Source organism: Chrysochloris asiatica, unplaced genomic scaffold (assembly GCF_000296735.1).
Source record: "Chrysochloris asiatica unplaced genomic scaffold, ChrAsi1.0 scaffold00007, whole genome shotgun sequence".
Lineage (NCBI taxonomy): Eukaryota > Metazoa > Chordata > Mammalia > Afrosoricida > Chrysochloridae > Chrysochloris > Chrysochloris asiatica.
The window spans coordinates 22,180,818-22,248,986 of record NW_006408525.1 but is presented as its reverse complement, the minus strand read 5'-3'; the positions used below and the strand labels follow the sequence as shown (position 1 = coordinate 22,248,986).

At 51.9% G+C, this 68,169-nt stretch overlaps 6 protein-coding genes across 6 annotated transcripts; all 6 read right to left on the bottom strand.

Annotated features, from left to right (window-relative positions):
- Nucleotides 1–16,767: 16,767 nt before the first annotated feature.
- On the bottom strand, nt 16,768–18,405 carry HOXB4 (homeobox B4). Its single transcript, XM_006833656.1, has 2 exons — nt 17,949–18,405; nt 16,768–17,066 (listed from the first exon to the last, which is right to left on the bottom strand). The coding sequence occupies exons 1-2, from the start codon at nt 18,403–18,405 to the stop codon at nt 16,768–16,770; spliced, it is 756 nt and encodes a 251-aa protein (XP_006833719.1).
- Nucleotides 18,406–31,240: 12,835 nt separating this feature from the next.
- On the bottom strand, nt 31,241–33,996 carry HOXB5 (homeobox B5). The gene is made up of 2 exons (XM_006832503.1): nt 33,153–33,996; nt 31,241–32,480 (listed from the first exon to the last, which is right to left on the bottom strand). Exons 1-2 carry the CDS (start codon nt 33,712–33,714, stop codon nt 32,233–32,235), a joined length of 810 nt encoding a protein of 269 aa, XP_006832566.1. The 5' UTR covers nt 33,715–33,996; the 3' UTR covers nt 31,241–32,232.
- A 1,792-nt stretch (nt 33,997–35,788) lies between these two features.
- HOXB6 (homeobox B6) lies at nt 35,789–44,978 on the bottom strand. The gene is made up of 3 exons (XM_006832502.1): nt 44,475–44,978; nt 37,663–38,187; nt 35,789–36,652 (listed from the first exon to the last, which is right to left on the bottom strand). Exons 2-3 carry the CDS (start codon nt 38,075–38,077, stop codon nt 36,393–36,395), a joined length of 675 nt encoding a protein of 224 aa, XP_006832565.1. The 5' UTR covers nt 38,078–38,187; nt 44,475–44,978; the 3' UTR covers nt 35,789–36,392.
- Nucleotides 44,979–47,964: 2,986 nt separating this feature from the next.
- On the bottom strand, nt 47,965–50,840 carry HOXB7 (homeobox B7). The gene is made up of 2 exons (XM_006832500.1): nt 50,338–50,840; nt 47,965–48,318 (listed from the first exon to the last, which is right to left on the bottom strand). The coding sequence occupies exons 1-2, from the start codon at nt 50,735–50,737 to the stop codon at nt 48,065–48,067; spliced, it is 654 nt and encodes a 217-aa protein (XP_006832563.1). The 5' UTR covers nt 50,738–50,840; the 3' UTR covers nt 47,965–48,064.
- Nucleotides 50,841–52,152: 1,312 nt separating this feature from the next.
- On the bottom strand, nt 52,153–54,720 carry HOXB8 (homeobox B8). The gene is made up of 2 exons (XM_006832501.1): nt 54,059–54,720; nt 52,153–53,286 (listed from the first exon to the last, which is right to left on the bottom strand). The coding sequence occupies exons 1-2, from the start codon at nt 54,480–54,482 to the stop codon at nt 52,979–52,981; spliced, it is 732 nt and encodes a 243-aa protein (XP_006832564.1). The 5' UTR covers nt 54,483–54,720; the 3' UTR covers nt 52,153–52,978.
- A 7,686-nt stretch (nt 54,721–62,406) lies between these two features.
- HOXB9 (homeobox B9) lies at nt 62,407–65,927 on the bottom strand. The gene is made up of 2 exons (XM_006832499.1): nt 65,325–65,927; nt 62,407–62,831 (listed from the first exon to the last, which is right to left on the bottom strand). The coding sequence occupies exons 1-2, from the start codon at nt 65,839–65,841 to the stop codon at nt 62,596–62,598; spliced, it is 753 nt and encodes a 250-aa protein (XP_006832562.1). The 5' UTR covers nt 65,842–65,927; the 3' UTR covers nt 62,407–62,595.
- Between the last annotated feature and the right edge of the window lie 2,242 nt (nt 65,928–68,169).

Genomic DNA, 68,169 nt, shown 5'->3' with positions numbered 1-68,169 from the left:
ACCAGGGAGGCTGCCTGGACTCACTAAAAAGAGGCTAGCGGTACTGTGGGAAAGATGGTAGCCAGTGGTAGTGGAGTGCCATGCTAAAGAATGAGCCCGTTTAGAATCAGGGGTCCTGCCTCATCAAGCTCAAGTCCTGGCTTGGAAATTCCCATCTCTATCCCCACTCCTGAGGGTACTGACACACAAATATGAGACAGCATGAAGGAGGATTGGGAATCTTGCACAGCTTTGGGGGGGCGGGAAGGGAGAGAAGAAGCAGCAAGAGTGGAACCGGAGCCCGGTAGCTATGCTGGGTCTCTTCTGACAGATTGGATGTCTCTCTCCCAGTGACCTCTGTTTAGCAGACAATAACTCACCGGATTAATGACCAATCAGTGGAAGGCCTTCAGAATTGCCTCCAAATATAAAACTCCAAAGTCAGGCTGGGATAGAGCCAGAGTCTGGGCCCGCCAGACTTTTGTGTTTTATTTCTCTCTCTCTCTCTTAAAATTGAATTGGAGTGAAGCTTTAGGAAGTGACTACTATCTGGCCAGAGCCTTGAATCTCCAGAACCCCCAAAATGAGGTTGTTTTCCATTTCTTCCTACTTTTTCCAGCAGAATTCACATTCCAGACCATACTTTCCAAGGCAGTCTGAAAACCTCCCATCAATATGCCTAATCCTAAAAGAAATCTCCCTTCCCACAAACAGAGAAGCCCCCACCCTTTTGAATTTTATGTTTCCCCAAATGGAGCGAGAGAGAGAAAATAAGAGCAAGGGTAGGCTTTGTGTCCTGGCTGTCCTGGGAGGAGACTTGGTGTAGAGATGAGGGTGCCTCTTCTCAGAAAGAGAAGAGTCAGAGTAAGGTTGAGGGGCTACCTGCTGTCACAAAATCTAAACTCTGAAACCAAAATTCAGCCCCTGAGCTGAGGCAGAAGGGACCTCAAAAGCTGCATTCTGAGTAATTCCAGTCTTGGCCCAGTCAGTGCCTACTAGGAAAGAGCCTTGCTCAGGGAAGCTGAGTCCCTTCTTTCTTAGCCCCACCCCCGAATGTCAATCCCAGTCAAGCCCAGCCAGCTAGGCCGTCTCCATTGCCTTCTATCTCCATCATTGTCGGCCTAGGCTCATCTTCAGCTGAGGAGGATGTCTTTGAGAGGAGGAATGATCCTGTTTCCACTAGATTTCCCAGAGCTCATCTGAGCAATCACCCACTGCTCTGGGCATAAAGAAATATCCTATATACCGCAAATACACATGCAGTAACTTCTATACCCAAATGACCACAGAACCTCAGGATATACTGTCTCAGAGAAGATGGATATACAGTATAAGCGCTGTATATCTGAAGAGGGACCCAAGTCAGATCTGAAGAGAACTCAAGGAATGTCCAGTCTAACCTTGCCACTGTTACATATAAGGAAACCTAGGCCCAAAGTGGGGAAGCTATTTGTCTAGTCATACTTGGAAGTCAGAGGGCTTAGATTCTAGGCTTAGCTGTGTGGACTGAGGCAAGGACACTCTTTGGGTCTTAGGGTCCCCTTCAGTAAATCCAAAGTACATATGTTGAAAGGAGGGGTTGGACTCAATGATGTCTAAGATCCTTTCTTAGACTGACACTTTATGATCCTCTCTGTGTTGATGTAAAAGTGACAATAAACAGTAAAAAACAGAACTCGAATTTGAACAGTAACAGGCACTACCATGGCCAAATGCAAACCATTTGAGAGGAGGGTTTAAATGCCTATATTCCTACCACTGAGCTCAAATTCCACTCCTGGCTCCTTCACACACAGAGAAATGGTCCGGGTGACTTGCTGATTTCTTCTGCTCCCGTAAATATTTACAGCCTCGGAAACCCTGTACAGGGTCGCTATGGGTCGGAACCGACTCGACGGCACTTGACCTGACCTGACTGTGTGTGGGAGGGGTTGTTTTCTATCCTTGTCACTAAGTCAAAAGTGCTATTTTTGGATTTAACAAGTAAATAATTAATTTGTATAATTATATGAGGAAGTCTTCAACCTGGGAATATTTAACCAGGGAGTCAATGCTCCTATTGTACCAGCCTGGCCTTCTCACCCCACCCCCACCTCTGCCCACACATCTACCAGCCTCCCCAATTGACTCCCCCCCACCTCCCACCCCTCCCCCAGTTGAAGATCAGCATTCCCAAGATGACCAACAGAGTTGTAGGAAACAGATCCGCTCCCTCCCCAACAAAGTTTAATTCTCTGCCTTGCTCCCCACAGAAAGTCTTCTGCCGGCAGCTGCACCTGCAGCTTGCTCTCCGACCCTACAAAGCTGTTCTGGGCTCAGGGTCTGGACTCTTAGCTCTTGGGACACACATAATCTGCCTCCCCAGCCCAAGATGCCCCAACAATGCAGCGAGTTTGCATTTCAAGAAACTCCCATTAATATCAATTTACTTCACTGAAACCTCGGGTTCTTCATCAAGTTGATGATTTATGATAAAATCAATTAAATTACGGCCACTTAGGGCCCTGCCGCTTCCTCTCAGATTTCATTGGTGTGGGGCCCAAGTGTCTGGTGGAAAAATGCAAGTTTAGCTGGAGGCGAGGAAAGATAATTCTGCGGCTGAGAAAATTTAATGCAAAACAATTTCCAGGCAATGCTGGAGTGTCTGGACAGAAATGCAAGAGCCACCAGTTGGCCTGCGGAAATAAGTATCTGGAGTCCAAACAGTTTTCTCCCAGCCCCCTGGCCCCCCAATCATCTTATATAGCTCCCTTGCTCTGTTTGCCTTTGTGTTCACTTGTCCCCCTCCCCAGCAGAGACTTTGGGAATCTGAACAGTAATGGAGAAGTCCAAGCTGCCAAAGCTCAACTCCCGATCTCTCTCTTCATCCCCTTTCCTCCTCCTCGCCTCTCTTTCACACACATCCTACCCAGCTAGGCTGACAGCCCTTCGATCTTCCATGGTAGGGTTAAAAATTCAAAGTGAATACCACGCAGCATACACACAGGAGGAGGAAAGGGCAGAGGGGCCAGGGACCAGCCAAGTGGGTCCTGTTGCATGCGTGGGAGGAAGGACTGACTGACGGCACAACAGAAGGAACACTACCCCCAAGGAGAGGGTGAAGGACAGCAAAGTGTGTCCGTCCGGAGTCACTACATCCTACAGTACCAAAGAATACAAAGTCTCTCTTCAGGCCTCTCAACATACCTACTCATACATAGATGCTGCACACCATCAGGCAAACCCCAACCTGTCCGTGCACACACAAGCCCCCTACTCCAATGTGCAGGTATACACAGTACACAAATGCACGTAAAAGTGTGCGTGTCTGCACACTCTCTCCTTATACCACAGCAGACATGCCACACTCTGTTCCTGCAAAGGGATTGTCCCTACCATCTCTCCACATCTGGGAAATAAATCCCAGCATAGCAAACTGGCATTGCCGCCCTCTCCACGGTGAGGGCTTTGGTTTCCAGAGCAGGCAGGAAGTAAACACAGCTTTTTCAAAGCCATAAATCACCCCTACTCTTACCTTCTGGGCTTAACACCAGCCTCAGCACAACCCCTTGTAATTTCGGCTTCAAATAACCCGCTAGGTGCTAAAGCGATGGGGACAGGGTGGCAGCTGGTCTGTGGGAGCAGGGCCCATAGGCCCTCCCCCCAGTAGATGCTCCTCACAACCCAGCTCTTCCAATTCCCTAGTAAATGCTCCCCGGCCCTCAACACCCTTTCTTAGTGGGATAGCACCCTATGCCCTAACAGTGTCCCTGTCGACACACGGGCACACACAGCCCTGCATTCCTCCACACTTGCTCTGCACCTCTGGATTCCGCTCCCCCTCTCAACCTCGTCTCCCCTTTCTACCTTGCTTCCCTCATTCGGAACCTAACTTTTTCCCTAGCCCAGGTGGGAGGGGCAGGTTTCAGTCATCCCCTCTCTCTTTCCCAAGTTAAACCCCAAGCGCCCTTACTCTGCACCCGACACTTACCTGTGCAGTTTTCCGCTAGGGCGCAGGCTGCCAGGATGGGCGGCTGGGCACCAGGGTAGCAGGGCATGAGCGGGAAACGACTGCCAGGCCCGGGTCCCTAGGCCCCAGCTGGGGCTCCACAGTCACAACGGGCCTCATCCTGGTCATCCAAGCCCTGCGGCCGCTTAATGTCCCGCCGAGCGCGGGGAGAAGCCCGGATGCGCTCGTCCCCCACCCCGCCTCCGCCCCCGCCCCCAGCTTTGTTCAGCCTGGGCGGCCACTGAGCCCACTAGACGCAGATTCCAACCTGGGGGCAAGGGCAGCGCCCCTTTTCCTGAGAAACCGGGCTCCCACTGCCGTAGGGCCTGGGAGGGGCTCTGGGCGGCCGGACTGGTCCAGCCACGAGCTGGGATCTGGGCGTTGAGAGCCAGCCAAGTTGCCTGGCGAGGGGAGAAGCGACTGACAGGGGGCAAGGCGAGGCGCGGGGAGCGCCGGGGCGCCATGGCGGAAGGCGGGCGCACGGGCGGCTCTTCAATGTCACCAGCGAAATGGGTTCCATATGTCCGGCGCAGTGAAGAAAGGAGATGAGAAGCAGTTCAAGAAAGGATGGGGGTGGGGGTGTGCTGGAGGAGCTCGGAAGGGAAGCGATGGAGGGAGCAGGGCAATGGTGAGGGAGTATGCCAAAGATTGGAGACGTGAGGAGGTTTGCTTTTCTAAAGCTGCTTAGGTTGGTAGGAACTTTGTTTCCCATTTTCTTTCTTCTTTTTCTTGCCTGAAAGATGGGGGAGGGAGGAAATCATGGACAGCAGTATCCTTTGCTCAGACTAGAAGTTCCAGGGAGGAAATGTGAATTGGAAGGGAAAGGGAACGTTCCTATGCACTAGAAGCCCAACTCTTCCCAACCCTACAGAAGGAAACAAGAGTCAAATCCACAAGAGGAAGGGAAGCCAAGGTAGCCTTCCAGGATCCTTGTACAGGAGGCAGATCCCAGTACCCTCCAAGCTGCCCACTTCTCCTTGGTGGAACTCTGGGGAGATTTCAGCTTAAGTTCCCAATGGTGGAAGAGATGGAAGTAGTGTCCAGGACAACTTGACCATTCCCTGACACTTTAGTTCATACCCAAGATACCCTGAGTTAGCACCTCCAAAGTTCTATTCTAAAGGCTTCTGAAATGGCCTCTGCTGTGGCAACTGGTAGATAGAAGCTCGATATGCCCAGAGGTGTTCCGAGGTCCTGTGGCCCTTTCCCTTCTGTGTCTGCCCCACAAGGGCTTTGGACACAGTCTCTCTTTGGGTTTGCTCTTTTCATTTCTCTCTCTTTGCTTTTTCTACCCACCTCTGTTATCACTGTCCATTTCTCACAACCCCTTTGTCTTTTCCCACTCTGCCTTGCTCAGGGTCTTAAGTGATTTTGAATTGAGCCTTGTGAAGGACTCAGGAGAGTGTCTCCAGAAATCATTTCTGGGCTCAATCATTAGACTGCCTTTCTCCTTACCCTCTTTCTTCTCTCCTTGGGGTGACAGGGAGCCCTTGGCTTCAGGACCCTTTCATCTTCAGGGAAATCCACCCCCCTTCTACCATGGAGCCATTCTTTTAGAGAGAAAGGGCAAAGAGACTCTTTTTTCTGTGATTTCCTTTCCACTCGACTTCTTACTGAGCTCGGAGTGTGGCTATGTCTGTGTATACAGTATGGGGCTCCTTCGTCCAGGACAGTCTCCTTTCCCCTCTGACTGCTCTTTGTCTCCATTCTCCTGTCATCCTCTCCTTGGGCTCAGCCTTGACTTCCTATTCCAGAAAGGGTCCTGCTGCCCATTCTTTTCCTGCTCCTCTCCTTTTCCTTCATTCTCTTGTGCCTCTTCTTTCTATCCAACTCCTCTAGTCATTAAAGCATAGCCCACCTGGCCTCTTAAGGGCACAGAGATAAATACTATCATTATCTATAGAAGGAAGAGAGTCTGGAAGAAGATAGCACCAGCAACTTTCTCCGAACTCCTTCTATCAAATGCATTCTACCCCCCCCCCCTGGACAGCACAAAATCACATTGGAAGTCAGAGAGCACAACATTGCTAAGAAGCAATGTACTTCATGACTAAGTGAACAAAATGTATATATCAAACAACAACAACAAAGTCTTCTCAAACTTGCTGATTTGAGGGGCAGGCCTAGATGGGTAGACGGAAAGTACCAGCCCTCACATAGGGGTCTTAACAAGGGGCCTATGACTAAAAGCTAATGGTGGAGTGGAACAGTTTTCCGCTTTTGTCTCCTGGGCAAGAGTCTGTGTGAGAATTGGGGAAAGGGAGGGGGAGGGGTATGAGCATCACCTCCCCTCCCCAGGGCTAGAGGAGACAAAGACCTGAAGGGGGTGAAGAGAATGGAGAGGAAAAGGGGGGTGGTGGGAGGAATCAGACCTCTACATCATGGGCAAAGGCAGCTGGGGGAGGGGCGATAGAGAAGGAGTCGGGAAACGTGGATGAGGGGCCTGTGGGACTGACTCCCAGCTCTGGCCAGGTTAAAAGAGCACCTCCTTCAGCACCTTCTTTGTTCCCCATCCTCCAACATAGGCTGAATTCAGAAGCCAAAATATCTGTTCTACCCTCTTCTCCTTCACCTCCCTCCTACTCTCCAAGGAAGAGGTGATCTCTCTCTGGGATTCCAAACCAGACTTTGGCCTAATTTCTGGAGTACTAGTTTGGGAGTGAACATACATACCCTGTCTGCATTAAGCTCCCTGCCTGCCACTGGCCAAGAGAGAGAGAGGAAATGTTCACCTTCCACCCTGAGTGCATGTGTGTGTGTGTGAGAGAGAGAGAGATTAATTCTTAAATACTCAAAGAGATGGGAAGAGGGGTAGATATGGAAATACTGAAAGAACTAGAGGACCCACTACCCTTCAGGCCTCTTTGCTTCCTCTTCCAGTTCACCCCACTTGCCCAAAGATCAACCCTATTAAAGCTGCTGCTGAATCCAGGATTTGCCCAATTCCTTTTATCTAGTCCAGTCTGTGCCCCATCCCATCCTAGCCTGGGATCTTGGCCTTCTCCCTAAACTCTATATCACCCAGACTCCCAAATTAGGAGGCTTCATCCACCACCAACCCACAAATCTGTCTGCTAATAAGGACAGGGCTTAATGCCCACTTGGAGTGGAATATGGGAGTGATCTCCTGGTTGCTTGAGGACTGGGACCCAAGCCTCCACTCCACAAATCTGATGCCATGAATAATTAACACCTGGCCTGGCATCACTCTAATTTTCCTGCTCAAAGGTTTACACTAGCAGGCAGAGTTAAAAATCACAGTTAATAATGACTATAAAGTCAGCTGGCCAGGCTCCAGCCAAGGAACAAGCAGCTCATGGGCTGGAGCAGACTTGGTAAAGATGCTAACCCTCTGGCATTCATCCATCACAACTTTGGGGTACATTGCAGGGTGTCCCTAGAAGCCACTTCTGGCTCCTCTTTTGACCAACAGACTTTCCCCTAATGAGGGGGGACTACAACCTCCACATGAAACCTGAAGATAAAGTTACCAGCTTTCCCCCTCCCAATCCACACTCCCTCTGCTCTCTGCTCTCTACTTGGACTGGAATTTAGGAAGAGAAACACACCCCTTGCTCTCAAACACACTGACTTTCAGGAACCTCTAGAACATTTCTCTTCTAGGAAAACTTAGGGAACTTCTCCCCCTTTTAGAACCAAACGCACAGGTTCCCCTCTCACTACTGATGAAACTGTCTTTGTTTCAGGAGGTCAAAGGAAGGCTAGAAGGAAGGCTGTTGGGGTGTGAATTCATTTCCTTGTTTTGTTAGGCAGGAGGCGGGCAGCCAGAGCTTCCAGCTTCTCTCCTAGCCCTTCTGGGTGTGTGTGTGTGTGTGTGTGTGTGTGTGTGTGTGTGTGTGTGTGCCCTTCACCCTCTGTCTCCATTATCTTCCCCAATTTGGGTAGATCCTTCTCCACCCTTAACATGTCCCCACCCCATACACACCAGTCCTATAAATTAAGCTTTTATACTATAACCGAATCCCTTCTACCACTCCCAATTGCAGAGGACTTCCACTGGGTCTCCATCGATTACAAAAAGCTTTGCTTTCAACTCCAGAAATTTCTTCCTTCACCTCCACCTTTCTTGCCTACAGGTTCCTTTTGCCTCCAGAGTTGGGTTCGGTTTTACCCAGGGCTGGAGTTGGAGAAGCCAAACTCCTGGAGGGAAGTCGCTGAAAAATGAAACTGCTGCTGTAGGAATGTTGGCTCTATCAAGCTCACAAATAGAATTTTTATATTAGGTCGTGGTCTTTGACTGGGTTTATATGCCAAAGAGGCATTTCTGGTTTACCAAATTTATACAAATCTCACTTTAATTGATAATCACAGATGCTGTAATTTATGACCTCCAGCTATAGAGCTTTCATATTAACTGCTGATATATTACTGTAAATTGTCTGAAATAACCAACTCCTGGGAACAGAGCGGAGAGGGAGGAAGTGCCTTTGAGAGCGACTCTCTCCCGGCTGGCCACAGAAACAGCCCAGCTTCCACATCATTTTCCATGAGAAATGATTTATCGAAGACATGGCCATAAACAACACAACTCGCTCACAAACACACGCAGACGCACACGCGCGCGCACGCACACACACACACACACACAATGGCTGGCATGTCGGCCTGAGAAGCTGACACCCATATTGCTATAAATCAAGAAAAAGGTTGGAGGAGAGTGAGAGGGAGAGAGAGAGAGAGAGAGAAGAGGAGTATTCCTAAAATCTCTATGCAATGCCTCAATGGGTATAAACACACAGAGCACCGTGTTAAGAGAAATGGCAGGAAATGAAGATGGCTATTTGTCACATTTTACGACAATAACATTAATAACAAACAATAAATTTACATGGACATATAAGACGCGGTAGGTAGTGAGAAATCCCTTCTACTTACAAACACCCCAGCCCGCGGTGTGGCTCCGGCTGCGGGGCAGTTTTATTGCTGCCTCCCTCTCTTTTTCTCTCTCTCCCTCTCTCTCTCTCCCTCTCTCTTTTTTTTTCTCGGGGTACAGGCTTGTTTTTCAAAGGACAGTTGAATTGCACGTCAGAAACAGGGAGACCAAGCCTGAGATTTTCCTGACGAATACATATCTATTCTGCAACCTCGGCATTAATTATTTAATGAATCACGTGACCGGGAGGGGGAAGGGGGTCTTTCGATCTCAGGCTCTAAGGACCACTATGACCTTCCCCTCCAAGAGGAGAAATTTTTCTGCAAAATAGGTACCCCCCCCCCAACCCACCAATGGAATAGTAGTGAGGTCTCCTTCTCTCTCCCATACTCTCATCTGTATCTACCATTCTACAGCTCTCACCAACCCCCCCAGACACACACTTACCCACAGCCCACCTCTCCTCTCTCCCTTCTCCTCCAGCTTCTGTTTAGTTCCTGGAGGTGCAGAAATCGTCTGCAGGGGCGTCTGGGGGTGGGGGTGGGGTGGGCGCAGAGCCCTTCTCCAAGCCCCCGGATTCCTCAGCTTCCAGTTCCTTGCTCTGCATCTTTGAGGATTAAGATCCTTCAACTCTCTATTCTCTCCCTGACTCTTGGCATATTTATGTGAGTAGGATCTACTCCCCCCTTCCTACATAATCAACAGAATTTCTAAGGGGACCATCTTGAAAAGAAATACTTCATAATTTCCTAAATATATATGAAATGGACATCTGACTTTAGTTCTTTTTAATCCTTTGTGGTCCCTTTTGAAGGCACGGCAAAGGGACAGGGTGACAAGGTAACTCTGGAGCTTCCAGAGTTGAGAATAACCACAAGGGGGACTTTTTCCCGTTGTGCTGTTAGCTCTCTAGGGAAGCAGAGACTACTGACCATTTGAGAATACGCTCTGCAGACAAAAGACCTGGAGGAAGGTTTCTACACAAAAGACGGGACAATCAAACTCGCTTTACTTCTCTCTCAGCCTCCCATTCCCCATAACATACCAGTGAAAGCAGTTTCAGATTTGAACTTGAGGGGAGGAAGGCAAGTCGGAAGAAAGAGGCTTTGAAGTTGGCTGGCTTGGCAGCCCTGTTCTGATTTCCCAGGTGTTGGTACCCCTGAGCTTCCAATTAGCAGGCAATGTAAACTAATCAGTAGGAAGAAATGGAGGGGTTACTATTAAAGACTTCAATTACCAGGATAGGAGAAATTCACTCCCTAGGCGCAGAGAGTGAAATGTATAAATACAGACGCCTTCACCTCAAAGACAACCAAAACAAAGCCTAAAACTCCCAACATCATAGAGCTGGGTCCCAGGATGGACAGACCGGTTATAATTAAAACTGAAGTCAGTGACCAGGGCATGTGAGTGGGGGTGCAAGGGGAAGCAGAAAAGACATTCCTAAAGAAGCCCCTCACCCGCACATTCCCGACTGGTTTTATCTTCAGTAGCTTTCAGTGACCACTGACCACAGCCTCTTAGGCCGGCGGGGAATGAGGAAGAACAAATGTCCTTCGAGGTACAGTAACACCGGGCCCAGGGACCTTCATTGGGTTGTCTGAAGGTATCTGAACCAAAAGCGGCTTAATGAATGGGGAGAAGGTTCAGGACTCAGATGCCTAAATAAATCCCAAACAGCCAGCACCGTGCAACCTTGGATTTTGCCGCAGGGGCGGTGGTTCGACCTGTGCCCAAGGCACTGAACCCGCTTGGCCTCCCCGATTCTGCTCTGGCCGCACGGGGACCGGGGCGCCAGCGCGGTCCTGACTCTCTGTAGGGGGGTAGTCAGCTTTGATTGTCCAGATAACAAAACCCAGACTCCTATTGAATTCAGCTTGCTGACAGTGTGAGCTCCCCTCAGAGCTCCAGCGAGGACTATCCTTCAAGGTTCTGGCCACAAATTCATTAAAAATCGTCCCCCAAAGAAACATACTCCACTAAATCTAAAAGAGAAATACAAGAGAGAGGGGAGAGATGCTAGAGTATGAGAAAACAGCAGACTCTGAAACCCAGAAATTCTTCTTTAAGAACAAGAGAAACCAGTAAAATAACACAGAAAGCACGCAGGGCAGAATCTGTTAAAAGGCCCACACTCTGTTCGGATCCTGGGAATGTCTGTGTTCAAATAAACAAGCGCCTGAACTAGGGCTCAGCGCTTTCTTGAGGGCCGATAAAGCGAACGTTTATACTGTGAGAAAGGCGGGATTGATTTACGAATCTGAACGCGCCGGTTTTATGGCCGATCACAAATCCGTCAGCGCTCAACTCACGCTGGGAAACTTCCCGACTCCGTTTTCCAACCAGACCCCTCCCACCCACCCTAAGCCGCTGCTTCCCTGGGAGACCCACGGAGGCCTTGGAGGGCTCAGGCAGGACTGGGCAATCTTAGTCTGGTTTGAGAGGTTGGCAGGCTGATGGCAATAAGGACTGAGAAAGAAGTGCGGAGGGTTAAGGAAATTGGAGGGAAGAAAAGGAGATAGATCAAAAGATTGGCGGGCAGAACTGTAGAAGGTGAACCCATACACAGGAGCCTCTGGACTGAGGTCACTGTGGTCCTGCACAGAGCCTGCGGCAGCTCTCAGCTCCAAAGAAGTCGAGGTGCCTTGCGGGTGCAAGAAAAGGAGGAGTTCTCATAGTTCCGGTTGTGGAATCCAATCTTTCCTTTCCACTGACCCCTTCCTCTTTCTCTTTAGTGGACTCCTTACTCTCACAATGCATGGAACTTGCTTATAAAGTCTCAAGTGATTACATCTTTGTCACCTGGGTCTATAAAGGAGTCCATAATTGGTTGTGATGCCTGCACATCTCCCCTGAACCCTAATATTTACAGTCTGGAGTTATCCAGCTCCCCTTCCCACCCCGTTTCCTGCCTGAGGCCTCCTGTCTTCTATTTCTGCACTTCTATCTATGGCATGGAGTCCTGGTGTAGCGCTTGCTGTAGGCTAAGCACTTGATCACAAGATGGGTTTGAACCCCGAGGTTGGTAGTTCAAACTCACCAGCTGCTCCTTGGAAACCCTATATGGGGTCTTTATGAGTTGGTGCCCACTTGATGGCACTTAACCACAACAGCACCTATGGCATCTTTATTTAAGAGAGGATACCATTCAACAACAGTTATTTTTTGCCTGTGACAGAGTCCCTCAAATTGCAGGAAATCATTTCTAAAATGCAAACCAACACCTTACACACATCCCAGCAAAGTTCTCTCGCTCCTAGTTTTAACCAGAGGACAGCATTTTCTCTTCCAGTCCTTCTGACAGTATTGGCTCACCTCTTAGAGGGTGACTGCTGGTGTGGATTTTTAAGACGCAGCAAGTAGAATACAGATTTGGAAAGACTCGGTTTGGGGTTCACATCCTCCTAACAAACCCCCCACTCATACGTTAAAAAGTTGATGAAAATTTTTGTTCGAGCTGGAAGAGCAGGCCGCCCTCGGCCAGAGCCCAGGGAGAAAAGTGGTCAGAAGAGCCTGCATGAATTCTTTCACCAGTCCTCTGGAGGTACGCCCTAGGCTCTGTGAGTAGCTCAGGGTGGGATTGAGTGTTTGGAGGAGGTGTGAGGGTGATTTATGAATAGCTTCCTAAACAAAGAAACTTCAGAAAGTGGATGGAGAAGCTGTGGTTTTGGATATCAGACCTTGATATCACAGGAATCTGCTTTCTTCTTAAGAACCAGGGGTTTGTTCCTCTAGCCCTCCCAAGGTCTGCGGACTAAACCTTTCCAACCTCTCCTCTTCCCTTCCTTTGTCTTTCTTTCCAGAGCTCTTTTCAAGCAAACCAGACAAGAAGGAGAGATTGAAGTGGTGAGGGGGTGGGAGATGTTGGAGTCTTGCATAAGAAAGGGGTGCTGAACAGAGAAATAGACCAACACCCTATTTCTCTACCCCAGCTGGACCCCCTGGCTGAATTTTTTTATTCCTTTCCTCCCTAATGGTCAGTAATAGAAAAATGATTCAGAAATTTCAAGATAGCAAAGAAGGAATGGGGGCAAGTGGGGGATGGAGAAGAAGGAACACAGCACAGCCCAGGGACCCCTTCCTACAGAGGTGGGACTTTCTCTCCTGGGCAGGAGGCAAGAGGCAGCACAATGTCCAGTCTCAGAGAGGTCAAGGGGCTTCCGAGGTCATTTTGTGGTTCTAATACCGAGCTAATCGCCTAGAAAACGTGTCCTCTCCATGAACTCTCTCTCTCTCCTGCCAGTCTCCCGCCTCCAAGCCCTCAGTGAGCTCCAGGGGGAAAGAACCAGCACTTTCAGGTCTGAGGCAGAGCTCAATAGCTCCCTCACCCTAAGAAGAGGAAGGAACAGAGCCCCAAACCAACAAAGCAAAACCCATATGCCTAGTCTCCAGGAGGAAGATGAGGGAGAGCGAACAGAAAACAGCAAAAGAACCTGAAAGCTTTGCTTATGAACTGAGCGATTTCCTGCTCCAGAGCGTAGCAAACATTTGTCTAGAATTCCAAGGCATGAAAGAGAAAACAACAACAACAAACCCCACAGCTCCAAGACCAAGAGATTCCATCTAAGAACTGAACTCAGTTTTTCTAGGAGGTGGCAGGGGCATCGCCCTGATAAACTGGCACCTGGGGCACAAGCTCAAAGAGTAGACAAGTAGAACACAGGAATACGTTGGCCACATGCATATTTCCCTATACACACACACACACACACACACACACACACGCATGTATGTACACACAGGCAGAGGCTCCCAGGCGCGACTGCATTTTCCCAAACCAGAAAAGCACTTCTGAGCTGCCTGGCAAACCCTCTTCTTTTCTGGGATTTTTCAGGGGCCCTGACACCTCAGTCCTAAGCAGTTCAAACGCTCTCCAGGTGTCGAGGCGCCTCTCTCCCTCTGACCCAAGCATCAGTCATCATAAAAGGCAGCAAATCTGACCAAGAGTCCACCATAAAAACTCCGAGAAGATAGTTGAAAAAGAAAAGGAGGAGGCAGGCGAGAGAGTGTTTCTTCATTCACTTGTGAAAAGAGCTCATAAAAGGATCAAAAATTGCCAGCCCAAGCGAGGCTTTGTTACCTTTGCGCCTCTCGCCTCCTCTCACCCGAGCTCCACGGATCCCATTCATGATGAGCGGCTTCTTCCAAACTGAGAGAAAAAAGTTTTCAACTTTATGGTTCCAATTTTTTGCCCCCTTGAAGATCCTGGAGAGGTGGCTAACACTTTTTTCCCCCAACAGCCGGTCTGCAGAGATTTGCTGTTGAATAATAACAAAGGAGAGAGGATACGTATTTAAAGAAAAGAAGTGATTAATGGTTTTCTGTATAATTCTCACATTTTTCTTAGCTCTTGTCTACACAGAATGGCTGTGAACTTTAAGCTCCATAGAACTCTTTTTTTTTTTTTTTTTTTAATTCTATTCATACCTTCCAAGGAGCAGCTTTGATTTGGTTCTATAGAGACATTCCTGGTGGGGGCATATGCTTTTAAAGAACTATTTTTCTCTTCTATTAAGGGCCACAGCATCCCCTTGCCGTAAACATCACACAGAGATTCCAACTGAAACAAAGCTTGCCGGACTCATCCCCAAATCCTGGGTGATTTTTTGTGAGTCTCCAGGCAGTATGGAAGCAAGGAGTCCAGACACCCTTTCCAGCTGTGGACACAGACCCCACTGGTTCCCCACCCTCACGCTTCTAACGGGAGGAATAAAAATAAATAAGTCAAAATAAAATGTGTGGGTGGAATTGGTTATTTTTATTTTATGAAGGGAATTGGGACCAAAAGAAAAAATGAAAAAGAATCTGAATTGCATAGATTCTCCAGAGCCACTGGCTTTTTGAAGGCACTGTGGTTGGACCCTGGGCCACCACAGGACCAAAGACCCCGAGCGAGATTTGAGCCCTCAGACCTTACAGCTTCACAGTGGCACTGCGCAAAAGTGGCTCAAGCATAGTCAGAGTTTCTGAGGCTCATCTGCACCCCCTTTCCCTTCCCCCACCCCATTTTAGGGGAGACTGGGACCTCAGAGACAGAAAGCTATTTGGTCCCCAGTCGCATTTTCGATATTTTCTATGAGAAAGAAAATGAAAATTAATACAGGAGCAGGGCTTCACAAAAGAGGCAATTTGTCTTCTTGATTATCTATTTGCTTGTCAGAGTTTGAGCTATGGCACCGGCTAGCTCCTTTGTAATATAAAAATACTCTGAAAACCTGCAAACACCCAGAAACATCTGTGCAAAAAATTAGACTCATTAAAGCCTTAAACACCTCAGAGGAAAGCGATACCTTCTTATGCAGGGAGGAACGAGGCTGGCCTCATGGAATCCTCTCTCCGAACTTTAATAACCAAAGAGCCGTCTATCTAGAAGGAGACAGCTTAACCGCATTTTATTTGCTTATGACAAATAAATCAGGATATGAAAGGCTTTGCCATACTTAAGCCTCTTGTGTGCTACAATGAAACATTTTCCCCCATTAGGGACTGGAGTCAGCCCTCCCAGTCCTTCCAATTCATTTTTGGACTGAAAGAAAAATAAAATAAAGCCCCCAACAAAACATACCCATCCCCAAAGGAAAACAAACCAGCTTCCACAATTTGGAGTCCATGAAGATAGAAATTCCCATCGGACCCTTTGGGAAAAAATTTCAACTATATACAAAGTGAGACAGACCCCACTGGGCTGGGGTGCTTCAAGTAAGGTGGCATTTGTCCACCCCTTTACATCAAGGTTTCAACAAAACACGCTGTATTGGTCACAAGAAACCAAACATTTATTTCTATTGTCAATCCGTACAGGACACACATTTTCACGCCAGTGAAGAATTCTAGACTCAGCCCCAGAGATAGGAAGGGGTCTGGTATGGAATGTCAGCAAGAGAACAGGAGAGGACACACATGACACAAAATAATAATAATAGAATAAACACGACGCAACAAGGATAAAACTATGGGAGAGGGCTCTGCTGCAACCTGTCTCCCAGACTGGGGCACAACGCTTTATTCCCTAGTTTCACATTCGTTTTCAGTCTAGGAGAGCGGGCCTCTGCTGTGGAACTCTGGATTGGTGGCAGGGTTGGGCCACCTTTAAGAGAATACCAGGCCCCTCACCCTGCTTGGCCAGGCTCTGTCTTCCAGAGGAAGGTCCTCACCCAGTCTCTGGGTCTCTGAGTCTCTCTTTTTGCCTCAATTTCCCTGCCGGTTCCTGTGATGCCAAAGCTGTCTCCCACCCTCATCTGCCCCTTTTTTTCCACCACCAGCCCCAAGGTGCCAGGGGGCAACTAGCAGTCATTGTTCCCGTGAACGGTCACCGGAAGGGGTAGGAAATAAGCTGTGCGTGTGTTTGTTACCGTGGTCACAACACTGTGCTTTCGTAGGATGTCTGGAGTGGAAAACAAAGAAAGAGAATCCAGGCCGTTTTCCAGCAGCCGCAGCAGCAGAGGTGGCGGCCGCCGAGCCTGGGTCTCATTTGTTAGCCGAGTGTCGAGGTAATGGTCGCCACCGAGGCCCGTCCTCTCCTCGGCAGAGTAAACAAGACAGATGGGCCTGGGCCTGGCGTGATTAAAGATGAAACGTGGATCCATCTTCGCCAAAGCTGAAAACGACGAGCTGCAGCCTCCTCCTATTGCTCTTGCTGTCTTTTCCTTTCTTCTTCTTTTTTTTTTTTAAGGAAGAAAGCAAGAGACTTGAACCTTGCTTCTGAGGGGCCTCACCAGGCTCCCCATTGTCATTTCTATAAATAAAGCTTCCCCTCCCCCTCCTCTGTGTTTATTCCTATATAGATAAAGTGGGGGGGGAGGGTTGACAGGTTTTTGTCCGGGCCGAAGCCCCGGGGCCCCTCCCTGCCCTCTTGCACTCGATGCCCACCCCTGCCCCGAGGTTCTAGGTTCCCACGTGGGGGGCACTAGAGGGTGGGGGGGCCTCCGTTTGGCCGGCCTGGGGGCCCTCCGGCTGCGCCGGCCGTGCCACCTGAACGAATCTTGGTGTTGGGCAACTTATGGTCTTTTTTCCACTTCATGCGCCGGTTCTGGAACCAGATCTTGATCTGGCGCTCGGAAAGGCAGAGCGCGTGGGCGATCTCCACCCTCCGGCGCCTCGTCAGGTAGCGGTTGTAGTGAAATTCTTTCTCCAGCTCCAAGACCTGCTGGCGAGTGTAGGCGGTCCGAGAGCGCTTGGGCTCCCCGCCGGTGTAATTGGGATTTACTGGACACACACAGAGAGAGGGAGAAAGAGAAAGTTTTATTGCCCCCGAAAGGGAGGAGGAAAAGCCCTTTCTTCCAGCTAACAACACAGTATCTCTCCCTCCCCCCGCCCCCCGCCCCCCTCTTCTTCACCAAGATAAGAGGTAAAGAAAAAAAAGAAAGACGGACCTAATGAATGAAGAGAAAGAGATCTCAAAAGTGTTTTGTTTTTTGTTTTTGTTTTTTATGGGGGGGGGGACGTGTTTGTTGTTGTTTGGGTATCCTCATGGAGGGGTAAAATTCTTCACAGGGTTTTGACCACCCTATCTCCCCTTGGCCGAGGACTAGGATGGAAGAATGGGAGGGGGTAGGAGAGGGAGGGGGCTTCCCTAAAGCTTTCCTCTTTTAGTTTTAGTTCCCACCATTACTGCTCCAATTCCAAACATTGTCTGTCCCCAGTAAAAACTTTTGCCTACTTCCCGGGCCAAGGAGTGACTAGAGGAAAGAAAGGGGGAAAAAAAATAAATTCTGGGAGTTAACTCATGTCTCTACTGAAATACAAATTCCCTCCTCCTCCTCTTCCCCCAGTCTCCCACGGCCCACACTCCTCCTCAACTTCCAACTTCACTAAGACTGCATCTCCCTGACGAAAAAGTCTCTGGTGAGAATGGTAAAGAGGATGGGGAACCGACTTCAAAGGCGCGGGGCCCACCAGGCCATAAAAATTTATGGGGGATGTAATTATGTGGCTCTGAAAACAGGCGACCGTAAATCTCTTACAATGGCGAGTTTACTGCGGGGGACAATTGGCTTACCCCAGCTCCACCCTCCCCCCCATGCCCCGGAGGTCCCTTCGGTGTAAAGCGCCCGGGGTGGGAGGGGGAAGGGGTGCCCACGCACTCACCCGTGCTCACGTGAACTTTGCGCATCCAGGGGTAGACGACGGGCTCTTTGCACGCGGAGTGGGACGGACTGGGGTGCAAGGGGTTCTGGGCGCAGGGAGGCGGCGGGGGGCTGCTGCTGATCGCCTCACAGCGCTGGCCGGGCTCCTGGAGGAGGGCCCCGGAGGGCGGTGGCGCAGGAGCCCGAGGGGACAGCCCAGGAGGTGGCGGGGGCGGCGGGGGTGGTGGTGGAGGCGGCGGGGGACCAGGGTCCCGGCAGGCCGTGTAGCGTTGCACTGTGCACGCCGCTCGCCGTCCGAAGCCCGCCTCCGGCTGGAAGCTGTTCTCTCGCCTCTGGCTGCCGGCGTAGTACCCGGGCGAATGGTCGCTGGGTAGGTAATCGCTCTGTGAATATTCCTCGCAGGGAGGGAACTTGGGGTCGACATAGTTTGAGTTGATCAAAAAAGAACTCATAACCATTAATTTCTGGGAATTGCCCACAAAATATACTAAAATTTATTCCGACCCCTGACTCGTTTTCCTGTTTCCGAAAGCCCTCCTACTTACTGTCAAGTGAACAAAGTTAGGGACCCACGTGATCCTCGGAGCCAATGGCCGCCCCGCCTGCGATTCCCGGATAAGGAAATATGCTCACCCGAACCCTACTCCAGCCGAAGAGGTTTATTTCCCCTTCTTCTCTTTACCCCCTCCCCATGCACCTACCCACCCACCCAACACCAGGATTTACATAGGGCTTTCTGGGGGTGACCTCCTCCTCGCCTTGGTCTCTTCAAGATCCAACAGACAGAGAGACAGAAAGGTTTCTATTGGATGACCTATTGGGGCGTTGGGCAGAGCTCGGCCCCTGGGTCCCCTCAAAAGTTGGGGCACCCGGTGTAGGCCTTCCTATCCTGCTTCACATCCACCCAGAATTCCCTGCTTCCCAAAGTCCCCTACCCATCCCCATGATGGGAGGGAGCTCACGCACCCTGCTTCTGTGAGTTCAGTGAAGGGAGGGCTGGGGGCACAGCCTTGGGAGGGGAACCCATATGGGGCAGGAACATTGAACGCGGGGCCTTTCTCTGCAGGCGGATGGGGAGGGGCAGGGGGTGAGAGCAGAGGCGTTGGGAGCAAGCCGGCGGGTGCGCGGAGGGACTTGTCAGAGATGAATGGAACTGCGAGCGGATCGATAGGAAATTCATGCACTAATTCGGGGAGACCTCGCCTTCCAAATCGCATTTAGCTGCGCTATTAACTTGGCTGTGTCAGTCAGTCCATCCGCCCCTCTCCTACCCACTCCTCCCCTTACCCCACCTTGCCCAAATTAAGAGAAGAGACTTAGTTTTGAAGACCGAAGAAGATGAGTGCTGGGGTAAAAAGAACCTGCAACTTTGGAGAGCAAATTGAATAGCAATTTGCTAATAATTCCTGAGCCACCGGAGCAACACTAACCTTGGGCGCCCGCCGAGACTTATAATTGCCGCTAATGCGGCGGCGGACTGGCGAACAGAAATTTCACAACCTAGTGATGCTGGGGAAAGGAACCCTAGAGATACCCACACACACACACACACACACACACATACAATAACACCCCTTGATAATCACTTATTCCTAGGACATCTCCTTCTGAACCCAAATGGAAAGGCGACCTCAGCATCCGCATCCGTTTGAAAAACGAATTCCCTTTGCCCTTGCACATTGAAAATAATATTTCTTAGCTCCCCTGAACCGAGAATAGAGAGTTGGCGGATTTAGGGCAAGAGAGTAAATTAAAAACATCATCTTCAACATTAACCTCTTAAAGAAGTGGGAAAGAATCAAGGTTCCCAGAGGCAGGCGTGGGGAGATTTCAGGTAGATAATTCCTCCGTCTCTAACCAGTTGACCGAGGAAAAGAAGAGGAAGAAAGCAAGAGGAAGGAGTCTTCGTAGTCAGTCACTGGATCATCCTTATTTAGACAAAAAAAAAAAAAAAGTATACATTTTTTTTCTTCTGAGAAAAAAAAAATGAGCGGAGTGTTTATGTCAACTACATATTCCCCTAGATACGAATTTGTGATCACAAAATTCCTTACACAAATTCGGATCTACAGGGTATATACAGAAGACAGACAGATCTTCTTGGCCCAGAAATGCTCCAGTTCGCCTACTTTCCAAGCCTTCGTCGTTTGGAGTGTGGCTTGAGTGATTTTGAGTGATTTGTGATTTTATTTCGTTTTGTCTGTTTGAACTCTGGGAGTAAGAAGGCACTGAGGGTTCATTCGGGGGATTACAAAGTTTTCGATTCTCCTTCTTTCTATTAGAAAGGAATAGAAGCAGCGGGTCTGTAAAGGGATGCGAAACTCAGGGCCACCTCGCAACTCCAGCATGCATGAATTATGAGATGTAAACATTAGCTAAGCACAAAAGGAGGAAGGGTCATCCTGAGGCTGCCACCAAGTCAGAATCAGGCTCTTCTGGGTGCTCTCGTGCCCCTCCCCTCCATCCAGGACTTTTATTTTTTTATAAAAAGAAAAACAAAACCCCAATGGCTCCTTCATGCCCCTCTAAGCCTTTAGTTTGTGATCAAACGAATATTTAGGTATTTTCCACTGGCGCCTCTCAGGGAAGGGAGGAGGGAGAGAGGCGTCTGGGTGTGAAGGGGGTGTCATAAAAGTCCTTTTGGAAAAATTCAATGGTAAAAAAGGGAGAGAAACAGCTGTAAAGAAAAACGCTGGAAGACCAAGCAGATGGGGCCCCGGATATTTAATGACAGGCAATTCCGTTTACAACCTGAGAAAAAGATCAAAGGCGTTTCATTTCCGAATGAAGGGCAATGAGGAACCATAAAAGATCCAGCCAGATGATATGCCGGCCCCACCCAGGCTCCTGGGAGTCAAAAGAGGGGGACAATTCCCAGGAGGTATGGCGAGGAACCCGGATTGTCTATCTCCCACCTCCCTAGCCCTGTCTAAATGTATACACTGGCTCGGCCCAGCCACCTGCCTGGATTGCTGACTGTGGGACCAAAACGGATGTAGGGTTTAGGAGGTTCCTGGGGCTCCAGCTAAACGTGCAATTGAGTAAACTGGGAGGCTGGGGATTGGACTAGGGAACTGAGCTCTAGCCTGTGAAAGCTAAGGGTCTTCAGTAGTCAGAAGGAAAACAGAATACTCAGAAGCACCCTCCTCCCCACTGAAACTCCCTATTCATCTCCCTGGACCTGAGAAACATTGAGTAAGTCAGAATAATAGGTCCAAATAGCAACAACAAATGCAGCACTAGCAAAAACCGAAACAACAGGAAAACCTTCAGGCCCTGAAAAGGTCATCTGCCCATTCCAAGTTCTGGGACCCTTGCAGGTAGGTGAGAGGACATTCCACCTGCTGGGATAATAAAATCCAGAGTCCCTCTCTATCTCCAATCCAGGCATTGTCACTGTTGGCTTCTCACTCAGGCTGAACTCACACATATTTCAGACAAACCAAAAACCACCCTATGATAGTTGTTATAATTGCCAAATGAAGAGTCCACTAGGTAAGTTCAGACCCCATCTAGGCACCCAGGCAGACTGATCTGGCCCTGGGCCCACAAACAAAAGGCACTGGTAGGACCCACCCAGCCCCAACCCCAGCTCCCTAGCGTCAAGCAGGGACTTTTCCAAGTCTTGTGAAAGGTTACTTAGCCAGGGGCTCCACGACCCACTCCAACACATCAGGCCCCTCCCCCACCCCAAGCATCCCGTTCTTCTCTACTCGCTGGTTAGCTCTCAGAAACCCCTCAACCCCGTTGAGAAAGTTTGCGAGGGCATCTGGGCTGGCCGAGCCTCTCTGCTGCTCTACATTTCACAAGTAACACGGGTCCCAGGTACCTGGAGCACCCCAAGAGAGAAGTGGAGGCAGAAGCTGCATGAAGGAAACGGGATGGCTGATTCTAGTGACCGAGCACGGGGATTTTCTCTGCGCGCTGGGAGCCGCCACCTGCCCATCCCACCGAGGTGCACCGCACTCCCCACCCCAGCCGAGTTCAGACTCGAAGGACGGAGGACAAGACTTATCAGCGACTCCCAAGTCTGGTTTCACTGGAGCATGAGGAATACTGGTATCAAGACGCAAAATGATAAAAAAATAAAATCGAACAGGGTCTCCGCGCGTGGGGTCTGAGCCACCTCCCCTTGCGCTCCCGGGTCGTTCCGTGGCTCCCCAGGCCGCCTGCTCCTGGCAGCTACAGGTTGCTAGCGTGACCTCTCTCTTGCTCCCCAGCCCCCAAGTCGCCGCCCCGGGTGTATCCTGCTCACGCAGAATCATCCACCTTTTGTTGGGGAGAGGGAGGGACGGGGAGAGGGAAGCCAACCCAAGGGCGGAGCGGAGGCGAGCCCCCAGCCGGGCCCCGCGCCCCAGCGGCCTGGCAGAGGAGAGGAAGGCCCGAGGGGCAGCCGATAAGGTTACTCACCGGCCGCTCCCGAGCCCTCCAGGCCGCCGGCCGGCCCGCCCGCGGCCCCGCTCCGCAGCAGAGGAGCTCGTTCTTGTCCACTATTGTGTATCCGGAAACCCAAACCGTGGTTGCGGACAGAGGAGCCACCGGCCCCCTCCTCCGAGGCCAGAACAAGACTTGTTTTTTCCTTTTTGTGTGTTTTTGTTTTTGAAGCGCAAATTTCCGTATTAATCTCACACTTTGGCAGTCTTTGTTAAACAGCTAGGCGCGTCACGAGGCTCTTGAACATTTTAATAATTTTTAGACGCCGTGACCTGTGGTTCACCCCTCTCCGGGCCTCCCCCAAGAGCGGGCAGTTACTATAAGACGCTCGCGCAGTTCGCTCCTTCATACTGGATTTTGCGCAGGTCATTACTTGGGAGGGGGGGGAAAAAGACCGGGAATTTGATTCAGCTCATCTTTTCACCAGAACCGGCGGCTCTTCCCATTACCCAGCCCCCAAGCCCCCCAAAAAGTCCCATTCGGACAGGACTCAACCGGCCTCCCTTTGATTTTCCATCATTCCCTTATTTTTGTCAGGTCTGGTTCCCAGAGGGAGAGGGTGGAATTGTATTAATGGGGATATGTGTGTCTTTTGGGGACCTGAGAACCAGACTGGCACAGGGGAGGCATGGAAATTGGGAATCCCATACAGCAGGCCAGAGAGAGAGCCCCTTTCCTTTATTCCTTCCTCTTAAATGGGCCCTATAGCTCACTCCATCCCCGAGGTGTCAGAGATGGCCTCATTTCTGCTAAAACTAGGAAGGCTTCCTAGGGATGACCTCTCCACCTCCTGGGATCTGAGACTGGAGGCTACAGCCCAGCATGTTTAGAGAAAATAGAACCTTGAGTGGGCCTGGACTGTGGTAGTCAAAGCTGGGGGATTGTCATACAGAGATTTTCATTTTCCTTTAAAAACAAAATAATGTCCTTCTTCTCCTCCCCCTTCCCTAAGAAAACTCAGTTCACATCTATATAGTAACTACTTTTCCAGCCCCCATCACCACCACATGGAGCACAAGAGCCAACCAAGGAGGCATTAAAAATACCCAGATAGTGTCTTCTCTAGGATTAGAAGGGAATGGCTTGCCTACAATGCATTTTCCCCTTTCTCTAGCTTCCAAGGGACAAACAGAGGTAGGTCAGGCAACTTCCCTTCCACTTAGGTCAAGTCCCAAGATTCAGGGCTAAAGTTCAGAGAGGGTACTGGCCCTGGCCTGGCAGCATTCCCTGGTATGGGAAAGTCTGGAGGGAGTGCCACAAGGCAGCCAGTTGGAGCTGAGATGGCAGAAGCTTCTCCTTCCTTGTCTTGGAACCTCTCTAGCCCAGGACCTTGGGCTGCTTCAGTGTATCCCACAGAGCTTTAAATTAAGCCCATGTGAATTTGCTAACATTCTGTCCTGGGATGGGAGAGAAGGAAACCAAGAGAGAATGGAAGGAGATGGAGTTTCCAGTTTAGGCTTTGACCTCTTACCTCTTTGGAACCCCAGGAATTCCTCCCTGGCCTGACTCCCCAGAGAAACTCACCTGAGGACTGAGTAGAAAGGGGGACCAAATGGTTTCATCAAAAAAAACTGGGATCAAATGCAATTTGAAATTTGACATTAAACTTTTGTCTCTCCTGGTATCTTTTCAAAAGACATCCTTGAGAAAACTCTCGGGTTATCTCTTTTCTGGCAGAACAAACACCCACAGTGCACCTCCTATATGAAATGGTTGAAAGAGAATATGATGACATCTCATAATGCAATAGTCATTTAAAGACCCAAAATAGGCATATGCCCTGGTGTTGCAATTACTGAGTCTCTCTAAGCATTTTACTTATGAGTTTAATGCATGGATTCAAGGTTCATTTCAGGTCGCCATTTCAACTAGAGTTAAAAAGATCTCAATAAGGCCATTCGGTATTTTTCCTTCACAGTTCTCCTCCTCATTCCAAATAGGAAGTGAGGGGCTTGGGATGAACACTGAAGTGGAGGTTTGGGAGACTGGGAGAGAATTAACTAGCTAAACCAGAACGATGTGAAGAGAAAGATGGAAGTTTAGGAAGTTTAGGAAGCCTCCAGTTTAGGCAGCTACTCAGAGGGCTGTGGACTCCAGCTGCCTGCCTAGACCCATTCTAGGGGTTAGGGTTCCCTAAACAATAGGCCTACCTCAAGGGTTTGGGGAACCATTTGTTTAGCCCCTTTAGGCTGATGCTAGTGAGAATCAGGCCTTCACCTTGGAAGCCTCCTTTGGCCCCAACCAACGTCCTGCAAGGACATGTGGGTAATTGAATTTCTTAAATGTGTGCGGCTGGGTAGGTTTTAATTAAATTTTATATGGTGACTCAAAGATTATCTTTGGGAGAGACAATTGCGTGGAGGATTCACCACGACCCTGTCGCTTTCTTTTATGTACCTTCCCCCCTTCCCCCTCACCACCAGTCCTGGTTTTTTTTTTTTTGTGTGTGTGTGTGAAGGGTTTTTCCTTCCTCAGTTTCTCCTCCCTGAGATGTCTGTCTTTCCCCCTCCCCAGTTCTACTCCCCAACTTCCCCCAGTCCACAAGTCTTCCTTACCTCGCGCATCCCTTGCTCTCTCTTCTCTCTCCACACACAGAGTCCCCTCCCCCTCTCCCACTCCGCCCCCGCCACTAGCTGCCTTCGCGGTCCGCTCACGCACGCTGTAAACTTTTGACCCTCCAACTTTGCGACCCCTCCGGCAATAACACTGGCCTCACGGCCCCGTCTCATTCTGCTGTGCCTGCAGCAAAAACGCAAGCGCAAAACGCCTTCCATGCCCCTCCCCCTCGCCAGCTCCCCCCGCCCCGCTCCCCACTCAGGGCCTGAGACCTGGGGAAGAGCAACCTTTTGATTATTAAATAGCTCCTTGAAAAAAGACTATGACCCCATTTCCCGCATTTTCACCGGTCTCTTTCGCCGGGATGCCAGAAAGGGCTTTTGATGACCTATCTCCATTATTATCCCGGGCCAGGGGACCGGTGAAGCAATAGAATAGGCTAAATTTGAAGGAGATTTGTGGGGTGAAAAGGGGGGAATCTTGGAACAGGGGTTCTTTGGGAGGGGGGCCACTGTCCCCATGGGCTGGGAGAGAGGAATAGTGCAGCTGCAGGCAGAGCAAGGCTGAGCGGGGGCCCAGGACCACCTTGCGCGGCCACTCGCTGGCGCCTTAGAGGCCCTAGCCTGGCTGTGAACTTGGTCTAAGGCGGACTCTACTGGCAGCTCAGGGACGTTACAGCCTCTGCCTCGGCCAGCGCTGCAGTCGCACTGGAGACTGGCTGCGCTTTCGGTTTCCCTTCCGCCCAGATGTCGCCTCCCAGGTCCCTACCTTTCACTGGGAAGGTTTCTCGTTTCTCCCTCCCTAGGGGCCTTTTGGGAGTCATAAAACTGAAAAGAGCAATGAGAGAGCAGAAAGCCAGCTTCAAGGCCCTATACATAGGGATTATCCTCCCTCATACCTCCAACCCCCCCAAGGGGATTTTCCCTCTCTGTCTACCCTAAACGCTTCTCCAGACCGATTCCCTCTTTTCCATCTGGCTCAGGTCCTATCTCAGCAAAGGAAGCAGGCCTGGGGCCTGCTAGATACCTTTCCTTCCTAGACGCATTCATCCCTACCCCAAGGTCAGGGATCGCTACAACCAACACCACCGCTGCTCTGGAAGGCCGCAGCAAGGGCTGCGGAACTCAGTCCGAATCCACTCGGACAGCAAGGCCAGAGCAAGTCTGGTCGGGCAGCCCGGGAACCTTTTCCAGGAGGGAGAAGCTAAAGGATGCTGCAGTGAAAATGAAACAGGGAGAGCGCGCGCGTGTATTTTCCTCTCCAAGAGGAAATTTTCAGAGAGAAGAGACAGTGCAACAGACTCCTAAATCCCACAGAAAAGGCGCAGGAAAGAAAAGAAAGATTAACACTTGGAAAGGAGGTGCTATTCGTGGTCCATCAAGTCCCTAACTGTCCAAAGTCCAGTACACTCCAATTCTCAAATCCCCTACTTCCGCTTGGAGCCCGCAATTGGGGCTCAGCTAATTTGGCAAAAGAAAGAACGAAAATCCGCTTAAGCCTGTCCTCACACACCCGCCCCAGGCCCGGAGCGACAGCGGTGGCGGCGGCGGTGCGGCCAGCGGCGCGTAATGTATGCGGCAGCGGCTCCGAGCCCCACGTAGGCCGGCGCTTCGGCCCCGTCTGCTGACCTCTGAGTGATCCCGGACTCTATGAATTATTGATGAGATATGAGCGTTGATTTCCCCTTTCAGGATGCAAACTCCATTATATTGTTAAAATGGCGATTTAATCGTTGAGAATAGCTTTGGTGAGGGTTTTTTTCCCCCAACTCATTTGCGCCTCCTTCCTTTTCATTTAACTCTCTTAATTAAATCCTTTAACAGATTTTAATCACTTTTTAGAGGGAGGGGTAGGAGGAAGGGGAAGGCTATAATACCATCATACCACCAACTAACAGGTCACTAAAACACAACAAAACAAACTCCCAACTATCCAGAGCTTCCACCTTTGGGAAGTTGAAAGGAAAGTGGTAAAGGAGGTTAACACCTCTGCATACCTTTTCTGGGGAACACCTACCAGAGCCAAATCAGAGGGCTGGAGGACCCAGTCTGCAGGATCCTACAGGAATTGGGCCAGGAGGTGTTTAATCCTACCCTGAGTAGACTTGTGTATGAAGTCCAGTAAGATAGATAACCTCACCACTGCTGAGAAGTTGGGGAACTTTGAGTTTGGGGAAGGTCACAGGTTTCTGAGTGACTCTCCAATCTGGACCTTAGGGACCCTTAGGGAGAAGTGTCCATTCTCCTTAAGGGGCCCCCATTTCTCCCCTCCCCCTTTCCCAAACAACTCAGTTTCCAGGCGGGTGTCTGGGTTAATTAATATAGATGTGTAACAGTGCTGCAGCAATCGATAATTCCTGCTGTGGGCAGATCCCAGCCTCCAAAATCAGATTACTCACAGAAATTCCAAAAATGGGGAGGGGTGACTAAGGAGCTTTTCTAAAAAGAGGGGAGTGAGTTCTTTCAGCCCTGTTCTCCTAGGGTGGCTGGGCTGACCCCAAACTGGGGAACCCATACAGGCAGGAGCCTCGCCTCTGCCTCAGACAAGGTCTGAGTTTGGGGGTTTGGACTAAATGTGCCCTCTTCTCCCTTGCTCTGTATCCCTAGCTTCCACCCCAGCATCCAGACACCATAGATAAAGGAGCCAGGCAAGAAGAGGCACTTCCTCAACAATGTCCCCTCTCCTGCCCCACCATCCCCATTCTTGGTTCTTGCAGCCAGGAAAGGGTTAAGTGTCCCCAAGCCACAGCTATGTAGAGGAAGCTGATGAAATATGGGCACTCGGAACTCCAGGCCCGGCTGGCTTTCCTGTTTATACTTCTTTATACTTCCTTCCACCCCGCTGCTGTGGCGAAACAAAACATAACCAAATAAAACCAAAAAAAATCAAATTGTGCACTGAGTGGTGGTCAGGCTGGCCTTGGTGAAATAAAGGAAACTAATCTAAATCTCCCTCTACTGCTTCCTCACCCCTGCCTCATGTTGAGGATGAGGGTACATCCAGGAACAGCATCGGGATTTGGCAGAAGGGTACAGGTTTAAGAGGGGAGGCTAAAAGCCTGGACTTTCAGGAGAAGGAGAATTGGTGATGTGGGGCTGGAAAAGAGTCCTCCAGAGGATAGATCAGCTACCCAAAGAGAGAAAGTCTGCAGACTACGGAAGGAGAGGGCACAGGTCTGGGGCACAGGAGAAAATACTGATTGTACCAGAGACCACTTCATGCTACATATCCCTTCCCCCAACACTTGCTTGTTGGGATTCAGGAAGGACTATTGCCCAAGAGGGGAAGAACTTGAACATCTTCTTGTAGCGGGAAGAGATCATCCAAGGGTTTGGTTTCTCTGGCAAAAGTGAGCACCCTTGCTTCTTTTTGTGCATTCCAGGAAATCTGTCCAGATATGCCCAGCAGATGTCCCTGGGATGTCTGGCCATGTACTGTTTATCAATATTTGCAGAACTGACATGGAAAGGGAAAAAAAAAAATTCAGGGACAGGGCTGGTGGTCTGAGATTTGGGCTCCTGAAAAGGCTCTGAAAGAGTGAGGCACAGCAGAAATGAGGGTCTTCTGGATGTCCCCCTATTGGGTTCTGCTTCTGTGGCTCTCTCAGCCTGCCTCTCACTCCACTCCTTTCCCTGGTCCAGAGTGGGTGTCTGTGAGAGCTATGCCCCCAAGGTTCATTAGTATTTAAGACGGTAATCTATCCTCACTGGGAGATGGCTAACGTCTCCCAATAGATGAGCACCATTCATGAGAAGATGTGTCTTCAGAGTAAAGCGAGGAACCCAAACTTGGCTCTCAGAGCCTCTGAAAGGATTTCTGTAAAGCAGACTCCAGAAAGCAGCTAGAGGAGAGGGTAGGGAGAGAAGTCAGGGACAGAATCCAAGTGTCCTGTGGCCTCCTCCTTGTCTCAAAGGTCAGGGCTTCTCAAGGTTGTACATTTACAATCCCAGGGATTAGCTATGGGAGTTGGTGAGCAAAATAAGAAGATGGCAGACCGGCAGGAGCAATGGGGATGGTTGGTCCATGGATCGTAAAATTGGGGCATCGATTTGGTGGGGAAAAGGCCTCTCTGACTTTTAGAAGAGTGACTTTTCCTTAGGAAAAAACAGGCCCCTTAGGAGTCAAATCCTGAAGTGCCTCTGGTTTGTGGTGCCACAAAACAAAGAAACCTTTGAGATTCTGACGGGAAAAGAAGAGAGGGGAAAGAAGCATCCTCTCAATTTTATTTCCAGCTTCAGGAACTCTGTTCTCCTCTGGACAGACAGTAAGAGACAGATAGATAGTAAGGATCTATTTTCTTGAGCAATTTTTATTTACAGAGCTGTTGCCAGAGGTCTATTTAAACCCCAACTCCTCTAGGAAAGGGGAAAAGCTCTTCCTTTCACTCCTGGCCAGAAATAGGTTTTAGATTCAAGGGGATTACCCCTCTGCCTGACTCCCAGTATAACATCAGGACCCTACTTAGAGCCAAACCTTTGGAGTCAAGTAGTAGGGTCAGCTTTGGATCAACAGGCTGAAATTGGGTGCAAAAGAACTGTGCTTCCCTTCCTGGGTGACCCTGATAAGGCCATGGATAACTGGCAGGGACCCTTTCTTGGGTTTGAACTCTGAAAGCCTCAAAATGCTTTCAGTGCAAGACTGCCCCACAGCCGGCTCCCTTACTAGTGCATTTTCTCAGATGTATCCAGATAAAAGTGCCCAGCTGCACGCCCCCCACACCCCTGACAAATGGGGGTGGGGAAATGTCTGTCTGAAGATATCCAGCAATGAAATGCCCCCCAAGGGGCCCTGATCTCAGAAGCCCCTGATCTCAGAAGCCCCTCCTTCTTGCCCCCTAAATTTCCAAGCACTGAAGGAACATGGATCTCACAGGGTCCCCGTTTCTACACACAGAATCAAACACTTTCACAAATAAAACCAGGTACCCCCGACCAACCGACCCACTGCTGGGGCCTTATCCAACTGAGTGACTCCTCTTCAAACACCCAGCTTGTTAGAACTGGGTACAAAAAAGGATGAAAATCTTCTCCTCCCTTCAGATACTCTCACCCCACCATCCTGCCGGTGGCAAGATTTCCTTCCCCTAGCCCCAAGCCCCAAGCCCCAAGCCCCGAAACTGCTAGGGGAGAAAGCGAAAGCTGGAAGCGACTTACTGCAGCTGGAGCGTTGGTTGGGCCTGGCTGCCGCCACCGCCTTCTGGGCTGCTCTAGGCAGGGAGAGCGCTCACCTACCTCTGCCCCCTTCCCCACCACAGCTAGCAGTTAAAGTGTCACTTAACATTCTGGAGAATGTGAAATATACCGCGCGGTGTCAACTCCCCAAAACCATAAAACTAACTTTATGGACCTCACGTGACTTTCTCGAGCCAGTGAGGGGTATCTGTCTGACTTCTCGGCGATTTTTACGATCTAACTTCGAGATAAAACCCCTATCCATTTGACATCTAAATGTCATAGCGACTTTTGGGATAGTTTGCTAACGACAAAGGGGGACAAAGTGACGGGGTAAGGGGGAAGGAGGGCCCAGTGGAGCCTCCACGACCCTCCAAGGCCTCCTCATGAGCTCCCCCTCCCTCCAGGTCCTGTAAGAAGTTGGGTCAAGCTGGAGGGGATTGACCACCGGGTAAGTGTCCAGACTTGACTCTTGTGCTCAGGGTGGAGGCTGACTTGGATGGACAAGGACTGCGCACGGGCCCTGGGCCAGTTGGACTGGAGGTGGGACCAGGGGTATTTCAGGAGAGACCCCAACTCCTAATCAAGAGGGAAGGTCAGTGGGGCCCCTGAAGAGAGGGAGCCCTAGAGAACTGTAAAGAAGCCTGATGGTGAGAGAAAGCCTTTGAAATGGAGCAGAGGTTTTTGTTTTTGTTTTTTTCCTTTAGCGGATGGTATAGCTGAACTGGGATTTGGAGTAGGGACCAGGGAGACTGGGCAGGCCTCTATCATTTCCAAAAAAGTCTAGGGCCCTCAGACTCAGGATTTAGGCCCACATTACTTTCCCTGAGGAGGTTTCCAGAACTTTCCTGGCTGGTTGGTGGAAAGCCCTGATGGGACCCAGCGGCAGCCTCTCCCCTGCCCCAGCCCCAGCTCCAGGTGGGGTCTCTGGGCCTCTCAGTCTCCCAGACCTGGAAACCTGTCTCCTGGCCCAAGCACCGATGACCAAGCTAGGGACCTAGATGGCTGAGAGGGGCTGCTGGTAAGCACCCTGTTTTCCCTTTCCTATACCCCAGATCTATGGAGAATGGTCTAGGATGTGCCTGGTGATGGCAGAGGCAGGCCCCCAGAGAAAAGACGAGTGGAAGGGCACTGGAGTAGGGGAAACATTTATTTGACTTCAAGGAAAGCTACAAACAAATACCAAAAGCGAATCACTGAGACAGGCCCGGCAAAGACAGATTTCACAGCATCCACTCGCTCACTACAAATGGTCTTGGAAGGAAATGGATAAGGGGGAGGGGATGGGTCTGACCCAGACTGTCCCCCTATTTACAAGCTTTGGGCCCTCTAAGCCAAACCCATGGATTCACAGAGAAACACACAAGACATTTTACACTGAGGATTATTTTTGTTTCCGTTCACTCCCAGACAAGGCCTTGTGGGGCCTACTCAGGCAGCAGGAACTTAAATCTCACTATTTTCCTTTCCTCTTCTCAACATCATCCCTTTGGTCCTCCCTCACCCTTTCCCACCCCAGGCCCAAGTCACTGTGAGACTTGGGTCTGGGGAGTGGGAAGGAAGGAGGAAGACGAGGGAGAAAAGAGACACAATCAACACACAGTCATGGACTCCATCTACTCCGAGCGAGACCAGCTCAGCTGGGCCCGGCTTTGCGGCACTACCTCACCTCAACTGCTACCCCTTAGAGAAGTTTCCAGCTGAAACTCAAAATACAGCCATCATTCTTTTATAAATAAGTTAGCACACAGATGGGGAGGGGAAAGTTCACATTAAACATGCGAGTGTCTTTTTTTTTTTTCCTGGGGAAAGGAGTGCAACCACAGACACAACATTCGGAAACACTGGCGCATTTGGGGTGAGCTGGGAGGTGTAAGGAGCATGGAGGGAAATAATAATTATTATAATTATTATTATTAACAATAATAACAAGATTAACCAGTCCAGGAAGAGAAGGAGACACAAGAAGACCTAAGACCAAACGAAAAATTTTAACACAGGGCCAGGGCGAGGCAGGCTCATGGGAACCGGTCCCCAGCGGGCGTCGGCAGCGCAGGAAGGCTGGAGGGGCCGGGGCTGGGGGCGGTGCGACTCTTCGCCCGCCCAGGGCTCCTCTGGGCAGGCTCAGGGCTGGAAAGCGCTGCCGGCAGTCGCTAGGCTCATACTTTTCAGTTTGTTGTCTTTCTTCCACTTCATGCGTCGGTTCTGGAACCAGATCTTGATCTGGCGCTCGGACAGGCAGAGCGCGTGGGCGATCTCGATGCGCCGCCGCCGGGTCAGGTAGCGGTTGAAGTGGAACTCCTTCTCCAGCTCCAGGGTCTGGTAGCGGGTGTATGCAGTCCGGGCCCTTTTCCCATCTGGTCCAGTCATATCTAGAGCAGACAGAGTACAACCAAGAGGCAATGTTATTCTGGTTAAGGGAGGGGACACTAGTGGGGGGAGGGGGGGACAGGGAACAGGACCCAGGCGTCCTCGGCACCTAGCTCCAATCTTCCCCAGCCCAGAAGCCCGCTTACAGACTGGCTTTCTGCACCCCCGTCTGCAACCCCCACTTCTGCCAGCAGCAAAGGCGCCCGGCTTTGGGCTTTGTTTCTTGCGCCCTCCCTGTACCTCACCCTTTGCTGGGCTCAGGCGGCCGCTAGCCTCGGGAGGGTGGAGAGCGGCTGCACTTTTACCCCAAAGCTCTTTTGCCTGCTTACCCCTCGGTTGCCAGCCGCAGTCTCAAAATTTCGGTGATAAGCAAGACCCTTCCCCACATGATATAAATCTATCTCTCATCTAAAAGCTAGTAGGCTGGGCAAATAAAACCCAAGCCCAAGTCGGATCTGGGAACAAATTATTTTTTTAAAAACACCATTCCCCTCAGCCAAGACCGTCTCTGCCTCTCTCCCTAGAGCTGTGAGGACCCACGTAGAGACCTCTCCCCTCTGGGGGGGGAAAAAAAAAATCTGCATTTGAGGAAAAGCCAAGCTATCCTCATCCCCACCTCCCCCCACTTCCCAAAGGCAGAGAAGGAAAGCCGAGAAGACAAAAAAGAGAATTACCATGGCTGATGTGAAGCTTCCTCATCCAAGGGAATATCTGCGGAGTCTGCCCCTCAGGCGCGGCGGTGGAGGTGGCCATGGGCTCTGGTTGCGCCCGAGCTAAGCTCGGGCTGCTTAGCTGGCTTGCCGCTTCCTCGGGCTCCGAGGACGCGCTGGCCTCGTCTATTTCGGTGAAATTGGCGCTGGAGCTGGCCGGGGTCGTCTGGTCGGAGGGGGACGAAGCAGAGGGCTTGGCGCCGTGGCTGTCGCCGTTGGAGCAGGGCAGGGACTCGGGCGAGGACAGGGAACAGCTCGACGCCGCTTGCCTGAAGCGGGGCTCCTGGGCCGGCGCGGGGAAGGCGCGCGAGCTCTCACCCACCGCCCCAAAGTGGCTGGAGGAGGCCGACGAGCGGTTGACGCTGAGGTCCATCCCATTGTAATTGTAGCCGTAAGAGCCGGTGTGCATGGCAGCGGGATCCCTGTAAGAGCCGCTCAGAGAGCTGCCACTGCCATAATTTAGCAACTGATAGTCCGGGCCATTTGGATAACGCCCCGAGAAGGAGTTTACAAAGTACGAGCTCATTTGGGTGATTTTGGAGGGCTTGATTTGTGGATCGTGGTCGTTATAACCCTGTGCTTCACGATTTATGATGTATTAATGAATTATAGCGATGCACTGTACTTCGTTTTGCTATGTATGCGGCCAAATATGGGGGGGGGGGATTGGAAGGGGGATGGGGGGGTGTTAGGGAATCACGTGCTTTTGTTGACCAGTCGTAAATTCTCGCTGATGACCTCAAGAGGTAATTCATGCTCTATGGTTACAAATAATGACGATCTGAGAATCGTTAGGGCCGATTCAATGCGAGCCTCCGAGAGAGGCGGAAAAAAGGAGAAGGGGGAGAAACCCAGAGAAGATTGGCGGTGGCGGCCTCTGAGCAGAGCGCGCCACCTCCCGGCGATCGGCGGGAGCGCGGGCCACGAACCGCCATGGCGGCGGCTGCCTCCCTCCTGGCTCCCTGCAACCACCTCGAGAAAGAAAACCCTAGCCAAGGCTCACTCGTAGAGGGGAACATTTTAGAGAAGGGTCCTGGTTGAGCTTTTAAACTCACATTCTTAGGGAGAGAAGCTTAGTTTTTCTATCTGATGTCATTTTCCCTGTTCTTTTTTTAAGAAAAAAAAAAAAAAAAACTCTATCAGATGATCAAAGATCAAGCTGCTTTTCCCTTACCCCGGCTTTGCAAATCTCCGAGTTGGGACTGGAAGTTGAAGGCAGGGAGAGGGGGGCACGGGACTGGATGATGTGTGTTAAAAACAATTATTGCAAAGGGCTTAGCCTCGCGTACTTCCTGGAGAGGCTGCAAGGGGCATCCCCAGAACTCAGGGCGGCCTGCAGCGCTGGGCCGAGCTTCCAAGGAGACGCACTTACTTCCCCTTGTCCTTCGGAAGTTTGGAATCTTCTTCCTGACTTCCCCTGTTAACCCTGACCTGGGTAGTGGCAAAGCAGGACCGGGACCTAGGAGCACAGCGAGGGACGGGGTAGGGGTGGGCTCGCTAAGCGGCCTTGTGCCAGAGACACTGTGATGGTAGCAACTGTGTGGCCGCTCGGGTTTGGGTGAAACTATGTGTCTGAGAATTTAGGGTGAAGGTGGGACCCCTTCGCTCCCTGGCCAGATGCCGGTTATTGGCTCCACTTGAGGTCCCTCGATCTGTGGCTGGGCAGTTTCAGAGTTTGTTAGGCGGCCCACAGCCTTTCCGGCAAAAGAGCTCCGAAGACCCGCGGCGCCTTGCTGAGCGCGCTGGGCGGCCAGAGCCCGCTGCAGCTGGGCCCCTTCTGCTGGGCCCGCTATTTTCTTTAAAAATAAAAAGGCAGAGAGAGGAAGGAGGAGGAAAGGAAAACAGTGTCCACAGCTTGTTGCCTGGGTGGGGGTAGGGAGATACTGGCCCGCTTGGGGTTGAAGGGATAAGACCAACTCACCCCATCACCTGGCGTCCTGTCTCCTGGTCTTGGGGAGAACTGGGGAAAGCTTTGTCCTCTGTACTCCCACTCGCTCCATCCCTTATCCCTGTCAGCCAAAAGCTTCAGATTTCCCTACTTGTCCCTGAACTCCTACTGAAGGCGCCTGGAGCCTTCAGCTGCGGGGCCTAGGGATACCCAGTGGCCCCGACTCAGTCTCCAGAGCCACAGGCCTGGAGCAGAAAGCCAAGGCTGCGGAAGGCCGGGCCACGTAGGCCAGGGGTCTCCACGGGTGTGAATGAAGACTGTAAGCGCTGCAGAAGCGCCGGGAACAAACGACCCGGTTTCTGCAGAAGCGCCGGGCCAAGGGGCCTCAGCGGCGTCCCTCGTGCCGTGGGCGAATTAGGAAAAGCTAGAGAATAAGAGGGAATCGGCCCCCCTTCATCTCCCAAGTCTGCACACGAGAGGCCGTTCTGAGCCTCAGCACCGGCGAGGTGCGGCGCTGGAGCCTGGGCGGGACTGCTCCAGCCTTTATCTCAACTGTAACTTCCGAGTCGTGTCCGGCGGGCCCGCTGGGAAGACCTCCGGGCCAACCGGGGCTCCCGCCTTTGCTACCGAGTTTCTGGCACTGGGACGATAGGGTGGCTGCGGGGGGTAGGAAGAAAAAAGTGACAGGGGAGGAGCGGAGGTGACTGAGCAGCGAGTTTTCACGTCTTTATTATTATCATCATTATTAATAATATTAATATTATTACCGAAGTATTTCACGTCCAGAGCTAAGACAAGACTACAAACACAACACATAGAAAATTAATAAAATAGAACTTTGTTTTCTTCTGAGGCTCCTCTTCTTACTTCTAGGTAGTGTGTGCTCCTTCCAGTGGCTTTGGGGAGGGGGGGCAGAGACGACAGGTCTGGGGTCAGCGAGTTTTCGAGGCCCCATGAGGGGACAGCGAATCTACAATTGAACCGTGCACCGGGACATAGACGACATGAGGAGGCGCGACACGGACAAGAGCATTTTGCTCTGCTTCCAGGAAACATCAAGTGAGTCAGGTCCTCAGTTCTCGCGGGGCACCTGATCCGGCCGAGGCTGGCTCCCCGGGGAGGGAGGGGGCGCGGGGGCGGGCTCCGGGATGAGAACTCTGCGGGCGGGGGCGTCCGGAGAGCTCCGGGCCCACCGGGGGCGGCGCGGGGGAGCCAGTCCCCGGGCCCCCCTGCCAGCAGAGCTTCCTCCGGACTCTCCAACACCCCTGGTTCCCTGCAGGCCTCTCCCTTTGCGTCCCCCTCCCTTTCCAAGGCCTTCACTCGGCGGGCTTTTCTTCCTCCTCCTCTGCGCTGAGCTGAGACGCACTGAGCAGTTTGCTCTCCTTTTTCCACTTCATGCGCCGGTTCTGGAACCAGATCTTGATCTGCCTCTCGGTCAGGCACAGGGCGTGCGCGATCTCGATGCGTCGCCGCCGCGTCAGGTAGCGATTGTAGTGAAACTCCTTCTCTAGCTCCAGCGTTTGGTAGCGTGTGTAGGTCTGGCGGCCTCGCCGGCCGCTAGGCCCAAAAGAAGAACCTGTTATGCAGAGAGGAGATGCTGAGGCCTGGGGTCACCGGGCTGAAGCCACTTCCCACCTACCCCCTCCACTCGACTCTCAAACTTGGACTCCAACCTGTCCCGGGATGTCTTCCGCTGCTCTTCCCCTCCCCCTACCCCGCCTCCTGCGTCTCCTTCAGATTCCCTGGGGGCGGGGGTCCCGACCTGAGCCCTCTCAGGCTAGACTTTTGGTGGGGGAGGGGAGGCGCAGTTTAATTCCCACCTGAGCCTGGAGGGAGGGGCTGGGGAGGTGCTGACCAGGTGGGTCTTTCCTTTTCCTCTCTTTACATCCATCTAGCTCTCGCCCCCCCCCCGCCCACCCTGTGATAGATTCCAGCCCTTAATCCGTAATGACGTGGATCGATCCATAGTCGGCATTAACGGCTCCTCACTTTCTTGTCCCGCTAATGGACATCAATTTGAGATTTAGACCGACAAATAATCCCACTTGAAATCCAGGCGCCTGTTTCTCCCTCTTTCCCCCACCACCCTCTCTGGTTTTTCTCCTTCTCCCTCCTTCCTCTGACTACTCCCCTTTCTAGTGCCTCATCTTTCTCCAGTCTCCCATCCCCAGGGAAACCATCCGGGACAGTCTCCACTCTCCCTCACCGGCGTCACACCGCCCCCTCCCATGACGCACTCCGTTTGTAATGGAGCAGTCCTTGGGTGGGGAACTGGCCTTGGATTTGGGGGCCCAATGTAAAGTAAAGCCAGTGACTGTATCCCCGGGTCCCCTTCCCTGACCAGACATCCCCACTCTGACCTGGCGCTCTGGGAGAGCCCACTGCTGCTCCTGGCTTAGAGTCCAGCTGGGACTTTGCAAACTTTCTAACTCCTGAGGGGCGAGAGGGCAGAGCAGGAGACCCGGGGCAGGCGCCCATCTTCCCCACCTCCGAACTGAGATACCCAGTGGCACCCTGTGGGAAAGTGGGGAGACCTCACTAGCTCTGTCCCGGGGGTGGGGGCACTGGACAGGCAATCGTACTCACTGTTGCACGAATTCATCCGCTGCATCCACGGGTAGACCGGTGTGGAGCACTTCTGCTCCTCTGTCTCTCCAAACACGCTCTTGTCCTGCGCACAGTCCGACTTCCGGGGCTCGGGGTGGAACGGAGGCGGCTCATCCGCGCCAGAGAGCGCGCAGGCCGACTCCTTCTCTCGGTAGAAGGCCGGCGCCGGCCCGTAGTCGCAGGGTGCCGCGCGGCCATAGCCGCCGCCGGCCGGCGGGTAATAAGAGGAAGCGGCAAAGCCCTTGTCCTGGCCCGGCCCGGGACCGTAGGGCGCGGGGTAGTGCCTCAGCGGGTCTGCATACCCGGACGAGTAGAGCGGTAGCTGGCCCAGGAAGGACTCCTGCCCGCTGGCCAGAGTGACTGGGAAGGTGGAGTTCACGAAATAGGAACTCATTGGGAGGGGAGGCGCGCGCGGCCGCTGCTGCTCCGCCGGGTTTATGATTTGTTGTGTTTTATAGTCCGAGCGCCGCGCCTATTAGTAGTATATCCGAGATTGGGTTTTAGCTGAGGGGGGATGGCGAGGTGCCAGTGAGGGCCAGAAGGAAATACAACCATCTGATCCAACACTGACCAATGGCAGAGGCAGGAATTGTCAAATCGCACCCAGGAGGAGCGCAGCCCGCACGAGGGACCCGCGCACAAACCTATCAACCTTTTTTTTCCCCTCCTTCTCCTTCCCCCCCCCCCAACAACACAACGCCTCCCGTTCCACCTACGTAGGATCTGAGAAAGAGGCGTCTGTGCCTTTGAGGGAGGAGGGAGCATTTGGATTGAGACCACCCCATCCCCCAGTGATTAAATAAATATATCCCTTCCCCCTCAATTCCCCCCCCCCACCTCCAATACACGCAGGATAGGAAAAAGTTCATTGTGTTTTCAGAAAAGTTAACCCCTGCGTTGCTTGGACCCGTTCCTTCAAAGGAGGACTGGGTAAATGTCCCCAATCTCGTGGAGACCGAGTTAAAGAAGGTTCGTTTCTAGCGTTTGGTGTTGGTGGAAGGTAGAAGAGTTCTAATTAGCGTTGCTTTCAGAAAGACAGAGGTGAAGAAGAAACACGGTCAGTCCCAGGTTTTTTCCTGTTTATCAGATTTACTTTCTCTGCTCCAAGCTCAGATCTATTATTATTCCTGCTTCTCCACAACTCGACTGCTTTGAGGGAGACAGGCCGGAGCTTGCTGCCCAGAAAACTCAGGAGACCGGGAAATAGGAGGTCGGAGCCCAAGCTTCCCTCTGCTGCTAGGCTAGGAGCCTCTTGGATGGCTGCGGGCTGCCGCTGCCCAAGACATCCTGCCTGATTCTAATATGCAGCTGCTCTCATCAAGAAAAAGAGTACTGGGAAAGGGATTTAGTATTCTCCCCACTTGGGGCTATGGAGAGGAGGAGTGAGGTGGCTTTATTAACTGATCTCTATCCTGTCTTCTGGAGTCCTGGTGTGGCGCTGTAGGATAAGCACTGAACCGAAAGATCGGTTTGAGCCTCAAGGGTGGCAGTTCAAACCCATCAGCGGGTCCTCAGAAACCCTATACAGGGTTGAAGCGGAACCAACTCTACAGCAATTAACAACAGCAATGATCCTGCCTTCTAACCTCATTCTGCCACTCACACCTGACTCCAACAACATGAGAATAACTTGGGCTACAGAGATTTAGGTATTAAGAATTCTCTGCTATGTCTGGGTACAGGAAAGAAATAGTTTCTCCTCCAATTCTAGGTCTTCAAACCCTCCAGATATTTGAGGCAATTAGACACTACGAGGAAGACAGTGACCCTTACTCCTTTTCCAGGTCTCTCTAGGAGCTGGAGGGTCTTTTAAAAATGATTTCTTTCCCAAGACTTGGTTTAGGTTTAGTTTTCAAGGAAGGAGAGTTTGAGTTCTCCTGGGGGACTCAGCAGGCAGCCACGAGTATCAGCCAGCATTCCCTCTCCAGACGCTTACAATCCTTCTGGCTGCCTCTCTCTCAGCATCTCTACAGTAGCCTTCCATGCCCTATGTTTGTATCATTGAGTTAGTTAGATTGTATCCCGCAGTTGGATTGTATCACCAGGTCTGTTTGTTTCACCTGGCTTGCTTGTTATCACCAGATTTCCTGCTTTATGAGCTGAGCTTGGATATGAGAGACAGTGTATGTCCCTGATTCCCTTTCTCACCTAAGGAAAATGAGTGCTGCGGCCCGGTGGGGAGCCTGAGCCAAGATGCATTTCCAACATTCTAATTTCCATACAGAGACCAGACAGCCTTCTGACCTGGAGACAGGAAGGGGAGCAAGGTGTGGGGCAAAGTCCATTTGTGGGATAGACCGCCCCTCCACTGCCTTGTTCATTCTTGGGGCTCCTTTTTGTGGATCAACTCTGCTCATCAAAGATAGCACAAGGCACTAGGAAAAAACGGTAGAGGGCTGAGGTTGGGGAGATCAAGAATGGGATATGGTTAACTGCCTCCAGGGTCTCCCTGAACTCAGGGCCTCTTCTAGGCTGCACCTTCATGGCCCAGTGGCCATCTCTGAATTGCCTACCACCACTGGTTAATCTGGCTCTATGGAGTTTTGATGAGGATTTAAGAAACAAAATCAAAATTTCTAATGACGGAGAAGCATTAATGCTCCAATCTAGCTGTGGTTGGACCCACTCCTAGAAAGGAGTAGGGATCATTTGGTCAGGGGAAGCAAGTGAGGGCAAATGTCTGGGTGCACGTCCTTTCTTTTCTGCCACTGAGGCTGGACTCTGGGCCTCAGTCCTGCCTGCTACCTCCCAGGGCACAATAACCCCCAAACTAAAGTTGAACGGTGTGGGTTTCCTTAGGGTCTGGGCAAAATAATATATTATGTGGGATTGGGCCTTCCTTTATGGTATAAGCACAAAATGGTCGCTTTTTGCTAAGAAATTACAGCCCCCAAATTAACCTCACCTCTGTAGGTTGCCTGTCGCGAGATGGAGACGCGAAGGCAGGGCGCCTGGAGTTGGGCATGAAAGGAAATAGCGCCTCATCGCTCTTATCTAAGCCCAGAGGTATTTATGAGCGTTTATTCGTCTGATCCGTTTGTTTGGGAGAAAAAGCAGGCGAGCAGGGCCCGGCCAGAGGCCGCCTGGCTTCTGGAGCCAGATTGTATGAATCTGTCTGTGGTTCGGTCCACCACTGTCTATCTGCGGAGGAATATGTAAATACACAGCGGATTCAGGCAATTTGACTGCCTGGGGAGTCTCTCCCTGCCTCAAAGAGCAAGTGTGTGTCTGGAGAAGTGGATATAAATGTGTACCAAGTCTTGAGTACACTACAGAAGGATTGTATAGACAGGATTTAGAATGGTCATTTTCTGTGCTGCAAGTCCGCGGTCTTCTGGGCGCACACACATTTTAATTCCCAGTGAAATGTCCCCGAAGTTGTGTTGGGCTCAGGAGTAAAATTCCCCTGCACTGGTAAACAAAGTGAAGTGTATTTGCCTGTAAATATAGTGAAGGGAGAATGCAGATACTACTCAGGTTTTCCATTTCCTCTGGGCTACAAAGCTCCCTTCACCCAGGGTCTCTGGGATGTGGGGTCCTTCCCCACCCTAACCTAACTCCTGCTGGGGTGAGAGATTAAAACCTTTCAACTCAATTCTCTTCCCTGGACTCTTGATTCTCTGGTCTTGAGGAACATAAATGTTTCCAGGGGTGGGGGACAGTGTGACCACTCGTAAAGGATGGGGGGACACTCTTTGGTTGGGACACTTTGCCTAAAAATCTGCCCATCCAAAAAGCTGTACAAAGATCTTATTCCATTATGCAAATGAGGGGCATCATCTCTGATCTTCAGGGAGGAGTGGGTGGTGCTCTTCCTAGCCCCTCTCCTCAGGCTCCTGAGCACCCTAAGAACCCTGAAGTGCTTCAAATCTCTGTATCAGCTGACCACCTGTCCTGCCAATTGTCCACAAGAAATCCTCTCAGAGGGTCCCAAGTGGGGCCTCCCACAGGGTGCCTCCTAGGACCTAGCCTTCTAGCTGCCATAAAGTCATTCCTGCCACGGAAAAGCTGCTCCCGCGGCCCAGACTCAAGAGGCAGCCTCAGATGGGGGGGGGGGGGGACGGGGAGGGGACGCGAAGCCGCTGCTCTTGCTCCCAGCCCTGATAGCCCCTCCACCTCAGCAATGCCTCTATCTCTCTGGCCAGACCCTTGTAACCTCGGCCTGCTTGGCACCGCAGGCAATTTCCTGGAGCCCCAGCCCAGAAACCCGGGCCACTGCACCTTGAAAGGAGAGCCAGAGCTTCCTCCTGAGGCTTGAAAGCCAGAGCTAATCAGTAACCCGCGAGACAGGGGCCAATATTAAAACGCGGCAGCAGAGGCGCAGATCCCCCGCCCTGGCCACCCCCTTCTAGAAAATCAGTCAGGTTAAGCGGGCGTGAAGGGTCCAGTAGTAACCGAAATCACAGTGGGTTTGGTTTCTGCCCACTCCAACTCCCCATTCTCCCCCTCCCCTTAAAGTGTATTTGCGTCGATTTAGCTTGAACCGATCTAGAATGGGGGAGGGGTCGAACATTCACTTGCAGACATCAACAATTTCCAGAAAACTCAGTTCCATTCACCAAGGACCCACCAGCCAAGGAACTGGCAAGACCCACCAGCCAACCGGGAGAACACAGACCCGGTTTGTCTTTTGACAACCAAGTGGAACTGCAGGGTCGGCGCCTCCCCTGCCGGTCCCTTCTTCCCTTGGCCGAGAAGAAAACCAAATAAACCTTGAACAGCCTTGACCTCGGATCTCCCCAGAGGCCTGACCCCCTCGCGCGCCCATGGTGGGGATGTCTTGGGACTCTTATCCCCCAATCCTTTGGTTCCAAGCCCCTTGCCCGCGGAGTGTAGTATTAGCCCGTTTTAAATGTGTCCCAGAAAAAGCTGTGTCTCCCGCCCAGTTTCGAGCTGGAATGGGAGTGTGGGGATAGGGATGCGGGGCGCTTGTACTCTAATCCACACTCAGGCGGCCAGAAAGCAAGATGTAGAGGAAAGCGCAGCTCTGGGCCCAAATGCCCCCGACCCCCCTCAATCCCGCCGAACCTGCGCCACCCGGGCTCCACGCGTCGGGCACTCCTGCAGCGCCTCTGCCTAGCGGCGCCAAAGCCGCGTATCTCCACACGGACAGTAGATGGCAGCAAACCGCATAATTTGGGTCAGAGCTAACTGTCTAAGAGAAGATTTATAACCTGCCAAGACTACAGGAGAAAAAGCCCTTTAGTCCGGGTGGGTTTGGCGAATTTTTCCTTTGAGAATATTCCCCGCATGCCGTGGGTGCTAGCCCAGAACTCTCGCTATCCTGCCGAGACAGTCCAGGCCTGTGCGGAGACAGAGAACATCTACCTAGGCCTCCCCGCGCCACAAGTGGCTGCGTCCCACTCTGGACATCTCTGTAATTAGAAGGCCAATACCTCCTCCCCACCACACACAAACCAGCACCCCGCAATCCAGGGGGAACCAAATGCCTGATATTGAGTGGCCTGGGTAAAAGAAGAAAAAAGCAATCACCTATTTGTGCAAACCAAACTAAATCACAGACTCCTGCCCTCTGCACCCATCATCGCTTATCTCTCAGCTAGCAGCTTCTGCAGAAGCCTTCTAAGCACCCCATTTTTTAGTCCACATTTTTAGTAACTCGAGATTTAAGCCTCTTTCCCTCCCATTACCCCATTAACTACTTTAGGAACCCCGGAGCCTCCCCCCACCCCAACTGCCCTTATCCCAGCCTCCCAGGAGGCCTAGCTGAGGAGTGAAATCAGGCGGCCTGAGGGACAGGATTTAGCTATCTGAGCTCAGCGTCAGGCGGCTTTCCAGTCTGGACACCCCTCAGTCCCCTAATTGGGGTTTCTTTCTAAATTGTTTGTTTATAAGCCCCCACCAACAAAACGTTAAACATGTTTCTTCACAATCACCACTTTTAGATGCAGGAAAGTTTGCAAAGAACAATGTTTCCACATCAGACTCATACATGGCATTTTTTTCTTCCACCGAAATCAGCACACCCCCAAACCAGTAAAACACAAGTAATAGAATCAATAACACAGAGAAACCAACATGCTGTAACCTACCGCATTAAAACCACAAAACTGTCTCCCAGCAGAGCGAGGCTCCCTCCTCCGGGATGGTGAGGGACTTGGGCATTCTCTGGCAGCCTTCCTAGCTCTGGGTGCCTCCCCCCAAAGCCCTTCAATTTTAGAAATGTCTCCGAAGGGAGATGGTGAGCACTTCTCTGTGAATTGTCCTTTCTGTGTTTCTTTAGCCTCTGCCTCCTCTCGCCAGCCTCTGCAGAGATTCCTGGCCCTCCAGAGACTAAGACGTCCCTGAGCGCCACCGCCCCTCGTGCCAAAGATGCCGGGAGACCGCCGGGACCCACACTGGGCAAGAGAACAGCGCGGGGGTAATTGAGAGAGGCCAGAACAAGGAAAGAATGGGGGGAGGGGGAAGGCCGGGACCCACGAAGGCCATATCCACTGGCTTCTGTGGGTGCCACTGAAGCCCACATACCCCCATCCTTTCAATCGCGTGCCCCTCGCCTGAACCTCTTCTGCCAGCTTAAAAAGGCGAGTTAGAACTTGCCTCCGTGGTCCCTTTCGGTTCCTCCTCCAGTTTTCCCTGCCTTGGCTCCTCTCCAGAAATCAGCCCACACTCTCTCTGCCACCGAATTTCTTGGGAAGACTCTCCCTGCAGCGCCCAGAGGTGGGGTTCAGCCCTATCTTAAGGGGAGGGAGGAGGGAGTCAAGCCCAAGCCCCACCCCCAACAAAATCGATGCAAAAGCACAAGAGGAGAATTGTAGAAGCTCCCTTACCTTTGCAGACCTTGAGATTTTTTTTCTTCCGCCAGATTGAAAGGGTGGGGAGGGAGAAAAAAAGAGCGTTCGGTTTCTTCTTCAGCTTCCAGATAATATTGTCCCAATCTGAGAGCCGTTGCTTCCCCTTCTCTGACTTGGGAGAGAGGGTGTTTCGCTTTTCTGACATTTGCAATGAAAATGCAGTAAGTTCTGGCGTTGAACAATGGTATCAGTCTGCGGTCCTGGGCAGATTTTCCATCTACACTCCATGTTGACTAAAATCCCAGATCAGCAAGCAAATTAATTTAGGAATTAAAATTATTTTTGGTTCTCTCTTTTGTGTAATTCCCAGCCCTCCTTCCCCCCCTATCTTTCTCTCTCTCTTGTCTCCTCTCCCCCCCTCTCTCCTCTCTCTTTCACTCTATTGAGCTGATAGTGAAGTATAAAAATATCAAGAGGTTGGAGCCCTGAAGGACGACAGTGCTCCGACCTAGGTGTGGTGTCCAAAAGAATGCTGCATTATAACCACCAGGGAAATGATAAAAAGTTCATGTTCACGATCGCCCGGCCACATGACCGGCGCCGGCCAATCGCTGGATTCAACCACTCATAAACTTCTATCACAAAGTTGTAAATTTTCATAAAACAACAAGGAATTTATTGCATTTCTTCATGGTTGCTCCACCAGCAGCCCTTTTCTCAGTCGCCATCTTCTTTTCTTCTCCTGCTCGCTTTTTGGGGAAACCCCAAACTGAGAAGGGGTGAGATTTGGGGTGCTGATAATCAGGGCGGAGGAGCCGCCAGGGACCACTTGGAAAGGGGGTTCTTTTGGATATCTCCTATTTCTCGCAGGAGTTTTGTCTACCTCTCCAAGTAAAATTTCACCCCCAATTCCTCCACCTAGGGACTGTTCTCAGGCCACTTAGGGGTGAGGCGGATGCAGCAGTGAACGTGCAGAGTTGGCATTGGAACTATGGCAAAATAAAAGCTTCAGTGTGCTCGCTCTCCCTCTTAAGGCCCTCTCCTTCTCAGCCCCATAGCTGGTGGGACCCCCACCTCCGAGGATTGCAGCAATGAAGGTGTTAGTACCCTACATTCCCTCGGTCCTGTCTTTGCCTCGGGAAGGAAGGTTGTCCAGGTTGGGGTCATAGCTGATAGATGAGTAACTGCCTCCGCACCTCAGAAATTGGGGTTAGTAAAACCAGATCCTGGCCTCTCCAGCCCAAACCTGTCTATGTTGGCCTAGACCACTTGGGCACGCTCTCCAGGGGTTTATGCGATCTTCAATAGGGGAAACTACAGGTTTAGGGGCCCTTTACTTACAAATTCAAATTAAACAGATTCTCGTAAAAGCCTTTCCCTTCCAACTCTCCTCCCTCTTTCCGTCTCCACCCTGGCTTTCAAGTTTAAATAATCCATATCTTATCATCGAATAAATACTAAAAATCAGTTCTGCAGGTTTAACTGCATTGACGCTGTTTTCCAGGGTTTTTGTCTTGTGACTAGGGGGGTGTTTGGCAGTTAAAAAACAAAACAAAACAAAAAAATCATCCGTGTTTTCCAGATTCCCTGTCATGCCTCTGTATTTGAATTGAGAAGCCAGCTCCCAAATGTAGGAAACTAAATAACACCCCCCCCCCCCGCCCAATTTTCTTTCTTTCTTTTTTCTTTCCCTCTGTGCTCGAGAAAAGGTTCCTGATTGCTGGCGGAGCAGAAAGCGGGCAGACAAGACGCGAAGGAAGCCGGCTTCCCGCCTGAGCTCAAATCGGCCAGGATTCGGCCATACTACCCCGGTAAACTCGCTTAGGCTCTCAATTCTAGGGTTTAAAAATTTTTTTCTTTAATTTAGAAAATTTTAAGTCTAAATTACCTGCGTCCGTTTAGAATGAGACCAGTTAAAATTAACGAAAGTGAAATAAATGGAAATAAAATAACCGAACGTAGCTCTTGCTGAAAATGTTGAACGAGCAGGCAGGAAGCCCGAACGCCCGGGTTTTGGAAACCATTTGGGTTTGTGGGAAGGTCTCTCTGCTCATGGCTTCCCTCTGCCCAGTGCCTCCGTCAGGGAAGTAGGAATGGATTTGGTTCTTCACCTTTTCTTTCTTTTTGCTTTTCCTTTCTACGGGGCCTAGCATTTTGGATTTCAGCTTTTATTTGTGCCCCCGCAGGGGAGGCTGCGGCGCAAAATTCTCAGAACCCACAACTTAGTTTGAAGGTGTGGATGGATGGTAAAGATGATTTGTGGAACTGTGGGATTTTTTGTTTTGTTTAATTTTGTTTTACAAGTGTGTGTGACTGAGTATGTGGGCTCCTGGATGTGTATACTTGGGGGCAAATGTGAATCTTTGTGTTTATGAGCCAATGTGTGAAGAATGTACATTTGTGAGTATGTATAAATGTGCCTGTTTGTTGAGTATGAGTGTGTGTTTACTTGCGAGTGTCTGTGAGTGTGAAAGGAAAAGTATGCGTTCCTGGGAATGGATCTGGAATTGTGTGGATGATTTATACTTGTTTGTGATGTATATATATGTTATTGTGAAGTGCCGTGGAGTGGAGTCAGTTCCTACCCATAGCGACCCCATATAGGGTTTCTGAGGAGCCGCTGGTGAGATTGAACCACTGACCTTGTAGTTCAAATGGCTTTGCTGCATTAACCCACAGCGTCACATCAGGACACTCTGTGTGTGTGTGTGTGTGTATATATATATATATATATATATAGTGTTTACTTGGGACCTTATGTGAAGGTGACTCAATGGATGACATTTAACAATGGCCCCTAAATAAGTATAATTGTGTACATTTGTCTGAGTCAAATCCTGTAAAAAGGTATAAATGGATCTTGTGTGATATTAGGATTCACTTGTTAGCAGTCACCAAAGCAAGGAACGTCAGGAAAGAGAGCACACCCCAGCACCAAAAGAAATGGGTGGGTGCCAGAAGTCTGAGCAGAGGGATCATTGCTAACCCAGATGACTCTCCCCCAACCTTAGGGAAACAGAAAATAGGACATCTGTTTATTTTAATTGTTTTATTTTTTCCATCCTTCAGATACAGGGATAACGTAGAGGCGCACAGAGGCTGACAGAAGCAGGGCGCAGCAGGCAGGCGCACAGTGGGGACATGGGAGCTACTGGATCGTCCTTAGGACTCGCTAAGGCCTTTCGGTGGCTGCCGCCACAGGAAAGGCGAAGGCTCAAGAGGGCGGAAAACCACACAAGTTAGTCCGGACTCACAGTCCACAAAAACAGAGTCTAAGGGGGCTTACAAAACAAGATTTTACAAAGACTTTACAATAGCCACATAGAAAAGGGAGGCAAATTCCAGAAAGCTAAAGAACAGGTAGATAGTGTGTCCTTTGCATGTTACAAAAACAAACCCAACGAACTTTCCTATAGGTAGTATTTTTTTTTTCAGTGTTAAGAAACCAACAATTTTCCTCATTCTCTCTCCTCTAAACATTAAAAAAAAAAAAAAAAAAACTGCTTTCCATTTAAATAGGGGTTTCCCCTCCCATTGATTTGAGTTTCCTGGTTCAGTTCCCAGAGTTGGACTTCTTCCTTCTCCCTCTCTCCTTTTCCCTTCTTTTTCTACTTTTTCTCTGTCCCTCACTCTTCCTCTTCCTCTTCCACTTCGGCCTTGTCTTGACCCGTGACGCCAGGGCTGGCGGTCTTGTTCTCTTTTTTCCACTTCATGCGCCGGTTCTGGAACCAAATTTTGATCTGTCTTTCAGTGAGGCAGAGCGCGTGCGCGATCTCGATTCGCCGCCGCCGCGTCAGATAGCGGTTGTAGTGGAACTCCTTCTCCAGCTCCAGGGTCTGGTAGCGGGTGTAGGTCTGGCGGCCTCGTTTGCGGTCGGTCCCTGCACACAATATTTAGAGGAGAAAAATAAATGAATGTGGATAATGCCAGGAGAATGTCCATTGCCACCTAAAACCTTGTGTGTGATTTTTGAAGGTGGAAGAAGTCCATTTTCCCACAGAAACCAAATTCTTGCTTTCCACACCAACCTGTATCAGTCTTTTCCCCTTAATACTGCAGGCCTTTCCAGGTTTACCAGGACAAACACTCCCATTTTCAATCCAGAAGTTTTCCAGCCTGGGCTCCTGAACCCAAGAAAATCTAACATACTGGCTCTTGAAGGTTCTGATTCCTAAGGATGTATGCACCCTATGAAATCAGAGACTCCAAACCTCCCTCTTTGGATGCTGGCTCTAGTGGTCATTGGGGTATGAGGCAAATAGGCACTATGCAAGTGTCCCTGAAGCAGGGCTTGGCCTGGGTGCATTTCCCAAGAAAACAAAGGAATATCATAGGCCCACTCTCTCTCATAATAACTCCCAGCCAGTTGTGGAAAGAGGAGGAAATCAGAGTTTGCAAATTTCCTTGGAACTTGGAGTTGTTCTAGGAGCAGCTGCCTTCTGATCACTGTGGTTGAGATTCAGACAAGGCGAGTGTCCTGCCAGCCCACTTACTAGACAGCCGGGCTTTCCAAAGCAATCTTCTCTTCAGGCTTCCAGGAAGGACAAGGGGAGAGGAGCAACAGCAACTTGGGTTGGGGTGGAACTTGAAGTATCTGGGTGGTAAGGGCCAAAAGTCAGAAAGGAGCTGCCCAGTTAGGCCCAGAACCCTGAGGAGGCTTGGGAGGCTTTGCGAGGAAGGAAGTATTGGTATTAGCTCTCCTAGGAAGGAGACTGCAGAGTAGGAACTAGGGGCCCTCATTTTAGTCAGGTAAAAGCCTATTTGAACTGTTTACAGTGTTTAAGAGCAGAAAAATGGGGGCTTTGATAAATCAACTGAAAAGGCAGTTGGATTCCAGAGCAGGTCATTGAAGCCATGAACAGCAATACTGATAGATAGCTCCTTCACGAGAGAGCTGCGCCTGGTTGGTTGGGAGGCCCCGATCTTGGGCCTCCTGAACCCTGGGGCTGGTCCTTGAGTCCAACTAGGGCAGTGTTAAGAAGAATGTCTGAGCCAGGCTTGACCAGAAACCCCCACGGAGCCCCTGGCCTCTTAGGCTTTCTGCAGTAGCAGACCTTCTAAGTCCTGATTTGGCTCCGTAGAGTCAGTCTCCTTAAGCAGGAGTCTCACACTTCTGTAATAGCACCTCCAAACTTGTTGTCTAGTTCTCCAGGGGTGCGACTAGGAATCCTGGCAGTCAGCACCTGAGGAAGTCAACTATACTTCCACCAGCTTCGGATCCTTCCTCTAATTCCTCCAAGTTCACTGGGGGGTCAGGGGCCATGGTCCCCCTCCCTCCCTCCACCTGTCTCTTTTTTGCTTAGTGTCCCTAGCTGGGTTTTCATCTCCTCTCTGAACCCCCTCCTCACATCAGGCCTCTAGGGCCCACCTCTAATTGTCCTGATGGGAATAATGGGGGAGCGGGGTTGGCTGGGAAGGAAGGGGGAGGGGAGTTTTGCTCAGTGCTTCGGGCCCCCTCCCCCAGATCTTCTTCAAGCTGAGGCTGGGGGACACTCCCAGAGCTGAGATCCCTGGCGGGGATGGGGGGGGGGCATGGAGGGAGGACCCTAATGGCTATTCTCTGCAAACCCCAGCCTTCCTCCAAAAGACAAACGGTTTCTCTCGTCTCCAGCCCTTGCCGGCGCGGCTGATAAATATTTAAAGCTAAAAGGCCGGGAGGAAGGGTGAGGGGCGGGCCAGGGGCTCGGAGCGCTGCGGCGTCGGCGGAGAGATCGCCGGGAAGCAGAGCTAGCCGGAGAGCGCCGAGCAAAACCGGGGTGGAGGCGGCGCTCCGGGTCGCAGCTGAGGGGTGCTGCGTCTCCATGGCCCGCCTCCGACCCCAGGATATCTGGATATCTGGCGGGCCAGGGGGAGCTCTCAGGGGAATGTTCCCGGCCGCTGCGGCTCGGGACGGCGTTACCTGAGCTTCGCATCCAAGGGTAGATCCGGAAGTTACTCTCGGCCGCCAAGTCCGAGTCCCTCTGCTCCTTGGCGCCCGGCGCCTTGGCGGAGTCTCCAGGACACACCCCGGAGAGGTTCTGCTCAAAGGGCGCGCAGTGCATGTTGAAGGAACTCGGCTCGAGCCCATAGCCAGCCGCGTAGACGCCGGCTGCGCTCTGGCCCGCCATGCCCCCCCCGCCCGGGTACAAGCCCTGCATCGAGGCAGCGAAGGAAGTCGCCGCAGCCGCTCCATAGCCCGGGCGCTGGGGGTTGGAAGCAAACGCACAAGAAGTTTGTTCGGGGAAAGCTCCGGTAGCGAAAACCGAACTTGCGGCTGGATATTTAGAAAATAAAGCATTCGCATAATACAATGAACTCATAATTTGGCCGGATGATTTGTAGGCAGGGACGTTTTAGTGTCGGTTTTACGAGATTCCTTGATATATTACAGAATTAGAGTCCAGATTTACACCAAAAAGGACCCCCTTTTTCCTCTCTGGTCCACGTGACCTCCGCCCACGTGACGTCCCCTCCTCCAATGACCAGGCAGCCACCCCACGGCTCCTGGTAATGTGGAAAAAATTGTGTGCCGCTGGATTTATAAAATATGATCAATAATGAATGGAGAAGCCGAGCCCTGTGGATTAAGGCTGGGGGCTCAAGGGCCGCTGTCGACCCCCGCGGGCTAGAGGCAGCTTGCAGGCGAGATTTGGGGAGGAAGGAATTGAGTGGAAGGGAAAATAAATAACCTCGGTGCGATCCGTGTTGTCACCCGCTCCCCCCACCCAAGCCATGGCCTCCCTACTCTGTTACCGAGCGAAAGACAAACGCAGAAATTGAATACACGCAACTGCAACTGGAGACAGGGCAGGGCAGCTGTTTATTAATCCAATTCATGCCGACTGGGCCTTGGGGGGGGGCACTTGGTCTGGTTCCCCCAAGGTGAGGGACGAGTGAGCCTGGTCTTCGGCTCACTGTTGGAATCCCAGATATAAGGGCAGGGATGGACCCAGACTTTGCGGTCCACGCTGACTTCGGTACTCTCAGAGACATGGAATCCAGCCCACGGGCGTGGAAAACTGTTTTTGGTGGCTAAAAAAAAAAAAAAACAGAATTGAAAATAAAAAAGGAAGGGTATGGGGTGGGTGGGAAGAGAAAGGAAGAGAGAAGGGCGGCCCCGGGCCTGCTGCTCTCTTGGTTCCGGGAGGCGGATGCCTGTGTCGCTGAGCGGGGTTGCCTGAGAAGCAGAGACTGCAAAGGAAGGAAGGCGGCATGTCCAAGCCAGTCTTGGAACTGGGCGAAGGAGGCCGAGTCCCAGAAAAGTCCCTCTTCTTGCTCCCCCCATCAGAGTTCGTGGGGGGGAAATAAAAACATAAGCGAGTTCAAGAGCCCTACACTCCACCTATATCACTTACCCCCACCCCCCCACCCCGCACCAAGCACACGCAGGACAGAGCACACACCGAAACAAAGGGGGAGGTAACGGGACATAGCCCGGGCACCGCTCTCCAGCGCGGCCTGGGCGCCCGAGTCTCTCGGGCCTAGCGGCCTCGTAAAACAAGAGGAGGGGGTTTCTCTTGGCTCCCCTCCCTCGTTTCTCTCTCCTCCAATCACGAGCAGCCGCCTCCCTCACCCTTTGAGCCCCTGGGCCCAGGGACTCGCACCACCTGCCTCCAGCCCCCGCCCCCTCCTCTCTGCGGCCTGGCCTCCGCCGGCGCAAGGAACCGGGGGACCGGCTCCCCCCACCTCTACAAGGCGCTGGGGAGCAAATGAGGCAGTGCAGGCCGGGCCAGTCTCGGGTTCTTGCTTGTAAACTTTATTGTAACTCTTCCGCCCTTTTCAGGCGCAGACAACAGGACAAAGTATAGAGGAACAACAAAATATATAATTAGCCCCCCTCCCCCCATAAAGCAATTCACGGATACAGGATACATTCTCTTCACAGTAAACCTAAGAACACTTTTAACAATTGCCCACAGCGCGCATGCTAACTAAAGTAACCTCTTTTGAGAAACACTTAAGACGAAATTGTCAAACCAAAGGCGGGGGGCGGGAGAGAAGCAGAGAGAGAAAGCCAGCGAGCTGGGGAATGCAGCGGGGAGAGAAGGGTTGGGAGGGGAAATGAGGATGCAGCGAGAAAGAGAAAGAGAGAGAGAGAAAGAGGGAGACAGAAAGAATTATGGCGTGAATAGGCAGTTTCATGTTGTTGGGAGAACTTAGCAGAAATCAGTACCTCGGTCATTACAAAGAAGCACGTTCAAAGGAAAAAGACCATTGCACAAGGAAGCTTTTTACACGGGACAGGGGCATGGGGGGAGGTTCAGCCGGGCCACGGCCGCTCATCCTCGCTGGGCGAGGGAGTCCTTGCTTCAAATCCTTTTCTTTTCCCCCGGCCCCAAGAGAAGGGAAGGAGATCCACGGTAGCTCACACACAGAAGCTATTACGAGATACTACCACTAGCGGGGACTGGCGCGGCGGGGGACGCTGCAGTGGGAGGCCCGGCTCCCGGCCCCGCTCGCAGGGCCAGAGCGCTCTCGGGCGGGGGGCGGGCGGCGGCGGCGAGGTATGGGAACCCGCGGACCGGCGGGCGGCCGCGGCCCTGGCAGTCCCAGGCTGAAGCCTACTTCTTGTCTCCCTTCTGCGCGTCGCCCTCATCCGCTGCCTCCGGGGCCCGCTCCAGCTTCTGTTTCTCCAGCTCCTCCTGCTCGCATTTGCTGCTGGGGAACTTGTCTTTGTTGTTCTCTTTTTTCCACTTCATCCTCCGGTTCTGGAACCAGATTTTGACCTGTCTCTCTGTCAGTCCCAGCGCATGCGATACCTCGATCCTCCGCTTGCGAGTCAGATATGGATTAAATAGAAACTCCTTCTCCAGCTCCAGAGTCTGGTAGCGGCTGTAGGTCTGTCGGCCTCGCCTGCGTCCGGCGGCTGCTGGCAATGGGGGAAAGGGCGAGACAGAGGGGAGGGGAGGGGAGGGTGGGGGAGGGAGCAGAGACGAAGAAGGTTGGAAAATTCGTGAACCAGCCTAGGAGACCAGTATAATAAGGGCAGGGGATCTTCTACCCCGCTCAGAGGCGGGGGTGCTGGGAGGCCGCGGTCAGCGAAGGGGAGGGGTGAGGGGGGTCAGACACCACTGAATCTAAGGGAGGCAGAAAAAGGGGAGCCACCTTTCCTGCTAACCAGTACCAGAGAGTTAGGGGTGGTAGTGGTTCAAATCTATGAAAAGTGCCATAAACTTTAGAGGGAAGGATGGGGGGGGGGAGAATAAAAAACCGGGTGGGGACTAATGGACCCACCTTGAAAAGCCCCCAGAGCCTCTGCCCCAGAAGAAAAGTTTCTTCAGGGTAATTAAACTATAAAGCAATTGAGAAGTGCAAAAGTTGAGCGCCCCCACTCCCACCACCCTCTCGCCACAACCCCCCATAAAACAGTAAAAGGGAAAAAAAGGAGGGGAAGAAGAAGAAAAGTAAGGCGGGGTGAGGGGTTTATGGATTCAGGAAATGTCGCTTAGCGACTCCCCCTTCAAGGGAAACAAGAAAAGAGAAAGAATGAAAGAAAGAAAGGGAGGAAGCTGGAGGCGATCGGAAAGGAGCTGGTTCGGCTCCTGTTAGCTGGTAGAAATGTCCCTGGCCTGCCCGGCCCCCTGCCCAGCCTTGGGCCCTCACGCCCCCCTCCCGCTCGGCCGGCCCTGCCGCCCGCTCACCTTGAGGGCGCATCCAGGGAAAGAGCTGTGTGGGCGATGGGCTCTGCTCTGAGCCCTCGGCCTCCTCGCCCAGGCCGCTGGCGGCGGCGAGCTTGCAGTCGGCATATTGCACCAGGTCTGGGTCCTGCGCACCGAACAGGCTCTGGCGCTGCAGCGGGTCGTAGCCGTAGAAGTTGCCCGGGTCCCCGTGACACGCCACGGCGCACGGGTTCTGCTGGTAGGGAGCCGTGGACAGCGACGACGGCCCGTGGTAGAACTCCTGGATTTGCGACGGGTGCTGGAAGCTGCCGCCGCTGCTGGGACCGTACACCACGGTGGGTCGGCCGCCCAGGTCCTGGGCGAAGCCGCAGTCATAATAATTGGGGCGCAGGGACTCCCCGGTTTTGTATTTGGAGAACAGTGAGTTGACGAAATAAGAGCTCATTTTATTGAATTTTGAGGCGGCGGCGGCGGCGGTGGCGGCTGTAGTTGGGGGCTGTTGGGGAGGGGGTGGGGAGGGGGAAAGGGAGGGAGAGAGAGAAAAAAACGCGGATTCGCCGGCTCCTAGTCACCCTCGCCAGCAAAGGAGAGGGAAAGGGAGGAGGAAAAAAAAGAAAAGAAAGAAAAGGCGAAGAAGATCTGGAAGCCGCCACACTTTTTGTGATTTCCAGGAATAGAAAAGGACAGAGAAGCCTCCAAAAGTCTAAGCTTGCATGGCAACCGAGGCTAACTCGCCCTCCCCCCACCCCCCACCCCCCAAACAAAAATATACCGCCACTTAAAGAGGTCCTCGCTTTACATTTCGAAGAAGGGATGCCAGTTCATAAACAGTTTTCGGTGATTTACTTCCCTGCAAATGAGTTGTTTCATATTTTGCACTGTCTTTTCATGATCATTTGCATCCATTAGAGACCCCGCATCCTATTGGCTTCTCCGTACTCCTCCCGGACAGAACGCAGAGCGAGGGTGAGAGCGAGAGAGAGCTTAGAGAGGGAGCGAGAGAGAGAGCTAGAGCGAGAGAGCGCCAGGGAGTGAGGAGCGGAAAAAAGATTAAAAGTCAAAGGTTCTCTCATGTAAACTATCATATAATTCAATATAAAAAAAAAAAAAAAAGGAGGGGAAGAAAAAAACACCCAGGGAGGGGGAGAGGGGGAGAAGAGGGGGAGAGAGAGAATGAATACGGATTAAATCTGTTTAACTACCTACATTAATGAGATATCTCTCTCCTCACAACAAATCAAATACCTTCGCAGACCACCCCCAAAGACTGATGTGGGGGAGTCATGGAAAAGAACACGCACACACAGACACACACACACATACACAACGTGTCAGGCGTAGGCACGCTGTTAATTTCGCGATTTTAACGAGGCAGTTGGAGTCTTTCTAAATGTCAGGGTCGCTTCGGAAAAATGTAAAAGAACACGGTTTAATTGCGCCGAGTTTTAAAAGGTCCTATAAATGTAATTGGTATTTTAATACAAGTTATCAAATCATACAGCTTCCTCTCCTAAACATATTTTCAAACAAACGAGGTAGTCATATTTAAAGCTTTAATGATCAATTTCCTTATTATTGATAAAGGTTTAACTATCGTGCAGAGGGAATTGACTGGGTAACCGGCCCCCCAAAAAACGGCTGTAAACTCTTTAACAAACTATAAAACGCAATAAAGCCAGAGTCTGTTGTTGTTTATGCCGCAGCGCATAAAAGCTGTTAGCATTTTACGAGTTCTTTCCTCTACAGCTATAAAACTGCAGCTTCGATCGCCCCGCCGCCTGACTGCAGCACGGTGGGGGTGACGAAGCCGAAATGAGAACGCTTATGGGCTTTTTTTCGGCACAAACGGTGACTTTTCTGAGATTTTCACCTCCTTCAGCTGTGGCAAGCACCTGCCCCTAACTCCCTAACCGAAGCCCCCTAACCAGCCCTCTCTGCTCCTCTCAAAGTCACTCACTCAACTTTCCTTCATTCAACAAATAAGCAAGGATTTTCTGCTGAGAAGGGGCTTGGGAAAGGCGTGGGGGGAGGGGTTTGGGGGGAGAGAAAAAACTTTCTGGTTAATGGGTAGTGAGTGGTGAAGCTGGAAACAAAGTTCGCTTTACCATTGTCAATTTTTGCAGTTTTGTGCAATCTCCGTTGGCTGAGAGGGAGTGCTGGAATGGGCGAAGGAGTTTCTAGAAGGCCCTAGGGCCCAGCCAGGGCTTTGAGAGAGACCACAGACATTGTATCAGGGAGGAGGGTCTAATACTACCAGTGGGATGACTTGTAGTTGGGCTGCCTACTCCTCGGGACCCAAGCCTTGATTAAGGTACAACCAGGAATCCAGTACCCAACCTTCCCAGTCCCTCAGCACTGCCCTTCCAGTAAGAGTGCACAGCCAATACCATTAGCACATCAAAGCAAGGGAAGGCCAGTCCTGGCCCAGCTGGGCACCTTGGCCCAGGTACCTGGCTTTGGTGTCCACTGACCTGTGCCCTCCCTTATCTTAGACTGTGGCTACAAGGTGCATGCATGAGTGGACCCCTTTTAGTCTTCAGCATCTCTGAGACCCCTTTGAACCACTGGCACTCCCTAAATTGACCTTGGGGTGGAGGGGATTTAGGTGGAGCAAGCCGCTTTATCATCATTTTTTCTCCTCTCCCCTTTGGGAGCAGCTAGTTAAACCTGGCTCTCCCTCCAGGCCTAGGGACCTAGGGCCTGAAAGACAGAAGGCAGGAGCAAGTTGGTTGGGCAAAACACTCTCAGACCCGTCTGCTGGGCCTAGTCATGGTGGTGACCAGGCTGTGGAAGGCCCTGTCTCAGGGTCAGAAGACCTCCTACATGGCTGATCAGCTAAGGGAAGGAAGGAATAAATTTCTAGTAGAAAAGGGAGAGGCTTTACAAATACACTCAATACATTGTTTATCCAAGGGAGGATGATTTGCTTTTCAGAAGGGTGCCTTTTGGAGATCCAATGCACCCCAATCTTTGTAAATAGAAAAGTATGGCCTACTCCAAGGGGGTGCCCTCACAAGGTCCTTTAAAAGTGACTCTGGAGAATGGGAGAGGGACTGAAAGGGAGTAAGAGAAAAGGGAAAAGGAGAAGAGATAGGCTCCTGAATTTTCAGCGCGTGGCTGAGGGGGGCGGTGAGGCGGCTGAAGGCAGAGTTAAGTTGTTGGCGAAGCGAACATTTTTATCAAGTGCGGGGGTTTTATGGTCATGATTTGAGGACTCACCGGCGAAGTAGAAATTCAATGGCTTGTTCTAAATCATTCCTACACCGTGCCAGAAATTCCTGATGGAAGGAAAATGTTTCTATTATAAGAAAAAACAAGAAAGAGCGAGAAGATAATTTATAAACACCCAACGGAGTGCAGATTTATTAGAGAAACTCAAGTTGAGGAGAAACTCCACTTGCATCTTTGTATTCGGTCCTGGGGGAAGAGAGAGGCTGCAATTGGGGTGATTTTGAGTGTGTGTGTGGGGGGAGGAGGGGCGAGAGTATTTTTCCGCACAGGTTTATCCGAATTGGGGGGGGGGGCAAGTATTGGGTTGAACCGGGAAGAAATGGGAGATTCCAAATAGCAAGAACAGAGCACGGGATCTAGGAGCGAAACGTACCGGGAGTCCAAGCCTCCACTGCCAAGTTACCAAAGAACCCGCACCGTCCAGGTCTGCCTAGGGCCCAGGGTCAGGGCCCCCGGGTTCACGGAGCTGGAGCTCTCACCTGGAAACCTCGGAACGCGGGAAGGGGAGAGTTTCTGCTTCTTACTGCTACGCCCGCTCCCACACCCATCAGGAAAATGCGGATTTAGGGGGTGGCCCAACTAAGGGCGCCCAGAGCATCTCTAGGAGATATCCGAGCCTTCCCGCACCGCACCTCACCGCTCTGGCCCACCCTGGTCCCGCTCAGGGTTTGGCGCAGGGTTAGCCCGGCGCGCGCCCTGCTAGGCTCCCAGACAGACGCGTACAAAGGCTCTGCATCCTCCGCCCCGTGCGGAGCTCCCAGCCAGCTAACTCCGAATCTGCAAAATATCAACAACAATAACTTTAAAAAGCCCTAAAACGGGGGGCGGGGGTGGGGAGCAGGCTGGTTTTTCCGGTTGCCCCCTCTGGCCGGTCCCAGCAGCAGAGCCGGGCAGCTTCCTTTCCCTCTAACCTTCGGCCCGCTTACCCAGCTCACCTGACCTGCTCACCCGCAGCCTTGAGCATTCCTCTCGCCCCCGCCCTGGAAAATTTCATTCTTTCTGAATCCATTCTCCTCTTTTATTTGGATCCATTATTTCTATGATTATTAGGCGTCTCCGTTTTCATGCATTTGTTGCCCAAACGAACGCGGCGACTGGATGAGCCTTGAGCTCTCCTCGCTGGGAAATTCTTGAAAACTGACCGTTTGAGAAGCGGGGGGAGGGGTGAACACTACTATATTGAAATCTATAAAATGGGGGAAATGGTCATAATGAACCCTATATTTTTATTACTCGCAAATTATTCATGACTTTTGTTAACGCGCAGTTCAGAGATTCCAGGCCGACTAAGGTGCGGTGTGCAGCCGTGGGCGCCCGCAGCCGCGGTACCGGGAGATTTTCACGTAGAGCAAGGCTGCCATCTAGCGGCATCCTTGAGAAAACACGACACTGCCACCGGCTCTGTTAGGTTCTCGGAGAGCTCTAGAGTTGGTGGTGACTAACAAGAGAAACTTTCATTATTAGCTGAAAAGGGAGAGGAAAACGGAGCGGACGCGAGAAAAGGCATCGGTATCAAGAAACGGTTCATGACATTTTGCAGATAAGCTTTTTTAAAAGGAAACAAAAAATGCGGGGAGAGGTGGGGAGGAAAAAAGAAGCTATAAGCTTTTTTCTTTCAATATTAGGCTCCCACCCCACAATGCCCTAATTTGTGGCTGAGACCGCCAAGCAGCGCGCCGTTTATGGCCCGTAAAAGGGGAGAAACGAGCATTTTTCAAACACGATTGTTTCAAATTTCGAGGAGAAACAATTGGACTTTTGGTTGGGGGGGGAGAGGGTGGGATCGGCCTGTAAAAGGATCAAGAGAGGGGCCCGCGCCCAGACGTCTGGCCCGGTCGGACCTGTGTGTGTGTTTGTAGTGGTGTGGGGGGGGGTGTGGGGGGGGTGTGCGCGCGCGTACGCGGGGAGGGCGGCTTCTTGTTTATGACGCCCAATTCTGTAGGGGGTGTGAAGAACAAAGACAGGAGTCCCAATTGTGGTCTCTGAAGCATTTGCAACAATAAAGTGTCTTCCCTCTCCCCCTTCCCTCTTCTCCCCCTTTTGCTCCCTGGGGCCTCCCCGGAAGCCCCAAGCCCCTCATCCTGGCGGGTGAGGGTGGGGGCTGCAAGGCCCACCCAGTCCCAGCTGCGGCTGGCTCTCAGCTCCGGAAAGTTTCCCCTCTCACTGTTTAGTGTCTTAACCTTCAGAAATTTATACGCTATAAACTTTTATAGCGGTCATATTCTTTTATTGCTGCGCACACGGCATTGAATTCGTCTCCCGGTTTCTGTCTCGAGCTCTCACGGTCTCTCCTCTCTGAATTTCTCTTTTATGACAACTGATTTCCACATCTCCGGCTTCAGAGCCTCCACATCTTCGCTTTTGTTTGTCCTTAAAGAAGCCACCCCGGGCTCTGGACCAGACACCGCCGCCGCCGGAGACCCCTGCGGGCGCTTTCGCCCTCTACCCTACAGCGCTGTGTCGGGTTCCAGCCTTGCTTTTTGCGTTTCCCATTGGCGAAATCTGGCCTTCTCTGCCCACTCTCAGCGCCAGTCAATGCGCAGCACAACCGCTAAATGCGGGATTCATTTGATGTCCCTGATGGAACTCTCCCTGGACCTTGGAGATTCGCTTTCTCCTGCTTCCTGCGCTCTTTCTGTACAAGGCATCCTTTCGTTCGAGAGGGGTAGGCCTTGCTTTTTCAATTCTAAGGTTTTCTCTCTTGGATTATGCTTTGTCCCCACTTCTAGCCAACTGACCGGGTCTCCTCGGGCTGTGGTGTCACTGGGGTTTGTGGGCTGGGAGGTTCGGGGAGGGAAGGACGGCTCCGGAGCGCGAGAGTCAGGCAGAGGCCGGTTTCCCAAGCCTGGGTGAGAAAAGCAGGGCTGCTGAGGGGCCGCCGTCTCCGCGAGGGGCTCTGGCAGGGACACGCAGACTATGAGGGACATGAAAGTGCCCCTGGAAATTGAGTTTAGTTCTGGGGTCCAATTAAAAAAGAGGTCTCCTCTTGAGACATTTCTGTTCCCCAAACAGTCTCCTCTCCCAGCGTTTGGGAACTGCCTCCCCAAGCTTCAATCCCTACCAAACCAACCCGCTTCAGACCAAGTCTCAAATGGGAGCCTTTAATCCCAATTTGGGGACTGAGAACCCTATGGGGTTCACTCCCTTTCAATCTCTAACTCAGCCTCCTCACAGCCACTAAGAGTAGAGGGAAGTTGCTATTTTGCTTGCTAACTTGCCTGGCATTTTAAAGTGACCAAGGCAGAGGGACATTCTCAGCCGACTGAAGGTTGAGAGAGGAACTGCTACCCAGAGCGGGAGCAGGTCCCTTACTCAGCTCTGGAGCTGGTGGGGAAGTCTCCAGCCCAACTTTGGGGGAAGACCCTGAGCAATGGCTCTGGAGAAACTCAGACTCTGCTCCAAACCGAAGCACATTCTTTCCTTGCACCTCCAGTTTCCCAGTTGTCCTGTTGCTCTGGTACTAAGGTTCTCAGAACTACCTCACTGACACCACCCCCACCCCACCCTTGACAGCACTAAAGAGGTTGCCCCCTTGGCAATCAAGATCTCCACCTAGGCCAGGTGGGGGGAGCCAACACAGAATAAGACACGAGGAGAGATTTATTTTCTATAGTGATATATATTTTTGTTCTTTTTCTTTTTTCTTCCAAAACGAACAATCAGAGGCTCTAAGTCCCTCACCCTACCCACCCCCACCCACAACCCTCCCAAATAAGTGACAACTGAAAACAGGCCAGACAATCACCCCCAAAGAAATCACAAAACACAAGCACAATTTCACAACAGCCACCAACAAAGCAAAAAGTTCTACTGAAATGCCTGGAGAAGCAGGAGCAAGAGTCCATGGAATTGGAGAGGACTGGAAAGATGGGGAAATAGGGGAAGGAAGGGAAACAGAGTAAACTTCAGCCTGAGGTTTAGCTTCCATTCCGCCTCTTTCCTTTGCACGCGGGAACGTTCCCCCGGAGGGAGCGCGCTCACTAGCCTCTCAAGTCACCATCCAGGCCAGTGTCACAGGAGGTAAAGTCCAGCGTTGGGAACGGTCCCTTTTTGCGCTGGGGCAGGCAGCAGCCAAGCCCCGGACACCTCCGCGTGAGTCGCGACGCGGGTATGAAGGGGAGGAACGCACCAAGCTCCTAGCCCTGGCGCCTCTACTCCTCTCTGTTCCTGACAACTTCCCCAGAAAGGGCGCTCAGAATCGATTCACAATCAATTCTCAATCGAACTCTGCTGACCTGGCCTTCCTGCCTACAGAGGGATTGAGCTAGAGGGGTTGGAGAGTGAAGGGGGTTTTCTACAAGGGGTCGCTTGACTGGCTGGTGCTAGGTGGATTTGGCCGCACAGAGTGAATTTGGAGTTGGGAAGGATGCAAAAGATAGCAGGGCCGGTGGAGAGCATCAAAAGCTACCATCTTTGTCAAGTGGGGCATGGATGAGCTAGAGGACGACATGGTCAAGGTCCTAAGACCCTACACACAGTGTGACCTCCTTTTGTTGGAAGGAGAGGGGAAACGTCATGCAGAATTAAACATTTCCTGCAAAGATGTGCGTTGGAGGGAGAGCCCCCCTCCTGTCTTTCCTGGTCTTTTCTTGTCCACCTGATTTGAGGGCTGGGGTTGTCCCACCTGCCTGTGGGCTTTTGCCCCTGGGGGGTAGCTAGAGGTTCCCTGGAGGTGATGCTAAGTCCTTTGGGCTGCAACACCCCATTCAGGAGCATGTCTCTAGACATCTTCCAAATGTGCATTTGCACCAAGGGTAGAACCCTGGCTTGCCTGGTGGTCTTCAGACTATTCTGTCAGGTTTGGGGTGTGCCTGGCTTGGGGTGTGACCGTGTACACTTGGGGTGTCACTTCGTTTGAGTAAAGTATTGGTTGTATGCATTGCCTGCTATTTCTGTAAGCTTCAGGCTTTGTGTGTGCAGGTATCTATCTGTTGGGCTGGGTGCAGTTGGCGTGTCCCTGGATGACTTTTGGATTGGTTCAGGAAGGGAAAGGCAGGCAGGAAATGAGGGACTGAGGTTCTCCATAAAAGTCAGGGGCTGCTAAGGGCTTGACTAGGGCCTCTCTTTCCTTGTGGCCCATCATCTTCTTAGTAACCTACTACTTCTACCTTCTAACTCAACAAAACTTCCTCTTGAGGCCAGGGGAAAAGAGAGAAACAAGTGAGAGCAAAGGAAAGGAGAGAAACTCTGGGTGCAGAAAAGAACTTTCAAGAGAAAGACTCCCTTCCCCATTCACTTGACTATATCTCAGACAGCACTGGCTTTGCAACCATCACTTATAAATAAGAGTGAGATGGGGAAGGGATGGGAGAGCTGAAGAAGGGTCTTTACTCTTTGCCCTGTTCCTTATTCATTTTCTTCATTTTCATCCGTCGGTTCTGAAACCAGATTTTGACTTGTCTCTCACTCAGATTGAGGAGTCTGGCCACTTCGTGCCTACGGTCCCTGGTGAGGTACATATTGAACAGAAATTCCTTCTCTAGTTCCAGCGTCTGGTATTTGGTGTAGGGACAGCGCTTTTTCCGGGAAGAGCGAGCGTGCAGCCAGTTGGCAGAGGGGTTGGCTGAAAGAGAAGCAGCAATAGAATCAAAGAAAGGAAAGGGGGGTGGGGGGTGGCGGATGACAGGCCCTTAATGTTGTACTGCCAAAAGGATGCACCCTTGGTCTCCACTCCCAATCTCAAGTTGGAGAAAGGGGCAGCTGGGCCTTCAAGCTCCCAGAAAGGATCCCAGACATAGACCAACAGTTGCCATAGACATCTGTAGGTGAGAGGCTTTGGGGAAAAGATGGAGCCAAGTGGTGTGCCCAGGGTTCCTAGGCACCACCAAAGCCTAGCCTGCCTCAAATTCTCTCTCAATCTTTCTCTGCTTGGATTACAGCTGGTTAGGACACAGCTCAGAGCCAGCAGGAAGCCTCACAACTAGTATCACTAGACAGGTTAGCGGGGGTGGCTGACCTAAAGGGTCAAGAGACCTCCTAGCCCTCCAGTCTGGATACAACCCTGCCTTAAGAGCAAGCTTGCTTCCCTTGACCACATGGCAGTAAGCATGTATGTCTGTATAGATATCCCTGGCCACCACCACCACATCCCCCGCCCCCCATATATGGGTCTGCATTTACAGAAGCAAACATCCAGCACACTCCAATTCACATGCAAGCCGGATTGCAACCATTTATCAACTCCAGTCTATGGACAGGGAAGCGCTGGGGGCTCACAGATAACTTATGGTTCCAATAGTCTTCCATTTCTGCTTCTGCTCAGCTTGCAGTTTGGTTAAAACCAATTCAGGGAAATTGGGGAGTAAGATTGCTCCCGTCCTACGGTGAGGAGCCAGGGATGACATGGGGTAACTGGTCCCGAGTGGGAGAGCAGAGACCGGGGTAATTGAATAAAGAGGAGTGGAAAAAAAGAGAAAGCAGAAATCTATATCAGCTTCTCTCCTCCCTGAAACTTGGAAAATTCTCCAATTAAAATCTAAGTCAATTTATAATAACCATCCTCTGCTAGCTACTTTCTTCCCAAAAGGGAAGCACTGAATTAATATAATAAAAATAATGATCTGGTTCATCCTACACTAAGTTCTGTGTTTTACCAATTCGCAGCACTAGTTTCTTAATATGATTGCCTGGGATGGGACCTACAGCCACATCAAATATGAAAGAGGGGGAAAAGACTGTTAATGATAGATCTTGGCCAAATGGTTGCCTTAAAATAATGGGCTTTCCAGGCACAGTTTGGAGTTTGGGGCGAAGGGTCTGTTCCAGTGGTGTGAGGTTTGAAAAGAGGCGTCAGCTGGTGATTCAACCTGGCAGGTTGGAGGTGGTGCAACCCACAGGGGCCTCAGGGGAGACAGGCAGCTCTCCCACTCTCCAACAGGCAAGAGCAACCCAAGGGATCGTCGGGCCACTGTGTTCATGGAAAATCTGGCAGGGTAAGCGGAGACTAAAATATCTGAGCCTCACTCCTCAAGACTAGTAAGGAGGGAGGACTGATCCCCACCAGTCTGTGGGTTATTGTTTGGGGTAAGAGTCTCCTAAATGATTTGCCCTTCTCAAGCTTAAAAAGAAAAAAGGAATCCTCCCACCCCCAGCAGGACCACCTCCTGGAAATTAGCCAGACGGGGGTCCTGTCCAGGGTGCTTTGGGAGGAGACTGAAACTACCTATAGATGAAGGGTAAAGTTCTTCGCCTCTCCTCAAAGCCTTGCTTTCCCCTCACCCCTTCACTCCCTAGGGTCCCTCCTGGATCGCGCCTTCTCCATTCGGGCGGTCAGCTCGAAGTTCAGAAGCGATGCCCAAGTGCTCCCGAGACGAACAGCTCGGACTGGAGCTAGGGAGCCCCCCGCGGAGAACAGCAGGGGCCACAGAAAAGGCTGCGGCAACCCAGGGCGAAGATGCCGGGAGGGGAGGGGACCACCAGAGGGAAGCTCCCGGGGAGGGGCCGGCGCATGGGGAGGGGGCTCCGCCAAGGCATCCTGGGTTTCCTCCGCCCCTCCCGGCACCCGCTCCGGACCCGCGCGGCTAGTGCGCGAGCTCTGTAGAGAACAATCCTCCGCCAAGCTGTTGCATCGCAAATAAAATCCTAATGAGCCCCCTCCCCCTTGGCCGGGCTTTTACGGTCTACGCGTGGCGCGGGGAGAGCTGCCAGTCGCGCGGCCCGGGGCAGCCCCGCGTGCTCTCCCCCACCCCCCGGGTCCGCACGGGCTCTCGGCCTTGCCCCGGCCCCCGCCAGCTCCACTCCCGGCCGGCGGTCGGCGGCCTCTTCTTCCCAGACTTTCAGCTCTGGCCTTCGCGAGAGAGGGGCGAGGGAGGGCGAGAGAGCAGAGGACGCGTTGCCTCCACGACTTTGGGAGTCGAGAGGACCGCACTCTTTTGGGGCTTCCTTCCTTCCTTGTTTCTTTCCTTCCTTCCTTCCTTCCTGCCTCTTCCCTCCTCCCCCACTTGCAATCTGGTGGCCGCCGCGGTCGCCCTGCACATTGTCCGCAGTTTATGGCCTTTCCCTCCCCTCCTCCCGCCTGGCCTTCGGCCTGGGTATTTCCTCACTTTTTATAACTTACTTTGATCCGGCCTCTCTTTGTCCTCGCTTCCTTCGCAAATTTTATTGTCCCCGTAGCCGGGTCTTTGATTAGACAGGACGGCCTCCCTGCCCGCCGAAGTTTCCAAACTGTACTCGGGTGTGCCCTGTTTGAGCAGCTCCCCAGGCGCGCCCAGCAGCGGCTCCGCCTTCACCGCCGCCTGGCCCTGCCCCGGGGCCGCCTCGCCGCGCGGCGCGGGCTCCAGCCAGGTGCGGAGGTACCTGCTCTCGGTCGGCGGGACGCCCTGGGGCTGGATGTAGGGGTGGTAGACGGACGGCAGGCTTCCGGACGCGTGCGGGCTCAGCGGCGCCCAGGAGGCGCCGAACACCGGCGCTTTGGGCTGGAAGCTGCAGGAGGGGAACTCCAGGTGCTCCGCGTGGCCCGGCTGCCGAGGGCTCGCGTACTGGCCCGAAGGAAACTTGGCTGGAGGCGCGTCCTCACTCTCGTGACTTATGATCGAGTCGACATAATAGCTGCTAAGCGTCCCAGAAATGGACATTCTCAGACATTATCCGGGCGCTCGCAGGGGAAAGGGAAGCGCTCGCGCGGCGGCGCCCAAGCAGGGAGAGGTGGCACCGGGACCGGTGTGAGGGCTTTCGGACGCGACCCCCGGCCCCCCGACCCCCCACCCCCACCCCGGGCTCAACTTCTCAGCCAACAAAGTACAGTGGAGCAGCCCGGCTCAGCACTCCTTGCAAAATGATTGGTCAAAGTTTTTCCGACTGCCTGATAAAGCGTCAGCTCCGACATAAATCAATCGGGCGAGGGGGCTGCGCTCTCGCTGTCATCCGTCCGCACCGCATTCCATATCCAGGATGGATTGTTTTATGCTGATGCAATGTACTATCACGTCAGGGCTCCGGCGGACACGTAACCTCAGCCAGAGCTGCCGGCCGCCCGTTTCCCCCCCCCCCTTTGCAAGAAGGGGGGGGAAGTTCTCGACATGGGGTGGCGGGGGCGGAGGGGAGGCGGAGGGAAAGCAGCGGGCTGCCTCGAGAGGGACGCAAGCTGTGGAGCCCTCTCCCCAGGCGGGTCGAGGAGGGAGGGAGAAAGGGAGAGAGGAAGGGAGAACAAGGGCGAGAGGAAGGGAGGGCGCCCCAGTCGCGGGAGCAGCCCTAAAGGCCCAACAGGATAATTAAAGAAAAGGTGGTCCTGCCCCCTCCCCCCAACTCCACCTTCACACCGAAGGCCCTCGTTTCCTCTCTTCCGTACCCTTGACAGAAGATATTAGACAACAGCGACAATCCACTGGAGAAGAAGTAAAGGCGATGGGGACAAGTTGGGATTTTATGGGACATTATTAGTTTCAGAGGGGCTCTCTGGGTACTAGTTTGGGAAATTTACAGACCTGGCTCTCAACGCGCCCCGCCCACCTACCCACCCCCAGCCCTTGCAGGGACTGGGTGTTCCAGGATCCCCACTTTGTCCTGCCTGAGGCGAAAGGGATTCATCGGGCCTTGAAAACTTGAGCCTCTGAAAGAGTTTAATACAACTAACCAAATGCTCCGTTCCATTCCTTGGGCCTCTCTCAGCCCTGGCCAGAGGGATGGAGGGATGGGGGTAGACAAACTTTCTTCCTTCCTGGATTGAGTAGCCACCTCGGTCCCTACAATTGTCCCGCGGTGGAGCTGGCCACAAGAAAAGCTTAAGAGAGCCACCCCGAGGTGTCACTAGCGAGGAGGCATGGGGAGAGATCCCGAATGATCTCCACATTCACCCACCTCCAGAGAACACAGTCTAAAACGGACTTTTCCCGCTCATCTCGCCCCTAATGCGTTGGGGGTTGCGGCTTCTCCGAAGTAACTTCTAAGAAACGACTTTCCAAATGCCCTGAATAAGGGGCTGTAGGCACAGAGCAGGCTGGTTCACAGTCTTTAGACCTCCCTATGCCTTCCCTCCCAAGGACCTCTCTCTGAAGCTGCCAAATAGCCCATTTTATTGGCATCTACTAGGCGGCCCTGCACTGAAATTCCCCGGGGGCCAATGCTGGCTTCCTGGCTCTCCTCCCAGCGTCGCTTCCCCGAGTGCAGCTGCCTCTGGGCCCATGGGGAGGAGGCACACCCCCTGGACACACTCGGTTCTGCCTGGGTTCCGCTGGGTTTAGGAGTGGTTCAGAGACCCTGGATTGTCACAAGGCAGTCTTCCCTCAGAGCATGGGCTTGTCCCCAGCCCAGTCCTTTTTAACAAAGCAGGGCCCATTCCAACTTGGGGTTTCATCTTTTGGGTCCTACTCCTCGGCCATTCAGAAGACTGGGGATCACCTCCGCACATGCACAAACATTCCCGCCCGCTTCTCTTTCCAAATGAAGCCATCTCTTGTCATTATGTGTGAAATACGAGGGCGAAGCGCCATATTTCTTCACATTATGGCGATTTCAAAATGATTTTTTAAAGATCAATGCCGGCGCCCAGCCAGCCCCCTCCTTCTCTACCCCAGCTCTCCAAGGGCGACAGCCCGGCAGATCCGGAACCAAACAGCGTGAAGAGCTGCTTTTTCCATGGGACCCAAGTGGGGAAACAAGAATCGGAAGCAAATTCTAAGTAGCAGTTGGACGCTTGGAAAAGTCGGGGGAGCTCCCGGCCTCACCAGCGAGAAAGCAGGGCACAGAGCAAATGAATCACAGTTAAGGCAAAGCACCTGTTCTCCATTTGCCAGACGGCTGGAATCTGCTGTTGGCTTTACCTATAATATATTCTGTAGGAAAAAAAAAAATCCCTTCCCTTGCAATAAATAACGGTGTTATGAAGCATGGCGGACTGAATGTATGATTTTCTTTAGTATATAAATTAGGGCCCAAAAGGATGTGTGGACTGTGGGCTAGGTTTA

Bases quoted from the DNA above. Each gene is read 5' to 3' on its own strand.
- HOXB4 (XM_006833656.1), bottom strand. From the start codon at position 18,405: ATGGTTATGAGTTCTTTTTTGATCAACTCAAACTATGTCGACCCCAAG. The intron at 17,067-17,948 runs GTGAGTGCGTGG...GTGTGTGTCCAG, and splicing joins CAAAGTTCACGTGAGCACGG to TAAATCCCAATTACACCGGC.
- HOXB8 (XM_006832501.1), bottom strand. From the start codon at position 54,482: ATGAGCTCTTATTTCGTCAACTCACTGTTCTCCAAATACAAAACCGGG. The intron at 53,287-54,058 runs GTGAGCGGGCGG...CCCCATTGCCAG, and splicing joins TCCCTGGATGCGCCCTCAAG to CAGCCGCCGGACGCAGGCGA.
- HOXB6 (XM_006832502.1), bottom strand. From the start codon at position 38,077: ATGAGTTCCTATTTCGTGAACTCCACCTTCCCAGTCACTCTGGCCAGC. The intron at 36,653-37,662 runs GTGAGTACGATT...TCTGCATAACAG, and splicing joins GCGGATGAATTCGTGCAACA to GTTCTTCTTTTGGGCCTAGC.
- HOXB7 (XM_006832500.1), bottom strand. From the start codon at position 50,737: ATGAGTTCATTGTATTATGCGAATGCTTTATTTTCTAAATATCCAGCC. The intron at 48,319-50,337 runs GTAACGCCGTCC...TATTGTGTGCAG, and splicing joins CCCTTGGATGCGAAGCTCAG to GGACCGACCGCAAACGAGGC.
- HOXB5 (XM_006832503.1), bottom strand. From the start codon at position 33,714: ATGAGCTCGTACTTTGTAAACTCCTTCTCGGGGCGTTATCCAAATGGC. The intron at 32,481-33,152 runs GTAATTCTCTTT...TGTCTGCTCTAG, and splicing joins GAAGCTTCACATCAGCCATG to ATATGACTGGACCAGATGGG.
- HOXB9 (XM_006832499.1), bottom strand. From the start codon at position 65,841: ATGTCCATTTCTGGGACGCTTAGCAGCTATTATGTCGACTCGATCATA. The intron at 62,832-65,324 runs GTAAGTTATAAA...CTTCTCTTTCAG, and splicing joins CAAAGAGAGGCCGGATCAAA to CCAACCCCTCTGCCAACTGG.